Raw genomic sequence first — 72,089 nt, forward strand, 5'->3', positions numbered from 1 at the left:
CAACTTCTGTTTTTCTCCTGCATTGAAGTCTTATTGTTACAACTGCATATCAGGATGTTCAGCTGACCTTCCCAATTTTACAGTGAATATGCAGTAACTGTGACTGAGGACTAAGCTATATGACTTACCTTAATGAACCCCAACTCAGACTGGTATGCCCTCTTAAAAAATTTAGCAGATTAATCTATACAGCGACCAATTTCAGCTGGGACCTCTTAGCTGACACCAGGATCTGCCTATGTGTTAAATGCTTCTCTTCGAACACTATTTTCTAAAAGGGCCCTGATGATAGGGGAGGTGAGCTGTATGGAAAGGAGTTTCTCACACAACGAACAAAGTTTTCAGCTAAAAGACAGCTAGTAGTATATTTTACATCTGGCTGTATAGTCTCAAGATCTCTCTTGCAATGGGACTCTGGTGTCAGGTGGGAAGCAACAATTCATTTGCTGGGAGAAGACTAGAATCATGCAATCATAGAATCATAGAATGTTTGAGGTTGGGAAGGACTTTAGATCATCTAGTTACAACCACCCTGCCATGGGCAGGGACACCTCTGAGTAGACCAGGTTGCCCAAAGCCCCATCAAGCCTGGCCTTGAACACCTCCAAGGATGGGGTATCCACAGCTTCTCTGCACAGCCTGTGCCAGTGCCCTCACAACCCTCTGAGTTTACAATTTCTTTCAAATAGAAACACCTTTTGTAACCACCCCTCAGTTGCAACTCACTGTTTCACTTGTATTGGCCCTCACAGTCCTCTGACAACATCTGTGACCAGAGTCAAAACTTAAGGATTCAATGGTTTGGGTGAATGAAGAATTAGTGCACAAATTTGGACACAAGGGAGGGACCACAGAGATTTCTAGCTTACTAGAAATCTTCATAGTTTACAACACCATCATGCAGTTCCAGCAAATTTAAACCTCTCCTTTTTCCCCTCTTGTATTTTCCTTTTCTTTCTTTCACTCTGTGCACACATTCACTCTCATCTCTTTTAATCTTCCATTTCATCTTTTTTCTTGTTCAGAGGGTAAATCTATCCAAAGAACTTAACATAAATGTTTCTCCTCTGGTCCGAACCCCTCTCTACAGCTTTACATGTCCCACAATAACAGAATTATCTATTTCAGTATGTTTATCCTCTGCAGCTAGGATTTTAGATACCATTCTTAGGAGAAAAAAGTTGCAGCATACATATATATATATATCCAGGCAATGACTCAGCTGCCAGAAAATTGCAGGCCAATGGGACATTGCTGTAATCTCTGATTCCAACTGGTCCATGTATTTCCCGTGGCCATGCTTAAAGAGACTCAGAACTGTTAATTAAGTTTGTTGTGAAACCAAGTGTTTAATATCTGTAATTTTGAAGGATCAACAAGCAGTTAAATTGAGTGAAACTGGTTTTGAAGTGATACAGTTTCAGAGAAAGAGCAGCATCACGTATCTCCAAAGAACTTACATTTTATCGTTAGACCATGAGTTTGAATCTTTTACTGTTTGGGCTGATGAGGGTTTTTCATTTTTGTTGTTGATTTGTTTCTTAATGAAAGGCTTCACTGTGCATGTTAAAAAACTGCTGTAAAAAAGCTGCAGTGTTCATGAGGAGAACCATTTATTTTACAGATAGGTTATCAACCACAGCCATATTATTTAAAATGGCTTGTCAGCAACAGGGTTGATTTTGTTTGCTTTTGTACGTCTCACTTGCATTTCCATTTTATTATAATGCAAGTACAAAACCATGTTGGGAACACATTTGTCTTCAGTAACAGTTTTTTGATCATTATTGTCATTATTGTTTCTTCTGCCTAATTTGGTATAAATTACCAGGTTCACTGACTGAAATCTATATGAAATAGTGTTTGTTTGTTTGTTTGTTTTTTTAACTGTGCATCAGCTACTACAGTGGTATCATGGGGGCATCTCTAGATGGGGGCATCTCTGAGGGCACCTCTAGATTCGAACTATCCCTGGCCAGCTCACTTATGGCTTCCTCCATGGCCCAGGACCCCATGTCAGCCCCTGAGGACATCACTCCCTGCCCTAGTGAGGCCATAGCAGGGCTGGTCTCCACAGTCCTGCCTTGCCTAGACATGGGTCTCACTGAGGTGGGCCCATATCCCAGCCTGGCTTCAGCCCATCTCCAGTGAGGTGCCAGCTGACCTGCTCCTGGCTGGATCAGCAGAATGGCCTGGATATGTATTCAATAACATATTTCACATAGAGAATATTTCATTGGGATCACTAGGATCCCAAGAAGAAAAAAGAAAAAGTTCTTCCTGCTGCCAGGCCAACACCACAGATACTAATTTTGATTGCTAAACTGGAATCTGTATGGTGGCTACAGCCTGACTGCCCAGTAACCCTCTCACAAGTGCAGCACCGCATGCAGTAACACTAGGGACGCCTGGTGCAAGCAACCATTGCCACAGCCAAATGTGCTACTGCAAAATAAGACTTTGGACTCTTCAGCAAATAAATTTATCTTGTACACTACACACTGGACTTACAATGCAGTGCATATAATACCTGTGGGAATAATTTGGTATAATAGGCACCTGGCGACTGTTGGCCTCTGATATATTTTCTTCTCCCTGGGAGGGAGTAAATGCACTCAGCTGAGAGCTGACTCCCTGGCTCAGGAAGCTGGGAGAGAGGTGCCTTGGTGGCAGAGGCAGGTGCATCAGACAGCTGTTCTCTGTGTTCCCCAGGACTGCAGAAGAATAGAATTATTGGGATCTGGGGGTATGTGGATGCCACTGAGTTAAGACCTAGATGGTTAGAAGTAAAAAAGCATTTTGAACAGTCTTCTAAAGGAAAATAGAAAAAATGCTAATACAGATGAGAAGTAGAGGGTTTTTGAAAATTATTTTTCACTTAGAAATTATAATTTTTCTGTAACAATTGTTGGACGATGGTATAGTTCTCTATTATCTCAGTCAGATTGTTAAAAAATCTATTGAAAGCTTGAGACTTCTTAATGGCCTTGTTCCTTAAAAATACTTATGTAGTTGCCTTGAAGGCTGAAAGAATGCTGTCCAAAATAGACTGGAAGGAATATATCATTGCTAGCATAAGAAAGGACTACTCCATGCTGTAGTAGGTGCAATGAATACTTGCTCACTGTTAAGAAAAAATGGTTTGAAGCTGGGATGAATGAGTTGCACATCAAACCTTGCTTCCCTACTAAATACTACTTCATCGTCTGGTACCTTCATAAAATAACTTTTGCGAAGGAGGATTCTGAATGTTCAGGAGGACATAACAAGAATGGATTACAGGTATCTTTTTTGTTGTTGTTGTTTGGTTTTGCTTTTTTTTTTCTTCTTTATTTATTTATTTTTTAAATGTGATGAAAAAAATCTCTAGAAAAATTACAGTCAGCTCTCTGAAGTTACAACTCCTCACACGTGCTTTTCATGGGACAGGTTTAAATTCTGAAATTGAGCATGGTAAAACAGTTTTAGCAGCAAGGTAGCATCCAAATTGCACAATGTAAAGAGGAGCAGAGGGAAAGCAATAATTCCATTGTCCCCAGTTACCACAAGAAAGTTAAGAAAAAATACATTTTTGACTTCTGTTCCTGTTTTGTTTGTTTGTTTGTTTTCTTTCTGTTGATCTGCAAAAATGAAAGAACTAATAAAAAACAAAACTATATTTTCTTAAACCAGTGATGTACAATGTACTTAAGATTTCTGCTTTATGGACTGTTGTGGTTAGTTCATATGAGATAAGGTCAGACAAAGGATGTTCTAACAGTCTCTCTTGAAGAGCAGAGGACAGCTGCAGAAGCTCTGAAAGGAACATAGTGCTGAGTAGTTGCATTACCCTATTGTTTGTTAATCTTAAAGTGAAGAGAAAATATTCAAGATTTTTCTATGTTTTTGCTCTGGAAGTCTGCAGAATACAATTTCTTTTCAACAGTCTCTGCCCGGCATTTTGCTGCCAGCCTCGACATGATCCCATCTAAGTTGCAAACCACAAGAATTGTGATTAACTTGTGATATACTCCTCTGAGACAGTTTTTCCCAAAATAGTAAAGATCATTCCACAGTATCCTTTTTTTTCTAGCAGTCTCTTTGTTCTCCATTACCACACTGTATAATTTTATGATTGTATACTGGTAGAATAGAAACAACTTTCCCATGATCAGAATATCATTCTATAATGAAGTAGATGTTAATAAATACAATAAAAATAGAACAGTGGTTTATAAGGCCAGAAAGAACTAGTCTCATCATTTAATCTTACCTCCTGTATAACATGTCACATAGCCCCTAATTTGTCACACCAGAGTTCTAATTCTTGCATTGCAGACCCAAGCTCAACAACTGAACAAATAGCTAACTTTTTTGGCTTCCATTTTGAGAAAAAAAGCAAGGAGTATGGAAAATTACTTTGATATCAGCTGTTTTTCTTATTCTGTAAACAGCACATGGGCATGCAATGTCCAGTACAGTATGTACAGAAATATGGAAGTGTTTTCTTGGCAACAACAAGAAAGTAAAGCAAGAGATGTCCAAAGGAACATAAGCGGAAGGCTGGTTGCTGATGGGCAAGATAAGTCTCCCCACCGAACTAGCCTACTTTGTCATTCCAACTGTTCAAAACCTGACATTTTCCAAGATGTAATTAATATTCACTTTGAAGATGCTTTTAATGAGCTATGGATGCTAAGTTAGTCTCTAACAGCTTTCCAGTGGTAAGTAATGATTCATTCAGAGAGTAACAGATTCAGCTTTAGAATGTCCCATCTTACTGCCCAGTTTTGTTACGCTCTTGCCAGCAAAACTCAATGTCTGCAGTGGTCGACCCAGCCATGTGGCACTAGTACTGTGTAGTCTCTTGATATTAACCTGGCATCTAGCCTCCTTGTTTCAATATTCTTCATTTCATGTTGTTATTAAGGTAGACTATTATTTCACTATTATACAACAACACTGAAGAACAATTCAGTCCAGCCTTTAATATGCATAGCTAAATGCTCTACTTCATGCATTTTCAAGAGTCAGGAGAAAAAAAAAAAAAAAAGAAAGAAAAAAAAAAAAAAAAAAAAGAGGATTTCGTTCCATTTGTATCCCATATGTACAAATGTGTTCAGTTTATGGCCCTGGAGAGAAACTTTCCAGCTTCCAGAAGTGCATACATAGCCTGGAATGTGAAAATCTTGTTGTTTTCTTTGCTTTATATTATCTTTGATAATAAAGATTGTACAGTCACATAGCTGGCATTTTTACTAGTGACTCATAAGGAAGAATAGAATCCAATTTTCTTGTCCTTAACTCTCTTGGCTCTGATGCTGTAGTAAATAGAAAGCACTTATTGTCAGAAAAGTATGTAGATATGACTCAGGCATACAGAGGGCTACAGATCAGTTAAAAAAAAAAAAAAAAAAAAAAAAAAAAAAAAAAGCTATTCTGTGAACAGAACAAATGAAGCCTAGTTTGCTACAGGCTTCTTCCAGAACTCCTAGCACATTTCTTCTTTCCCTTTCCCCTAAATCTTCTCCTTGTCTGTTTGTCTGTGTCCATGTCAATTTTGTTTGAAATTGATTAACGGGTTCCTTCACTTAGGAGAAGTGGAGAAGTGATGAGTGCATTGTTTCAGAGAGAGACTGAAAAATAGGTAGAAAATGTCATTTATAACCTTTATTTCCTTAGAAAGGGAAGCTAGAATGCTTCATATTCCCAGGCTAACAGATTCAGCTTTAGAATGTCTCATTTTACTTCCCAGTCTTGCTGTGCTCCAGCCTGCAAAACTCAATGTCTCCAGTGGCTGACCAGGCCATGTGGCACTAGTACTTCTTATAACATGCTTCATATTCTAGTGTTCTGTGAGGGTCTTGAAGTCCCAGCCAATAGCCCAGTCCTGTTGCATTAAGTTGTGTTATGTGCATGGGGTGAGGGAAGCAAATGCTTCTGCCTTGTTATATCCTTCATGTTGTTAAGAAGCACATACAGCTAGAAAACGTTTCATGAGTCATGTTTCCCTTGCTATAAGTTCTATAATTTATTTTTTTGTGTGTGTGGTTTCACCCTAAAAGATAGGCTCCAACGAAGTTACAGCTCTTAGCCTTGAAGCAAGAATCAATGCAGGAGCTCCTAAAGCATGTTTCATGTAGATCAGAACAGATGATTAAGTGATTCCATTCAGTTTTAAAATCTTTCAGATTAAAAACTTCATATAATCATGTGAATAGCTTTCCTATTCCAACTAATTCTTTGTAAAACAACCACCATTCATTTGTTCTCATATATGCATTATTAGTAATGAAGGTTGCATTTATCAATGCAGTTTGCTTTTACCACTTCTAAAAAATACCACCAGTGTTTGCTATCTTCTGTTAGTGCAGAATCATATTAGCAAAGGGCATGACCATATATGACCACATATATTGTGAACTGATAAAAGTACTGTGATATCAGGGACTTGTCAAGGTGTGGTGATAAAAGGCTCTGTATTGTATATACAGGATTTCAGAACTAGCATGTTAAAAATCATTTTGGTCATTTTAAGAACCCTAGTTAAGAGCACTGCATCCCTGCAATCATTGTTAAATGGATCTTTATATAAGACAGTCCTCACATTCCTTAAAAGTATAGAAAACAAACAAACAAACAAACAAACAAAAAAATACAATTTTCCTTCTTTAGCGTTTCTTCTATTTCAGGTCAGCTGCCATTAATATCTCTGCAAATAAATATTTTATGAACAAATACACCCATAGTCATACACTGTAGAGAGTATGTCATATCGCACTTCATAGCTAACTTTCCCCTGTCCCAAAAGATTCAAACTTTCATATACACATTGAAAGTTGTAATGATTATCTGACAAAGGTCTGTTAATGCACTGGAAAACTTGATTGTTAGAATGTTTCTGTAATACTGCTTCTCCTTCTATTCACATAGGGCTACATCTCATGGACTCAGGTGTCTGATGCAGCCTTTAAACAGAATGAAAAATCCAGGCCCAAAATCTCCAATGCACAGCATAGCTCTAGTATTCTGCATCTGTTTTACATTGATTCCTGTTCCTGGCAGTTCTAAATCTGCACATCCCAAGAAATCTCTTAGTATTTCAGCTCTGCCCCAGCAGTTTCAAGAGAGGAAAAAGCAGTCTCGGACATCCACATTTCCTGTGCATCCACATTCTATGTGTTCTTGAACTTACTTGACATGTAGGGACAGGATTGAGAGGTTTAATTCAAACTGCAACTGTGGACACTTTCTTTCAAGAAACTTTATGATTGAAATAATGGATTCTGCATCCAAAAGAGTACCAGCATTAAGCACTACACTTTTTTATTGTTTTCATGTGGAACTCATTCCTTTTCTGCACTACCTTCCCACCCTAAGTTCTAGAAGAAAAGATTGCAATTAGTTTTTGCTACTATTAGGCCTAGAGTTAGTTAAAGGGATACAAGACTTCAGATCAACACTGCACTTTAGTCACCTCTAATTTCCACAGTGGCAATAATGGCTATAATGGCAAGCACGTTGTTGTTAATGTGTCAGTTTTTTACTTTGGCACCTTCGTGTATATTCTGCAATTTCTGTGACAGCATGCAATTCCTCCAAATGTGAAATATTCAGAAATAAGTAATTTCAGGCTCAGAAACCTAAAAACATCAATAAGAATATCTCTGGAAATATTAATATCTAGACAAGAACAGTTGATCCTCATTGTCCTAGACTGCAGTATCTGTTGACACATCTTACAACACACTTCCTGCCTTGTGATTCCATCCCAGGAATTTCTCTCATAATAAAAACAACTTCCAAATATCTCAGTCCACTAAGCAAAGCATTAATTGTACTTCTGACATTGCCTTATATTTCATTTTCTCCATGTATATTGGGTAATCTGTAGGAAATGTAGCCTGATGACTCTCTGCCATTTTTGTTTTTAAATTCCACAGTATTGTCTTGACCCTTATTTTTCTGGTAAGGAAATAACATCTGTGTTCTCTCTCTGTGCCCATTCTGTCCAACTCACACCATCCTCTGGCTGAGAATGGGGTCTAGACAAGAGACTTGCCTAGAAAAAAGCTATTAACATAAGATGTGTTTTACTAATGTACCCTAATTTAAACAGTAGAAGATCACATGCGTGCTAGATAATTAATTTGGGGATTTAACAGATCAAAGGTCAAAATCACAACAAAATTAGCTGGTTTCTTTATATCACCACTTATAAGGCAGAAGGTGGGGGATATGTATTGTGAGCACTCTCTAGTTAAACTGTTGTGCTAGCACAAAACATTACTGTATTAGGCTGTAGCCTGTAATCAATCCCAGCTGGAAGCTCATATCAACATTACTGTTCTTCTTGCCAGTTCCCTGTTAATGCTTTAAAAGGGTAGGTAAAAACAGGACTAGTGTCTTATATTACATAGGTTGATTTATGGAACCCAGCTATTCAAACATTTTATTCTACACAGTTTACAGGCCAAATAATTTTATTTCTGAAATGTTTAATTGGTTAATTTAGACCATACAAAATAAATGACAAAGGGCTCCAGCGGAAATTCCATCCCATAGTCTCATTTTGGGGTATTTTGTTCCCATTTGTAGTTTGGGGCCTCCCTCTATTCACTGCAGCAGTGCTTTGTTGAGCTGAGGAGTGAGCTTTTATATACATATGGATTTTTTAGACATACTGTCATTGAGCCAGGTATTTCAAAATGTATGTTTTTCCAGAAACCCCGATCTATTGGATAGCATGTGTATTCATGCTGCTTCTTTCCTTTTTGAGTGCCTATGCAGGATGGGTAGATGGCTCAAATGCTGTAGCTTAGCTGCCTTGAGAATGGCAGTAACACCCTGATGTGTTTCCCATTTTGCAAGCCAGTTGGAATGTCATCATAATGAAGCCAAAAAAAAAAACTATAAGAGGCTGTCCCTTGGATGCAAACAGATTAATTGAAACTGGGGGAAAGATTCAATTCAGAAAAGTTTTGGAGTGTTTTTTATTATTATTTTTATTTTATTTTATTTTGTTTTTAGCTTGAGATCCTCTCTTTCTATTACCTCCTATCCTATAACCTTCAAAGTAGTCTGAGTCATTAGAACCCATTTGATTCATCAAGGAGACTAATTAAGTTAGTAGCCTCTCTGATTAAAAAGCTCTATTCTTCTGAGACCTATTGCTGATGTCCAGCCCTTCTTAACAGAAGAAGCTAGAACCATAGTGATACCAGATATTTTTTTCCTCTCTGATTGAATTCCCAAAACATGATATTGCTACACCTGAATGCACAGCTGTGGTTCTAGCTGGCAGAAAATGAAGCTGTCTAGACTCAGAGGAGCTGGGTGAGCACATCCCTATACCTCTTGCTTCTGCCCACTTTTGTTCCCACACATTGATCCACAGCTTCAATACCACATATAGCCAGGAGACAGTCTTCTGGACTAAATTCAGTCCATTCAGGCTGTGGCTTCCTCCTAGATACACCAGAACAGTGCACAGTAGTGCTAAAAGACAGTGCTGATCTTACTAAATAAACTCTTCAGAAAAAAATAATATTGCCTCAAATGGAGGCAAAACAAGAAAAACATCTACAAAAATCACTGAAGATTATAAACATAAGAAATACTTCTAGTCTTAAGGTGGTTGCTTTGGAAAAACACTACAACGGACGGGGTGCAGTTTCAAGATGTTAGTTGTGCAACGAGGGAAATTACAGTTTATGCCAAACTGTCTTTATGCACAGTTGAGGACAATGTTTCTTTTATGTCTTATTTCCAGTGAACAGTGAGCTATGGTTCAAACTGTTTCTATGTTCTTTTATTTTGAATCTTTTTCCTAGCAGAGATAAAACATTAAAACAGAACGATGTTTAAGGTAAAGTCTGAATTCCGTAATGTAGATTTCAGTCCTATAGCCACCAGAAGAAACTGTCCCTTTATAGTCACAATAGATAGTCAAAGCCTTGTGGAAAGGACTGAGAGTTTTTTTATGATTCACATCCATAGTGGATATCCTAGTGAAAAAGTACTTAATTATATTAGGGTCAAATATGATACATTATTTTGTAACAAATCATCACAAATGTGATACCTATTATTTAGGCTGGATATTAAGAGAATGTACTAAGAGTTGTACATCATTGGAACAGGCTGCCCAGGGAAGTGGTTGAGTCACCATCCCTAGAGGTCTTCAAGAAATGTGTAGATTTAGAACTTAATAGCATGGGTTAGCGGTGGACTTTAGTACTAGGTTAAAGGTTCAACTCGATGACTCGATGATTTTAGAGGTGTTTTCCAACCTGAATGATTCTATGAATCTTTGATTATCTATTTCACTGATTGATTTATTTAATCTGTGTATTGTTGGAAACCACATCCTATTAGAATCTAGTGCCATTTTGGAAAAGAGCTTTCCTGACATAGACAATTAGAATAAAAAAAAATAATAATGATACTTTAAACCCATAGTCAGTGCTACCTTGATTTGCAGCTACTGAACTTTTACATATCTCCTTGAAATTTGAATCCTTACTTTGACCTTCATCTTGTAAATAGTTTGTTCTTGTAAATTTGTACCAATAGGTCTTGGGAGGTTGAAAATTTTCTTCCATTTATAGAAAAATTCTGTTGTGGGTGTTTCTTTAACTGGATTTAAATCATCATCTTGTATAGCATGACATTTCCTTTTCTTCTTCTCCATCACTTGCCATAAGGAAATATTTGGTTTAGTTGTTAATATCTCAATTATTTTTTTACCTTTATCAAACAGCACCTCAGAGTTCTGAGCCACTTTTTGTGGGTTAGAAAACACTTATTACTAAAATTTCAGGTATATGAACACCAAAATCATGGGAATAAGATATATTCCCCTTGGTGTAGAAGCAAAATGGAATGAAATGAAATTAAATAAAATGAAATAAAATAAAATAAATAAAATAAAATAAAATAAATAATAAAATAAAATAATAAATAGAAAGAATATTACTTTTAACAGTTCATAATATACATTAATGGATGTGAAATTTACAGTGACCATGATTGCCATTTATTTTGTATTCACATGAGGCTCCCATATTTAAGTCAGAATTTCTTGGATAGAGATAGGTACACATGCATAAAACATCGTTTCTGATGTGTTTGGGGTTTATCCAACATATTGGGCATTGCTTTATAGGGAGTCTGTATTTGTATTGTGCATCCAAATACATTCCATATGCATCAGTCAGGTCAGCTATACAGAGGTGTGCAACAATTCCAATACACCTAGAATATGAAATTTTATTACACAGGCACTGTGTATCTGAATAGCAAAAAAAGCATAGTCATCTTCTGGTCTTAGATGTCTTCCAGTCCCTGCATGTCCAGTAGAGCTGCACTGAACACATGTTGTGATTCACTGCCCAAGGATTTATAGTCACTGCACTGTCTGGGCTTTTGTATTATGCCAGGAATTCCCTAGTAAAATAGCCAAAATTCTATTTTCTGCCTGGATAAAAAAAAAAAAAAAAGTGGGAAAAGAGATGTTTAGAGAAATGCCATAAGTGTTGTAACACTATATTCTAATATACAAGTAGTCATTGTCGTGAGAAAAAGCATGGAATTTCCTACAGCCTTCACTTAAGTGATTGGGACTGGTTTAAATCATCAGTTTTCTCTGTAACTAATAGAATAAAGGAGCTCTGCCAGGTTTCTAGATAGAATCTGAAGGCTGTGCTTAGATGATTAATATTTTATTTTTTATGTATGTTCTTTTTGGTAATACTACTTGTTATTAAAAGCTTATATTATTTAATGACTAGCAAGATAATTTATTTTGGGACAAGGTACTGTGTGGTATTTCCTAACCACATCCCCTGTCCTGAAGCAAGTAACGTTTGTGAGGATCACTTTAACAAACAGTCATTTTTGTGAAGAGAGAGGGATGTAGTGCATTTTTTAAAGATTTACCTCTAAAGAACCAGAAATCTGAGATGACCAAAAGGTAAAAACTGGTGTGCATGACACCAATCAAATATTGTTTTAGGTGTCTTCATGTACAATAGATTCAATGAATCTGAATTACTGAAAGTAATACAGAGAAAATCAAATATTTATAGAGATAATTTCTGGACTGTTTTCTCTATAGGAGGGCTGATATGTTAATAATGCTGATATGTTACAACATCCTTATTCTTTTTTTAGGTCAGCAGGAATCTTACAGTATAAAGAAGTATGAAAATATAAAATATAAGGACCTTATACAATGAAAGAAATTACTCAGCATAAGGAACCAGCCACTTCCAAGGTATATTTCTCGTTTGTTATCAGTGTACAGTGACCTTACTACTCTAAGTCCCCAATCTTTATCACTTTAAGATTCTGGGAAAGATCTTAGATAAATAAGGTTGTGACCCTGTGAAGACAAACTGGCTTGTAGTCTATTAAGAAATCCAAGACTATTACTAGACTATTTTAGACTATTTTAATCTAAGAGTCAAAAATGTTAACATGATCCTATCAGTGTACAGTTGTAGTAGTCAATGTCTCCAAGAGGCATTTTCAAAACAACTTTGTAAAATAGTTTCTTGATTTTTGCAAAGCTAACACTACCCTACTTGTACTGGACACTTTTGCCTCAGGTTATCAGATTTTGTTTGTTAAATGTGTTCAACTCAATGCTTTTATACATATTTTAAATTAGATAAATGGTGATTTGTTAACACTTGTTTAGGAAATACAAGCTTCATGGGCCCTGTAACTTTTTCTTCCTTTATGCCTGACTGGAGATTGTAGCAAATCTTTCTCTTGAACTCTGATATAAACTGATATAAACATAAAGAACTGAAATTTCACCTTCCAAAACACCTTCATTTTTATTTTGTGAGTGCTGCACAGGTTTGTCTGATAATAAATTTTGGCCCCTATATGTGGATGGGAAAATGGCTGAAAGTTCCACATAAGAAAAAAATATCTAAAAGGTGTTCTTAAAAGCCAAACACTTTCAAGATGTGATAGGCACTTGTATGTCAAAGTTTATTCATTTTATGGGATTGTTCTGAATCCTGGATATGTTGCTTGTGCAGTCTCCCAGAAATATTGGAAAGAGTCTTCTTAAAAGCTGGAAGTTTTTGCATACAAAGAATTCTAAGTGCTTAATATAAAAACATGAAAGTGTCCTTTGAACCATGAGCTCATAAGAAGGATAGATTGAGGCTGTTCACAATGCCTCAGCTAAAAGTTCTTTTCTGTGAGGTGTCCACATGCTTCACGGTACTCAAAAAGAAAATACTTTATTTTAAATAACGTATTTTTTTCAAGACAATTTATTTACCATACTTTAAGTTATCTGATCTTGTGGCAGCTTCACAGCAAATATGTTTTCCCTAAGCCACAGACATTATTCATTTAGCCACTAAAAACATCAAACTCCTCTATCTCAGAAATAATGTAAAGATTTTGGAGACCTCCTTTTCCTGCAAGAGACAGAACTGAGTCCATTCAATTAATTTTAACAAATCAACCCAAGGAAATTCAATAGACAAAAGCAGGTGCTTCAATTTGCATTTGCCAATAAGCATTCTTAAAACTCATAAGACTCATGAAACACTGGCTATGTTAATAGCCACATCAGTATGAACTGTCTGATATTGGCCAATTTTCCCAATGAAGTTTCATCAAAAGTGTTCCATGAAAATTTTCAGCTTCAGTGAAATAGTATGTTAGCAGTGTGGAAATAAAAAGGAGGAAAAATACTGTTTGACACCTTCAGTTATTTTCTGATCCTTGCATATTCAGCCAACAAACCCTAGCAAGTGGCATATTGCAATAGCTAGATACAAAAAATGCTTGCAGTGAGTCCACTGGAGACCATTTTAACGAGAGGAATGCAAGCATTCAGATAAGATGAGACATGGAACAGAACACCTGGAAGGATATCAGCAAATTTCACATTATCAACAGACTAAAAATATCACATCATCAAAAAATGAGAAAGAAACCCAATACTATTTCTACTACTACTACTATTAATAATAATAATAATAACAAAATTTAGTGTATTTTATTTTCTTATTATCCTACAGAATTTAAATTCATATCAAATGCATTTCTGCTATTTATTTTTTTGGGACAGTTCAACAAGTGTGCTCTAAGTAATTGAACCAATACTTTCGGTTCTCTTGCAGTTTTGTTTTTTGGGCTCCCACAAGAATAGCTCTGATTAGAGCTTTCTGTGTTATTGGTCACTGAAACATACAGGAAATTAATATTGTTGAGAGAACTGTCCCTCTGTGCAATTTGGTTGCAATTAGTAACAAATTCAGAAGTTATTAGATAGAGACTGACTAGCAGACAGGCATCCCTTTCATGCCTCCTCCCCTCCCATGCACAAAATATCCTCTTTAATTTTGGAAACTGGAGTTAAATTCCTTAACTACACCTTAACTACACAGAGAAATGTCTTTTCTTGGCTTTAATCCTGTTAAATTCCCTGTAAGTTTTCTGTTAGGCAGCTTTTAAGCATTTGTATATTTTCAAAGAAAACTCTGTATACCTTTTAATCAAGTTTTATACAATTTGTGAAGTTAAATAATGTTGTTCCTAGTTTGAATATTTAAGAGAGAGAGACAACATTTAGGACTAGCTGCATAAAGACAAGAGCCTCCATATAAGCTGAGACTTCATTGCAAAGACCTATTGGCGTCAGTCTGTCTTGTGTTCCTCAGCATTCCTAGGAAACAGACGACTTAAACGTATACAGCTGTATCCAGGCAAGTGCTAGAGATATGTAAATATAAATCCTACATGGTCATAGGCCAGTGTATCACTGAAATAATTCTCTTTTCAACAGAGAAACTGTATTGGTTGCAGCTCTCATCTCCTGCCAGCTCATAATCAAACTGAGTCTGAGCACCATCAAGAAAGGGTAGTCTGTTCTGTGCTGTCGATGGAACTTCTACTTCTTGTCTAAGTTTTTTACCAGAACAAAAAATATTAGACTGAAAACTCCCACTGTTCATGTGATAGTGTTGTGTTTCACGTACTGTAAATAATTTGATCCACTAATTTTAATAGCATAAGAACTGTTCATTTGCGAATTATGATATGCACAGCTGGAAGAAATTGATCTTTCGGCATCATGAGTGGCCATGAATGTGGGACATGGTAACAACCAATGGTTCTCTGAGGGACATGATTTGCTAATGTCATTTGAAATTGCTTGATCTCTTATTGGAATTTCCAGCTTGAAAGTATTCACCTTTTACATGTTATTTTTTAAATAGCAAAATACCTGTTTAAAACAAATTTTCTATTTGAATAAACACTGCATCGACTTAAAATTCTGGCTGCTTCATGCAACAACTTTGCTAATGTTATTCTTACCCATGTCACTATTAAAACATGATAGCATCCTGAAACACTCTATCCAGGCTGGGTCATATGGGATTCTTCCTATTGTCAGAACAAGAGAACAATTAAGCCTTGTGGAAGCACAAAGGAAGAAAGCAACCCACTGCTGCTGCCACTTGCTGGAAAACAGGCTTGTCATTTACTGTAGAAAACCAATGATTAGACTACAATAGCAGCAGCAGCTTAGTGATTTGCTTAATTTTTTTAGCAAGCAGAACTCAGCACCTGGACAATGAATTTTCCACCTAATCATCATCACAGAGAGAATGCTGAGTTTGACAGGGCAAAGATACCTCTACAAGGAATTACAGGTTTTCATCTTAAGAATTTGCAATGGGTGCTAATTTACTATTTAGGACATTCAGTGGCTGAGTTTCAAAGCACAAAGCTACGTCTTAAGTATTCATTTATTGCTTCGTAAATTAATCAGAAAATTGTTTTACACTAAAAAAAAGACAAAGCACAATCACTTTTAAGACTCATGTGATGTGTGTTGCAGCCTTTCGAAAATTTTATGGTTTCATTTTCTCTTTGTAAAATTGTATTTTATGCAGTTCTGCATTTCATAACTAAAAATATTTAATTGTGCAAGTGGCAAACTACATCGAAGACTGAAAGACTCATTAGTATGCCAAGATCTTTTTTTATAAGTGATCTTTTTGAAGTGTAAAATATTCACCTCCACATTTGGTTTCATGAGCACATTGCTATGTACCTGTATCATTACCATTTAATGATATAATCCTGAGAAACCTCCTCCTAATCGGTTCTTTTGTTACCAATTAGACAAAGGATTCCTTTTGTCTCAGGGTTTCTTACATCAATGATCTGATGAAAATGGGCTGTTCATATGCATAATACTCGCCACCAGTTGCAGTTAACTAGTCTCATCTAGATTTGCATGCAGGCAATCAGGTACCTGATACTGCAAATTATAGTTGCTGAGAAAAATAAGAAGATTATATATATATTATATATATATATATGTATGGCTCATCCCGTAACTGAGTAAACTGGATATATTATACTAAATAGAATATATGTTATTTATGAGTTTTCAATTTATGATGAACAAATAGCACAAAATCTCAGAGAGAGTAGCTGGAACAATATCAAGAATACATTGCTTTGGATCTTATAAATTATGCCAAGATACACCACTGATTTGTAAAAGTCCATGACTGTTCATTTTAAACTTTTTCATATAAACATGCTATAGTGTTCATTATCATAAACTCCTCACTCATACTGATTAATTAGGCTTTACTTCACTCTGGTGAAGCAAGAAAATATTTGCTAATTTTAGTGATTTGGACTTCTCCAATATAATTTAGCTAAACTGCTAGAGAAATAGCAGCAGCATGTTACTTGACTGCAGCCTTTCTCTACTAGGCACTTCAGGGCATTGCAAAGGACCAGGTTTTTGCCCCTGACTCCAGACATGATTGTCACACTACATAAGTTACAACATGTTTCTGAATAGCTCAGGATTCTCCAAGTATTTTCAGGTTGAATCTAAATTTTCTAGAGTTACTGGCTTGTCAGACATTAGAGTGCTCTGGTAAAGACTCCCTTCTATCGGCAACATGTCTCATCTAGGGTTTTGTACAAGAATAGTTTCAGGATTAGTAACATCAATTTAACACCACCTGAAAGCTTCCACCAACAAAAGAAGAGTCTTCCTCATGCTTCTTGAAGAGCAGACTGCTCTTCACATCTCAGGGCTTTCCAGTCACTCTGTGACCCCAGAGGCCCTCGACACTTGTAAAGTAATGCACCCATGAGGAATGGGCAGGCAGAGAACCAGTTCTGAGATATTTATATACGGAAAAATTGCTTAATGTCATTTTTGCAGTAGGAACTCTCTGAACTATATCACATCATATGATGTGGTTTTAATTAGAAATCCTTCAAAGTCCACCTTTCAGCTTTACCATTGTAAACTAAATGTCAGCAAATATTTAAGCAACAATTAACCTAAATTAGGTCTCTCAGTTAAAAAAGTTTTTATCCATACATCTTATTATGTTTGAAATACTATATATTTTTTTACCAATACCATAACATAGAAATGATTGTCTTTACCATTCCCATCCATCTCTTAATGTATTAGATTGCAGTGTTGTTCCCTATGATATGTTTTCAGGCACTTTGCCTTCTTTAGGCAACTTATGCATTCACTGGAATCATTTTCAGGTTATTTTATTTCTACAGTACTATCTTAGTAAATTTGGAAAGGATCTTTGTAAATTGGTTGGATATTAAACTTGTTCCCTTAAAGGAGATTATTGCGCAGTCCACTAGAATTTACTCTTCAGAACTCCATATGGGCACTCAATACTATATTTCAGCTTGCTTACCTTTAATATAATTATCACTGCTTATGAAGCCCAAAAAAATCTTGTTCTTCCTTGGTTTCTTTTATTTCACTTTGATGAATATTCTTGTCATGTCTTTCTCTGTCACAGTTGGCTATTCTTGACATACTATTCCCTTACTTTTTCATACTCAGATTTATTTTCATATTTTTCAATTTCTGCAATCAGCTGTATTTTCAAAACAAAAAATTGAAAGCAGAAATTGCTGGTTTGGTATGTCTTGAGGTCTTGGGATTTGGAGGGAGAACTGCTTTTTTGGTGTATGTTTTTGTACAGTTGGTTTATCATTGGCATTTTGTATAAGAATTTGGCCATGACTTGTTATGCAAAGTTTTTATAAGATTTACTACTTTCTTTGTTGTTATTGCCTGGGATTTCTGTGCATTAATCTTTTGTTTGTTTGTCTCATAAACTATAGTGTAAAAGATTTCATGTCCTTTTAAGATCATAAATTTTAGATAATTCTTTTCATTGTCTGAGTGCTTTAATGTGTACACCTATTGAACTACACACCTGCACTTGTAGAAGTAAACATTCAGTCTGAACAGATATTCACAGAAGGCTGAAAGCTCACAAATATTTTCTTGCAAATTTCATTAAAAATATCTGGGTAAAAGGAAAACAATATTATTGTTCCTAACTGAGAGAAGAAGGCTGCTCTGTCAAGCTAGAAAACACATGCAGAAGAGAGATGTTACAAAGAACTTCATTATAACAAAAAAATAATAATTATTATCTTTCCCATGTTTGCCACCTTCCTGGACAACAGAAAATGCAGTAATGACAGCAATGACACACAAAACTATGGGAGTCCAGTTTTACTGGTTTTCTGCTCATAAAATCATTTGCTTTATGATAATCTTAATTCCAGTGTCCCCCCCCCCCATTTTTTTTTTTTTTTTTCCTGCTTGTCTTTGCATATTTTGTTTCCCTGTTAGCTCTGTTACTTACCTGGAATAACATAGTATGAATGACATGAAGGTGAGAAAAGTGGAGACACTCAATTTCCAGTGAAGACAGAAAGTATTCATGAGGGTCATCATATTTAGAAAGCTATAGAGGGTAAATGCAACAATAGCAAGACATGCATTTTAAAATGCCTGAACCTCAGTGTGTAGAGGATGCATTTTTATGGGTTATAGTGCCTGAAGAGTTATTTATACACACTTTGAAAGAGTTACATTTTAAAGTAGGTTTAGGAAGTGATGCAAATTGTATATACATTGCACTAGCGTGAATCACAGGAACAGTATTTCCTACCACCTCTGATAGAATAAGGCATTGCTTCATTATCCTTACAGGCACATCAAATCCTTCTGCTTCTAATCTTCCAGAAGTGCTTGAAAAAATCTTTCACACTGATGTTTTCATTGACATTCATCTTCAAAGGTTCAATTTCAGAACTGAAATAATTTCTGATTTTTTATTTATTTTTTATTTTGCCTATTAGTCATATGACAAGGTCTCTGGTCCTTTCATTCTGATGTTTCCAGAACTGTATTTATCTGTCAGTATTTGCAGTGTAACTGGTGTTGACATTTTTCCATGTCACTTGACATTGCTGAACTAAAATACAAGGCCTATCAGAATTCTCTTATTCTGAAATTACAATTAAATCATGAATAAGTTTAATTTTATCTTCTCCAGGACACAGAACTTTCCACCTCAGGAGACTGTAGAGTCTTTAATTCAGGTCTTTATTGTCTCTGTTGGGTAGCTGTTTTTCATGTTCAGAGACCTTTCTAAATCTCTACTGTTAGTTACCATTTACCCAGAATTCAGCACCTCAAGTGCTGATTCCCATGCTGCTGAATCTGTAATAACATGTTGGAGATCTCAAGGGTTGTAGCATTTATACCAGAACAAGGATTTTTCTAGCCTAAAAGACTCTTTCACCTAACCATACCCATGTTCACCTATTTATTTCTGTGTACATGAAACAAAGGATAGAGTTTAGTTAGCTATGCAAGGCGTGGCTTGTGTTTGAGTATTGTGGAAGTGAGGCATGAGATCACAGAAATACAGCTTTCTTGGAATAGAGTAGTGAAAGTCAGGTAAACATATTAAGACTACAAAGTTTAGCTTTTTAAAGAATATAGTGTTAGAAGTGGTACATAGCACTTAAGTTCACTTCTAAGGCAACGTAGCAGATAACAAGCAGAAACATGGATGCTCTTGCTCTTTTGTCCAGCCAATGATGAATGTGATTTTCTTTAGTCACTAGAATGGGCTGGACAGCAGCGCAGTCTCTGTGGGGTTAAGGCATCACAGTGCCTTGCAGAAGAGTTAAAGGACAGTAAAATTTGAAATGTCATTGCCAGCCAATAGAGGCAATATCCTTTTCGTTTCTAAATTCTCTGATTCTCCACTTAAAATTTTATATCAAATATATTAGAGTACACTGATCTTTGTAATGAATGTGTAACTCATGCTGTAAGCAGATCAGAACAAAAATTAAAAAATAAATGTAAATAGAAAGTAAAAAAAAAAAAAAAAAAAAAGGTTAAATTAGTTTCATTACAGTGGAATAGTGGAATTCCTACTGGATTATATTATACTCACAGCAATACTAAAAGAGTTCACCATGATTAATGTTATTAGAGTATCTGCCAAATGAAACGATTGTTCTTCCACAGGAAAAAAGTTTCCACTTACAGTGTAGTAAGATGAAACATTTCACTTTTGTCATATAGGTACATTAACATCTATAATTAAATGAATTAGGAGCAAAGTGTCAAAACACTTTCTAAAGATGATTTCTCCCTGTTTAGCTCAATCTGTGTCCCTCTCTTTTCTTCTTCCTCAGCTTCTTTCTTTGCATAAGACCTCTCAGCCGTTTCTAAGGATTCACACTTTTCCCTCTATATATGTATTAATCGATAGATATAAAAAAAAAAAAAAAAAAGATACTGAATCATAACCAAGATCATAGCTAATATAACAATGCAAGTATATATAATGTTTCTGATGGCTTGGTTTTATGTATATTTCATATGTCTGCAGCTCAATGAAAAAATAGATGGTTTGGCTACTTCAAATGAGTTAACCTCATCTAACTTCAACTACATCTGAGGCAGATTTCTTTTATAATCAAGAGGGAAAATAGGCACTTCTAGAATGTGATTCACTTCCTCCTAATATGGATGTCAAAACATGGTATATAGCAAGAACAAAATCCTACACTGCTAATGTTCAATTGGATTCTTGCCACCATCTTCAGCAGGGCCAGAATATATCCCCAAATATGCTAAGAGCTTTGTCAGAGATATGTTCAAATTAACTTTCCAAACTCAACAAAGCACACCAAAGTCTTAAGCCAAACCCAGCAGAAGATCCAAAATCAATATGACTTTTTCAATATGTTAACTTCTAAAGTAGAAAACTAATACATTTCAATTTACAACATGACATGAAGTAACAGTGACATGCTGAATAAATAACTAAGCTATCATACAATTGCATATTTTAATCAGAGACAGGATTTTGGATCACTTCTGTGGAAAATCTAGATACTAGTGAACAACAAAGCTACTACCTACAAACAAAAATAGCTACTTCCAATCTAATTCTGAACAATTTCATTAACAAGAATACATGTTAAAACAAGGACTGCTGAAACAAACCATTTCTTTTAAGATCTACTAGTGCATATCCATATTTTAAGAATTGTTGATCCTATAGAGAATTTGCTTTTGCTTTGGAGATGGTCATTCCACAATTAAAATGGTGTGTGTAGGGGGGGAAATAAATAAATAAATAATACTATTTTTTGAACCATACAACTTATTTTTTGGAAAAAAAAATCACTTCCCCAACTTCTAATAACTCAACCTAAGACACCTATTTCTAATAGTTAATATCACTGAATTAAAAAAAAATAAATAAATAAATCTCAGTAGGAAAGCTAGAGGCTGGAAAAGTCATTAAGGTGCAGCAATTTTTTTTTTTTTTTAATCTCATGTTAGTTTCTTCCTCATAAAATGATTAATAAGAGATACCAGAACAATACGTGAAATGGTATGATTAAAATAATAATTATGTTCACATAACAATATCTCTGAACTGTTTCCTGTGAAACCCTATTTAAAATACAAAACAAACAAAGAAAAGCAACTTCCAAATAAACTGTTATCATCCCCAAATGAGGAGTAAAACCTGAAATACAGTATTTGAGGTTAAAAATGTTAATTTTCCAGTTTATTAATGCTTTACTTCCTACATAATCCCTATGCTTCTCAAGACAGGATTACAACACACAGTTCACTGTTTATGAAAATAGGTGACATATGAAGATATCATATAGATGTGCCAACAACATGATTTACATATGTTGCAAGAATAATCTTCGTCTCTGTTTTTATATCTTATATAGTTTAGGCAAATGGGACGAAACAAATAGGAAGCCAATAGAGAAATAAAGAATCAGTCATTAAATGCCTGTGCAATAGGTATGGTATTTAAAAAATCTATAAAAACTAACAAAAATAAGATATTTATACAAATGGTGGAGAACAGTAATCAATTTGAAAGATCATTCTTCAAAGTACCATCTTTATTTCACAAACATTAAAAGGAATTAGGAAATCTGCCTACATGTTGGAAACTTGCTGAACAAAAGAGATACTCATAAAAAAAATCAACACCATAAAACACATTAAATCCCATTAACAAACAGGGAAGGGGAAATATTCAACAACTGGCAGAAGTATAAAAACAAGTTCAAATGAAAACCATAAGACCAACAACAATCTAGTGGGGGAAAAAAAAAAAAAAAAAAAAAAGGAACCACAAGCCGGCTAAATACTGATTCAACTTGCAGGCTATCAGTTGGCACTGAGTGATATATGAAATCCCAGACGTTGCCAAACTCCAAACCAGCATAATACTTAAACTATAAAGAGGCCCTGCTGACCCATTCCAGAATTTTCCTTATTTTTTAAATTATAGGTTGGCTTCTTCAACGTGCTTTGGCCAAGCTCTCAAGAAAAGGGATTTAAGTCTTTTTTTTTTTTATATTTTTTTGAATCATTATTTGTTTCAGGCTCATGCTTCTCTCTCCAATGCCTAAGCAGGGACTCTATTGTCAATACATGACAGCAACATAAAGCAGACAGGTCATACAGTTACCTACCAGATACTTCGAACTACATTGCATGTGGAAAAGAACTATGCACCTGAACAGAGTTGCAATTTTAACTAGATTTGCAGCTGCTTTGCATTCCTGAAGCTGCACAAAGAAACAGAACTGGACCAGGGGGGCTGACCCTGAGAATGGAAATTCTAAGGATATTGATTAAAACTAGTAGATGTCAATTACACTTGGAGAAACCATGATATTACAATATTTATTACAATATGTTAATCATCAGATGAATACAATAATCAGGGTTTGTTTGTTTGTTTCCTAATGTAGAACAGCTCTCAAGACTAGAAAATGCTCGTTAAAAGACTGAGTTTTCATGATTGTGCCTATGTTTTTTAATCTCTTTCAGTTAGACTGAGGAGAAAAAGGATCACAAGTCTGTGATGTGGCAATTTGTGTGGTATCTGTGGTTGCCATACCTTGAAATTCTAGAAATAGCAGAAAACAGTTTGAACTCTCAAGATTTATTGTCCAATTTCTAGACTTCCCAAACTAGCTAACTGTGTCATGGACAAATCCAAATTATGCCTCAGTTCTGGACATCTGCAAACCACAGATCAAAATCAGTACCCAGGGTCTGCAGTTCTGAGCTTTTGTAGTTTGGATGACTTATCTGAATCAAACATCCAAGGCATCAACAACAGGGAAAATCAATCAGAACCATATGCCTTTTTAAAGATCTTCTTCCAGCTGTTCAGGGGAATAGAGGAAAGGTTCCTTCCATAAACCCTTTAGGACTTCTGATTCACCCCAAAAACAGCAAGAAGGAACAAGCTGGAAATAGCAGTGGAAGCAGTATTCACTATCCACTTACACAATTGTGTTTTAGGAGTGTCCTGCCTTTCACTACTAAGAGAAAACTACTACCCAACCCTCCTGTGTCCAGAGGGGTGACACAGTACTATCCCACTGTCTTTGAAAAAAAAAATAGACTAAATATATTAATCTAGAACCTCAAAATGTATCTGATTATATCTGGAAAAAAAAATAAATAAATAAATAAAAGAGAAAAGAGGTTATCATGGAATTTTTGGAAACTTTGGAACTTATGGGGAAAAAAAAAAAAAAAGAAAGAAAGAAAAAAAGTATTTATTTCAGAAAGTAAAATACAAAATTTTTAGAAGAGACATAAGAAATCCTACTGTAGATGTTAATTTGTGTATGATGTTCATTTTTTTACACAAATTTTGAAATTAGTTTGAACTCTGGAGATCCAATCCAACAGAGATTTTAGCTGCTGTCCGTAGGTTCCTTATTGACAGGATAAGGAGAGTTTCTAATTAAGGTACCTCGTGTAAGCACTTAAAGTCATATTAATCCATATGATACAGCCTCATATACAGCCTGTGTTACTCTGAGACTATCAGATGCCTTAGAATTAGCAAGACTTGTATGGTCTCAATGTCAATATTTGGGAATACTAAGCTGGAAATCTACAGTCTTTGACCCAGAGCACCCCCATAGAAAGTCCTGGATATCTGTAGGCAAAAGTCCACTGGAAAAAGACCAATCAAGTTTCAGAGAGAAGCCAGTTGTAAGTTTGTTGACATCACTGCAAATCCATTAAACATGAAAATCTGATTTACTGGAAAATGTTTGACCTATTCTGTGCAACACTGCCACATTAGGCTTAAGAATACCAACGTTCTTTGGACTACAACAGAATCAGTGGATTTTATAAGAGCTTCTTGTAAAGAAGAATAATGAGAAAAACAAACAAACAAACAAAAATTGGCTTCATTGTATCGCCCAAACTTGAATGTTGTTTTCCATATAACAAGGCTTATCCAGATAAAAGCTCCATTATAAGAGCAGGAATTTAAATGCGTGTGTACTGCTGACAGTTCCCTAGAAATAACAAGACAGTTGGGAAATGGGAAAAATGTTTGTAAGAAGACAGATATTTTATTTTAAATTGTCACATCATAAAGTCTCTCAAACTGTTACAGAAGATATAGAAGCAGCATGCATAAACCTTAGATAATTTTCACAGACCCTCTGAAGAGGAATGAGAAACCATTCAAAATGCTACATTTCTTGTACAGGACTTTGGTGCTATTCTCATCAAAGTAATTTGTCAGGTTATGTTGTGCCTCTGTATTTGCTTTTTCCCTTCCTCTTTATTTCTAAAGATGTTTACACCAGAGTAGGGTCAGATGCCAATATGAAATCTTGCTTGTAACACCAATTTATGACAAGAGGAATTTGTAAAAATAAAACTGAAGTGTGGATGTAAATCTGGTATAACTCCTCTGACTACCTTTATATCTTGTTTCCTTTTATGCCCAAAAACATGAGGGAGGGAGGGAGGGAGGGAGTTACAGTTCATTTGCTGGGTGGACAGAGTATTTTGTTTTTGTGTGGCTGGCACATATTTCTTTAGTCTTTGGTCTTTTCAGCCTTGGAGTTGCAGCAAAAGAGGGAATATAGAATAACAGGAATGAAAGCTGAGTTTTACCGCAGGCTGTGTCATCCCCAGCCAATTTATTTGCACTGTCCCAGCTCACAATTGCCTATCTGTTAACAAGGTATAATGCTGCCTTTTTAGCACCTTGTGGGTTCTCTTTTGGGCAGGGAGCTATCCTTTTAATGTGTGCTTGTATACTGTCTTTCATAAGAGCAGATGATTGTTATAACTTGGAAAACAATATGTATTTTTGTGATAAATGGAAAATGTTTTTTTACTCAAAACAAAAGTTTATGTGGTAACATAAGTGACTTATTTTATCATGAAATTACCTCATGTCCAGAACCCATTTTCTGGAGAGACAAACAAACAGAAACCACATACAGCACTCATCTGGAATGCAGGGAGTTCACATCTACTTGATTCAAAACTAAGACCTGTACTTTGGTCTCATAGCAGAAAAGTGCTTTTTTTAGAGTCATGGTCTTTTATTCCATTTTCTGCAATTGTCTGATATCATGTAATTAAATATTCAGTGGATAAGAAACATCTATCTCACCATGACTATTTTCAGGAACCTAACTGATGCTCCCTAATTAATAGCTTAAGTATCCTATATACCCAGTAGAAAGACATAAGACTTAGACCATTTTCAGCCCTTTATGTTTTTGTTTTTTTTTGTGTGTGTGTGTGTTTGTAATAAGGAATTAACCCTGAACCTTTTGCATCAGCAAGGCATAGCCTAACCAATTTCTGTTTTGAAAAATTCACCAGTTTTTGTGAGCACTTAAGAAAAGTTTCATTTGTAATCCAAAAAATAAACAAATATGTAAATAAATAAAGGATGACATTCAGATATTTACAAAGAATATATATATAAAAAAGTCTTCATATTGCAAGAATAAATAAGCAAATCTTTAAGAAAGTGAAATCTACTCTGGATCTCTTTGATCTGATCTTTCTGTATAGCTAGACAGAATATATAAAATTAAATGGCTGTCTTTGCATAGAATAAAATCTTTCTAAAAATAATGTTTCAGCAGTATCCAGGAACACTAAAATAAGATTTATATGGTATTGATGGGGATCACCTCTCACCATAAGATTCACAAACCATTTTTCCAAGTAGAATAACATACGTTAAAAATGGTAGAATGAACCCATTGTTACAAAATACAAATGCACCAGGTTCTTAATTGAAGACTGAAATTTAATTTGTCCTCAATAATTTTGTATACCTACAAGAGATTTACAAATGTAAGTAACCATTGCAACTGCTTCATTATTTATTCTCCTTTTAAAATGTCTGAGCTGAAGAAATAGTGTGGTAATTTTAATTCTCATTTGAAGAACTAAGAATTACAGTGGTGATTCTTCACTTACAAATTAGGAGGGTTATTTTCTACATGTCAAAGGCAGTAGACAGCACAGTAATTGTACAGAATTTCATTAACGTTGTAGTTCTTGTAGAAGCGTATACAGTCGTGAAGGGTGACATACTTAAAAACCATTTTGATACTCTGAAATGTAGAGCAGTGTGATACATTTATGTATATATATGTGTATGTTTTGCATACATATATTATGAAGGAAAATGGCAAGGCTGCCATTCAGAGAGACCTAGCCAGGTTGGAGGAGTGGGCCAACAGGAGCCTTATGAAATTCAGTGAGGACAAGTGCAAAGTCCTGCATCTGGGAAGGAAGAAACCTTGGCAGAAATACAAGATGGTGCTGCCTAGTGGGGATGCAGCTTGCCAGAGAGTGGCACAGGCCAGCATCTCCCCCAGGGCCAGGGAGATGGAGCCAAGGATGACCCAGTTCCAGCATTCCCCATGCCCACAGGACACAGTCACATGGGGCTGGTAATGGGGTCCATTGACAACCTTCAACATGGCAAGTAATGAACCAGAGTGAGGACACAGACAGAGGTTCCAGCCAGAAGCAATAGGAGACAGGAACAAAACCAGGACTGGAGGCCACCACAGCTGCAGTCTGGCTGCAGTGACTGAAAATCTTGGGTGGTCCTGGTGAGGAAGAGTGTGTGGGGGTCCCAGTGGAGTATGGGCAGGACAATCAAGTTCTTGCTGCATTCACTCCTGACTGAGGTGTCTTGACAAGAACTAGGGATCCTGGTTCACACAAGGTGGAACGGGCCAATTAAAGACCAAAAAAATACTGGGCTGTATGAGCAGAAGCACAGCCTGGAGCAAATGATTATCCTGCTCTGCTCAGTACTTTTTAGACCATATCTAGATCATGCATATGCATCAGTTCAGGGTCCTTGGTTTCCTGTCTGAGTTCAGTGGAGGTCACCTAAATGGCCAGGTTTGGAATACTTTCCCTGCCAGATGAGATAAACTGCATTATTGTATGATCCTATGAAAGAAAAAAAGAAAAAAAGAAAAAAAGAAAAAAAAAAACAGCAGTGGACAGTGAGTATACCAGCACCAAATGGATAATTCTTTCAAGAGCTGTTCAGGCCAGTAGAAAAAATGAAAGCTGAGCTACTTCTACTGACAGGCCAAAATATTTACTGGATTGTGGAGGCAATTCCACACATTCAGAATTCTGTGTTTACAAGATTGATTTTTTTTTTTTCTCAGAAATCTCATTCGTTAGATGGGCAATACTGCAGTACTTCGTCTTATTCCTGTATGCCCTCTGAAATCACTCATTACTGAAATTCTGGCTTACCAAGTTTAAATTAGAAAACCGAAGTTACAGCAAACATCCTCCTCAACTTCTGTATTATTTCTTGCTTTAATAAACTGCAGCCTAAGAAATGGAATAAAGTTCATTCACTTGCCCCTTTACCCTCAGACTAGAATTAGCAGGTGTTAGACACATCAAGAGCAGTAGCCATTTCTCAGACACAAGGAGAAGAATTTGATATTGAGTTCGGTTCTGAATCAGTACATAGTGATGCAAATCAATGTTAGTTCCTCAACCATGTGCTTCGAAGAAGTATAAAATCTGAGAAATTCAGTGAAATAAATTCACATTGAAATCACTTTTTGAATTGTGTTAGTATGCGTATTATTACAAGAAATGGAAAATAGAAATTAGAGCACATGAAAGCTTGCTTGTCAACATGTCGTTAAAATATTCAGTCAAAAGTTGGACTGGAAGATCTGGCATGGCCGAAATACAGTATTTCTTCTAGACGTTTACATTTCATTATTGACTGTTTACATCCTCAGAACTGAGCTGAATTCCACACAAAGGATATTTTTTACTCTGACTGGCAATATAAATTTCTTCTAACTTCAATGGAAAGAGATGGACACCCACAGAAGAGAATTTATTTCACTTATCTGTGCACTTATCTTAGGAAGAGCTAGCCATCTTCTGAAGGCTCCTATGCCTGTCTCCAATTAAGAGTTAAGGAGAAAGTCCAGGAGACTGTCTTTAAACAGATGCTCAAGTCTTATATGAATTCTCTTCTTCTTCACTTCCAAATATTGATTCTGCAATGTGTTGAAAGTAACCTACTTTTCAAATGTTTCTTGGACTCTTAAAACATTCCAGTCTTTTCTCTTGCATTGCTCCCCTTCCAATTTTGGTGTCATATTTAGTTAAATTACACTTTCATCTTCATTTAAAAAGCATATCTCCAGCTAGATTCTTCCCTAATCTGTAATTCATTGGTCTTGCTTGTAACAATTTCTTTTGGTCATTGTTTTTGAATTGCTACTATGTTTTTCCCTATCTGGTATTTAAGCTCCTTGCCTATTACATGGCACATTTTCAAATGTCTATTCAATTCTGTATATATTTTCAATGTGCATATATAATGAAGAAAACTATTTGATTTCTGTACTATCACTTTTTGTAACTAGGTATTGTGACTATGAAAATGAAAGCACCTTTCTGAAGTTTCAGATGATTCATGAGTTGATTGTTCAGAAGTGAGTCTGACCTGCACTGTGGTGTTAAAGAAATGTGTTTCTACAATGATACTTCAGACTTAAGAATTCTCCAGAGCTGTTGTGCTCGTCTTCCAGAGGAAACAGTGAATGTGTTTAAGGTGGTAACGACATACACATTTTAAGACAAAGGCTGACAAGCAGTGTACTAAAGTAATGAAACAGAAGAGAATACTTTGCTTACAAGCCTATGTTATTAAGAAGGAGATTTAGTACACATCAGTTGCTGTAAGGGTGGCTAGGACTTATTTGTTTCTATAACACCTGCTGTCCTATGCCTATAACCCTCCAAGGCAAACCTGTTTGACACCAGATTCAATATGTTTATTACCTGTACCTGATAACCAACGATTGGCATCTGACATCTCACATTGATGCTGTGATATATGCTGCCTGATGGCGAAGGAAAATAATAGCCACCCAAATATTTTTCTTCAAGCAGATTAATAGCAAAGATAGTTAATTATCAAACATGCTTCACAATGTTATCTTCTAGTAAGTGAAGACTTATTCTAAAGCTTCACACTGATATAAGGAATCAATAATTATGAATCACTTAATATTTTATCAGTTTCATCCCTTGCAGGTATTTTAAGGCATTCACCACTCACAGCATTTAAACTCTTTCCAGTGTTCTTTAAAAAGACCCCAAACTGTCCAGCACAGTACGCATTGCTCACTGAGCTGTAAAATGATCAGCTTGCCTTGGAATTCATCTCTGCTGCTCCTTGCCATCGACCCTGCACCCTTTCCAGCTGGAACAGCCTACAGACACTATGGAAAACCAAGTGCCCATTCCCTCAACACCAGATGTCAGTCATCCTCTAAAATCCATCTAGCCTAGAGGGGAGGTACATTTAATTCCCCAGTGCCCCACAGGACCAACTGCAAAATGCCAAATGGCAGAGCCTTTCCCAAATTCTCTGACTAAAATCAGGCCCATTGTTCTCTTGCAGAAAGTAGCAGCAGAATAAGTTCTGCTCAATTATATGCACTGTCAGCCTCACACAGAATTTTCATCTACTCTGAAAGCTTCAGCTGAAGCCCATTAAGAAGAAAAGAAAACTGGAGTGGACAACATTCCTAATTTCTAACATATTTAATTCCTTTCAATTTGACAAAAATATGGCTATAATTTTAGCTGAGACATGTCAGGACATTACTGGATATATGCAGATTTAAAAAGAAAAAAATGATGAGGCAAATTGCATGCTTTACTTTAAAAAGTATAGCTGACTTTTATGAAGACAATACAGTCCTTCAACATACTACTTAAAAAAATAAATAAATAAAAATAAAAATGGAAGACAGGGTATACCCATTTTATTTTGCAGTTTTTGTGATATTTATTCCATCAAAATGAAACTAATATATACTCATTTGTATTTATATTGCATTTTTATTTCTGTATTAATGTTTGTTTGAATTAATCTGAAAATTCCACATAATTTAAATTTCAGCACATGAACTGAATTAACCTCATTAATGAGAATTCTGCCTATGGCACCCCTTTTACAAATGCTTTTGCCATTGAGAACCTTGCTGTGAAGACAGCTTGATTGTGATTATAGTGCCATTCAACTTGTTACTGCAAATCTCCATTTTTTTTTAGACGTTTTCATATCTGATGGCTGAATTTTCCTCAAATATATGAATAGATGAAGCATTTAACTCAAGTTCTTGAGAACACAACTCAGTAAGGCCAGTTTGCTATGACCAGAGCAATAAATACTAGACATAGGTATTTTCTCAAGAGCTCCTTATTATGTATGTTGTAGGGAACAGTCACAATGGAAAACTGTACTAGAAGTCAAACATTAAATATTTTATGAAGCCAATACCTGCTCTACTTCCCATGTTGCTTCCTGTAATCCACAAATCTGTTTAATATTAAGAAGCTCCTAATGTCAATAATCGTTTGTTTGTATAAATAATTTGATAAGTGACATTGATTTCTTTTGCTCAGCACTGTATAGAAATATAAGATTCAGTTACAGATAAATAATGTCTCAGTACAGCAAATCTCTTTTAAAAGAAACCAACTTTTCTAATAGTCTTCCTGTTAAAATCTTTGTGGAAGAAACAGAGAACAACTGCAACCAAATATGCCATTTTAGGTGAGAAATTTCTCTCATTCAGTTACTGCTTATATAATGGTTTGGTTTCCTCTCTGATGCTATTCTATGAAATATTGTGGTTTCAGCCAACAGGTATATCTATTCTCAACTGCAGGTAATCAACTACATGTCATTAGTTGCCTTGCCTTTATTAGAGTGGCAGCAATATACTTGTCAGATACCTAGGAAAATGGAGGCAAAGATATTTTTCTGAACCAGTGTATGAAAAAGCCACAATATGACATGGCAAAAGACAGCTAGTATCATTAGAAACAAACTGTGTAAAATTTGGCTGGTTCAAATTCAGCTCAGGTTGTTGTTATCTGACAGCTATTATCATCTGACAGCTGTTTGTTAGCTGATGTGAGGCAAGCAGGAAATCTCTGTTCAAGTTTCACCATTGACTTCAATGGCTGTATAATAATCCCTAAGTGCTACTATGATTTAAAACAGCAAAATAAAAAATCAATATTTACCCTTGTAGAAGTTCCCACATAAAGTTCAGTAGACTAATTGTCATTTCACCTAACCTGACTTGATAGCATCAGAGTAAAGCCATGGTGTGACTACTGAAGATCTCCCAGGATCTGCTCAGACAACCCTTACTCAGTTAGAGTACTCAACTAGTAAACTTCCCGTCCCCGTGAAGGGTTGCAGGACTGGCATTTTAAATATCACAGAGAAAACTCTATCATGGCAGACATTTTATAACTTGCAGTGAATTTCAGTCAATCATGTTCCCATTATGGTGATTTAAAACCTACATGTATTTCCTCAAGGACAGGATTGATCCCATACCTAAAAAGTGACAAAGTACAACAAAATACTACTGGGATAGAAATATATTGGGTGTTAGTTAAAATAAAATAAAATAAAATAAAATAAAATAAAATAAAATAAAATAAAATAAAATAAAATAAAATAAAATAAAATAAAATAAAATAAAATAAAATAAATCATTTAAAACAGTTCCTCTAAAATGAAGTAACTTGTCTGGGTCCGTTGGCAGGACACAATTTGTTTAAATCATCCTGTAATCTATGCTGGTACTGTTAAAATTAAATTTGATCTCACAGGGCCAAATGCTTACAATTCAAATGTAAAGTTAGCATGCAACAGTAATAGAGCACGTTGCAAAACTATCATTTCTGCATTGCAAGGAAATTGGACACACAGATATCTAGTCCGGAATGCACTTAACTATTTTAAAAATATTTCTACACAGTGTTGAAACCATGTGCTATAAATGATGATCTATTATAATCAAAGGATTTTTAATACAAGTTATTGTTTAAAAGAATATTTTCTCCTTTGGATGATGTTATCATATAGCATAGATCATGTAAGGTGTATAGACTAGTTCTTCAGTTGTTCCATACTGAACACACTTTTTAGAAACAAAGGTTCAAATAGAACTACATCCACTTACGGCAAATGAAGATTTTTCTTTGTATCTAAGCTAAGTGAGCATCAAATATGTTTTGTTAAAAAGTATTTGTAACACATAATATATAATTGTTTTGTCTATACCTGAAAAAGGTCGCACTGCTAATCCTACTGTTAGGTTACGGACGAAGGGTTGAGAAATGTAGATTTATTATTGCCAAAGGAAAAGCCTTTTGCCTCTGTTTCCATAAGTGCATAGCAAAGATTTACTCAGGGTATAATGCTATGCACTGTTCATTTATAGTAACTCCTGTCACTGTCAGATATATCAGCGTAGCAAAGCTAATCTGTAGTCTCAGCTCTACTGTCCTATCTCATCAGTAATACCGCTCAGCTGCTTCTCATTTTTGCCAGTTCCAAAATCTCCACATGTGACCTTGATTTGTCTTTTCCAAGTGCTTTAGGATCTCTGGATGAAAGGTTCTGTGCAAGAGTTAGGAGGCATTACCATCTCTCTTCTGCCAAGCTACCTTTAAGTCTTAGTTAAAAAGAGTCATTATCAGCCTATTCACCCTCCTCTTTGTAATAAACTTCATCCTGATAACATTATTAAGCAAGTATTATGAACTGGCTTTCATCAGACCTTTGAACTAGATCCTGAAAGTAATAAGAACTGATCTGTAACCTTGTGCCCATTACAGCTGGAGAAACACTGCATGGGAAAGATGCATAGGTATGGAGCTTGGATGACGAAAGTCTACACCATTCTCTCTAGCAATGAATTGCTTTGTTTTGCTTGACTGTAGATGTGTTTTCTTGGAACAGGTGTCTTTGTGAAATGCTTGTGCTATACATTGGATGTTATTCAGAAAATAGGAAAAAAATGAGATAAAAAGCTGGTGTTTCTACTCAGTTTCTTCCAATAAGGTGCAACAGTGCATACTCATCCTTAGTGAGCAGAGGACTAATGGCATCTTATGGGTAGATTCATCACATAAAACTAGAAACCAGTTTAACTCTGGTGCAAATGAAAAAAAAAATAAAATAAAATAAAATAAAATAAAATAAAATAAAATAAAAATAAAAGCAGTTCAAAAAAGCAGCTCAAGAAGTTTAAACTCTTCAGAATCAATGATGCATATTCTCCTTTTATTCTGAAGCTGAACTGCTGCTCCAATTCTTTGTTCCATCTGGACTGTTTACTTTGTAAATATTAGTATCTGTTCCTTTTCCCCTTTTTCATTGACTCTCATAATCCACTGACTTCCCATTGACTAGGCTTCTTTTTACCACCTTCTTTTTGTAGATGATAAAAGTAACCTTGTTATTTGCATCATGTGAAAGTCTTCAAATTATTATTACCAGAAATCCTCCCTGCTGGACCAACACTAGACTACTTGTCTTTCAGCAAACATATTTGAAAGTTTATTTGGTTATTCTTTAAACAGAAACACCTGTTGTAAAATGTTTAAAGCTATTTTTGGAATATTCCACCATCTTCAGAAAATTAGGCACATTATATATCCAAAAAAAATGTTAAAACAATCACTTTCTCCAGTGTCTCGTTATAACACTGAGCCAGAGAGGAATAAAGAGTGTGGGTGAGATTTTTTTTCTGGGATGAAAGAAGGAGAATGAGATCTTAGCTCTAGAAATACTGGATGGGCATCCCAGCTCATAGTTCAGGCTACCCAAAGTCGATCGTCTTCTGAACATGCCTCTTCTCTTCACCAACTGCTAGTGTTGGACTAGAGCTTGTTGGACTCCTCCTTTAGTTGCCTCAGTTAAATATATTTATTAACATATTTTCAAGTATGTGAATATTTCAGTGGCAACCTCAGGATTATATATGTACATGTATATTATAAATATCCTATAAGGGGCCAGAGTACTTCATCCCCAGGCAGCCAAACTGAAGAGCTTGTGGGTATGTTGGTGGATTACTTCCTTCTGGCTTACATATCTTGTCTGCCATCTTATGGAAAGAAAAAAGTGTGAGCCCAATGGACAGCCGAAGGGCCCACAGGCTCCCTTGTATCACTCCTTCAATCAGAAGACAGCTGGAAGTAGCTGGAAGTTGAGCAACACGCACAGTGAAAAATACCATTATATTTATATACATATATCCACTATGGAAGATCAACTTAACAAAAAAAAAAAAAAAAAAAAACACATATATATAGTTCAGAATGGATTTTATAAAAATATTATATGTTTAGTAGAACAAAGAAAAGTCCCTGTAAGTTCATCAACTACACAGAGATCTGCTGTGCTCATGATCTAAGTCCTGGTGGTTTATAACAAATCAATTTTTTTCCCTGGACATTTAAATATATACAAGTTATTTGTAGCAAAACCAACCAACCAAACAAAACAAAACAAAACAAAAAAACTCCTTATTCTCTATTGCATTTATATAGCTTTAAAACCAGATCCATTGATAACATGGAGAAAAAAAGGATTTCGTCAGTTAACAAACCCACCTCAACTGAAATAGAAAATAGAAGATTCATTATCTCATTGATTTTTTGATTCCTGCATTCAGACTAAATTTCACAATCTTCAACATTGCTAAACACTTACTGGAAACCCCTATAAGACAGAAAATGAAATGGCTGACAGAAGAAATGGGAATTTTAGGCATTAATTGGCTGGTCTTTCTGATGTCAAGTTGATCACTCCTTTAACACCAAAGTATTAAAGTTGTTGTTTAAAAAAAACTATCTGACTGTCTCATGCTTAGCTCTTTGAAGAGTCATTTGCACTGATGAAAAACAGGTGCCATATATCACCAAATCAAGACAGTGGCATTTTTAATTTACTTTATCCAAAGGTGAAAGTGCAAAGCACTGCAAAATGATGCACTACATTGTCATGTAGTTGAAACACCTTTTCATTGTGGAAAGTACTGTTGGTTTGCAAAGGTCACATTAACAGTTAAGTTAAAGAGAAAATTATAGACAATCATATCTATATCAGTTATTTTTTAGGGGGTGAGGGCTGCTCATTGTGTGTTCTCAGTGACTTTAATAAACACCTCCCAGTTCTGGGTGAGAGGATGTGGTTTCCATCAGAAACCTTTAGAAGATAATCAACAAGAGTAGAAAAACACACCTACGCTCTCACAGGTGCATTCAGATCCTCCAACCAATGGTGAATAGCCCAAATGTATTAGCGTTCTTTCTTTTCTATCACCACATGAACTAAGTTTAACCAGATATTTGAGCTATGTTTTCTTTTGGTTTTTATTTTTAACTGAGAGAATGCACGATGGTGAAGACATACGTAGATGTAAAAGACCATAGTTTTAGCTCGACCAGGGGCCGTTTACTCCTCACTTTCCAGTTATCACGTACCTTAACTTAATACCCTTACATAAACATACAATAGTTCATAGCTTAGGTACAGCTTTTGTTTAGCTTCACACCAGTTTCATTTCAAACTGAAGATGTGAATATATGTATAGATTCTTCTGAATACCATCTAAAAACCTCCTAGGCTTCTCATCTTTGGCAAAGGTAGTGTAATATTTATAATCATATCCTAATCTTTAGGTCACGTAGTCTTTATTTCTAGCTGGTAAATTTGATATTAGTGTCATCCACTCAGTTTTGACTTTGTGTCAAGGCTGGGAAGTCTGAGAATAGCAGAAAAAGTAAACCCTCTTCTATTCAATATAAGGTAGTTAACGTTTGGATGTTAAGGGAGCCAAGATTTCTCCTTTGATACCTTAGATAATATTTCTGGCTTGTGAATACCATGGAGGGTGGGATAGGTGGACCACACAGAAGAAGTCCTTGAGCCACGAATTTTTGAAGGCTGAGAGATTGTTCAGAGAAAGGAAAAAAAGACTGATATTTTATTCTTATGCTTTTTCATAAGCATCCACTTTCGAAGTCTGTAGGTTGGGATAGCAGGACTCAGTGTGACTGAGTATATATATGCTTATGTTATATTTTGTGATGTTTTAAATCTGCAGGAATTGTTCATCTTAACACTAAATAATGTTACCTTGAGAAAACCTATGGTGCGCAACAGACTGCATTCCTATTTAAGTTTTTTAATTGTTGTTGTTGGGTTTTTAGGCTGTTATTGCATTGTGGTTTGGTTTGGTTTTGTTTTCTCATTTTATATAAAAATCTATACTTTTCAGGGTAAGTATATGTCTGCTTCACATCTCAGCTGAAAATCTGACGCTACATAACAAAAAGATAGCAAAAAAAAAAAAAAGAAAGAAAAACAAAAAGAATTGGAGATAGGTATCATGATGGCTTTTCAAGGAGAAATACTTTAATTTCTGTAACTTGTAATCAAGTAATCACACCCTTTTTGCAGCCCCAGACATCTCAGTGCATCAGTATCATCTGGTTTACTAGCCAGCTCCCACTGATTTTTTTCTAAAAAAATAACATATTTTTTGGCTTAATTCAGGGTAGATGAGAGCAAACTTTGATTTTCTTTAATAATTTTTTAGCAACTCCATGGCTAAAATAACTACAAACCTTTCATACACTAAAAAAAGCCATGTACAGGGCTGCAAAAATCTGTCAGTGCATTTGCAGGAGGAACAAACAGAATCTAATGTAAGTATAATGGAATTTGGAGTGACACCCAGGCTGTGAGCAGCCTTATGTTGTCATGCCTGGTGTGCAGAATATCAAAAACTCTTTTAAGAACTCAGGCTTGCTTTTCATCAGGATGTTTCTCTTTATGCTGTTCTGTGAAAATGCACGAACCACCAATGTGAAAAAGGACATTTGTTCTGAAAGTGTAGGTCTGCCACTGTTTTGGACTTGCACAGGTCCACTGAATCTCTCCTCCAAATGCAACACATGAGAAGATGAGAACACTCATTAGTATCTAATGTCCCAAGAAATGTATTCCAAAACAATAATCTTTATAGTGAATATTGCATATAGGCAGAGTGGGTAACAGTTTTTGTCCTGAAAACCTTACAATATAGGAAGAGGAAAACAGAGCAGAAATGTGATTTTCATTGTGTAGATCAACAGGAGACTATGAACAGAATGTCTCCAAGCTTCTAATGCAGCCCAGGAGCCACTGACTGCAGTTTCTATTAAGCTTATATTGCAGTCAAATCAACTCCTAACACCTTACTTAGCAAATAAAAATTTTCCTGCCATGAAATTGTAATAAATTGGCATTATGTATGAAAGGCCCCCTCACTGCTTTTGATACAGATGCAGTTTATGGATGAATCTGTTTTACAATATTGAGAAATGCCAGGGGAGAAGGGAAATAAATAAATAAAAATCACTAGTTTAAAGGTCTTGTTTCGTCATCAAAATAGAGATAAAATTAAATTCAAATTTACATTAAACTAAAATAATGTATAGATTTTAACATTCACCCAGGTGAAAGTATGGCTCTCTTGGATGAATTTGTATTTGTGTTGGTTAGTTTGTTTTCAGTGAATGTTGAAGTGGGTGAAATGTGCCTGTTTCTGAGAGAATGTCTCACTGCATTTGTAAGAATTACATATTCTGGAAGAATGTCTGCCATCCAAATCCTAACCTAATAGTTTTGGTGGGGTCTTTTAAAAATGTTTTACCATGGAATTACTATTCAGAAACAGCCAGATTTGTGGGCTTCATTCTTCCAGCTTTGGAATTTTCTGAGGCTATTTTTAATTTAATTTAAAAATTGTAACTTTGGGCATTTTCAAAGCAGTGAAATACTGTGTTGTTTAGTTATGAGGAACTACATGTACATAGTCCACAATTATCTAAATGAAGCATATTAAGCCAGGGAAAATAAATTAATCTCTCTGCAAAAATGCAGGAAGTCAACCCACGACCAAAGCAGCCATGTTTGAAGGAGGCAGGTCAAATGATACTAATATTTTCTGCTAGATTTTCATAGATTACTGTCTAAATGTACAAAGGAAAGGTCAAAAAATGTCTGTTAAACTGTGTGGATGATCACCGCTTAGAATTAAGAATTTGGTTGCCAGAGTTTAGCCACCAATTAAGTAAGATAAATACAACCATCTACATAATAACAAGTGTATAGGGACAAAAATGAAATAAAAGAGTGGATGTTGGCTATGCTTTGTAGTGCAGGCTATAAAAGGCTACAGTATGATCTGAAAAGAAGTTGGATCTCCTATCCTTGCTGTTTTTCTCTGAGCTTCATCTTTTACTGTTCTGTTTCTCATTGACACATTAGCTGCTGCACCAATACATCACATGCACACAGCTAAGTCAATCCTGAATTAGATGAGCCATGGAAAACCATAGAATCTGCCAACAGTGAAGAGATTTAGCCAAATATTTCTAAGTAAAGCTTGAGTATGCTCAAACTGCCAAAGAGCAGCATTTGCAAAGACAGCGGGGAGGTAGACGGACTCATTCTGCACTGATCTAATCAGCTGATCTTAAACCTTTGCTTGTCTGACACTTCTTTCTCATAATACCATGGAAGAATGATTACAGGAATGAGTTATGTTGAAAAAACAAAGTCTTTAATGACTAAAGAAACTAAAATGAAAGAAGGCCTTAGAGGCAAGTTATGTATTTCTACTGATTACAGAACAGGCAGGTTTTTATCAGGTCTAAACAAACCAGAAAAAGTAACTGTTTTTTCTTTTGCTTTTGTTTTTTTGTTTGTTCTCATCCTGTCCTATGCAAGTGCTTCACTCATTTTTACTGCTAGCATAAGGTAAATGTGATATAACATGCAACTTTTTTTGATCAACCACAAAGAAGTTTTCTAGCATCTATGGAGCTCAGCTAGTAAGCACAATTTATAAAACAATGAATGACTAACCCCTGTAACCATTTTAATGACCCTAAAATAAAGTGCTTAGAGCAACATCTGTCTCAGCAGCTGGGTTCTCTGCATGAGTGGGCAGAGCGACACATTGGGACAAATTCTGTTCTCCCTTTTGACAGAAACAATTGCAGCAGATCATTTTTATCGTAATCAATTTAGGTACAGTTTCTTGGAAACCATCTGTGTAGTGTTCATAGATTGTGCTTAAGAATTTAAATGTGTGTATTTTTGGTTGCTTGATGTAGCATCTGCTAATGACCACATAAGTTCCACTTTTTATGCATAAAGCTGTTTCCTTGTAAAGGGATTAGTAGAATGACTACTTGATTTTATCCTTTTAACTACCCAATAAGCTGTCGCAGCTTGAATGACATCCGCCACAGAGTGTAAGTTGCAGAATTAATTGCATTTTTGAGCTGGAGTTGAAACCATAAGGATAACAAAGCATTAGCAAAACATTTTATTACATTTCTCTCTCAAGTTAGTAATTTAAAATTAATACAGGTTTTGTCTGAGCATTTTAAACTGAAGAGGAAAAAATGTCTTTTTAGATAACAGATAGTTTTTTCAATTCTTTACTGGTTTTCATGTTGTCCTTTATAAACATTTTTTTTTTTTTTTTTTTTTTAACTTAGTAACATTCTGAACAAGGGGAAGAGTGAAAGAGTAAAAACATATTTTATTTCCCAGGGCTATTTGAGAACTATATGAAAAGACAATGATTTGGAAAATGCTGGGAGTATACTAGGGAGGCTGTGCTTTTTCAAAGGAAAATTGTTGTCTGCCCCACCTTTTGTAAAATGTAAAACTTTTAAAAAGAATAACAGTGAAACTCAGGTCTGATTCTTTTTCTATTTTCATACAAAGTGCAATACCTCATTACGCGATTATTATTGATGATGATTTCTTGTAAGTGTAGCACATCAGATTGACACACCAACCCTTCTCTGTGTGGATGGATGCACAGGTGGACCCTGTAACTGCACATGGGAGACTGGGCTTCAAAGAACTCTTACTTAGAGAAGAATTACTTAAGAGAAACTCAGAGGAATTAAAAAAAAAAAAAAAAAAAAAAAAGACTTTAGAAGATAGATATTTAAAATTTTCTTGCTTCAAAGACATTTTGTTCATGGGGTTCTGGGATGCTCATTCCCAAACTGGCCTATACAGGGCCCTTCTCAAACGAATTAAAGGACAAACACATTTTCTCTCAAGGACTGAGGAAAATAAAAATCCTAATAGCTCTATGGAAATTTCGAAAAGACCAGTGAATGCAAAGCTTAAGAAGTGATGTATATGTGTGCTTTTGTGAGACATACATTAGCTATTTTATACTCAAAGTCCAAAGTTAGTGTAAACTACCAGTTAATTAACCCTGCTTTGAAAAATTGACAAAGTCCCTGAGAAGAATACAGAAGTTTCAAGAGAATACATTTACCATTGCTTGTGAAAATTCATTGGATACAATGCAGCTGTGAACAACAAGGAAAAAGTTGCAAAGTATTGTTATGCTTTCAAAAGTAGCTAAGAATCAGAAAGCAGGAGATGCATGATAATAAACCACTAGCAACAGAAGGTTTTAAGGCTGCATCAGAGATTAAGGAATGATTTAATGTATTTATTAATTATCCAGAAATGGAGTCAAGCAGTGAGATACTAAAATTTACAGATAACATGAATTTATTTAGATTTTATTGAAGTCCAGAGGGACAGTAAAGAATTTCAGAAAGGATAAGCTATTCTAAAATAATATAGTGGCAGATTAGTACACTTGATTAAATTTGAAGGCAGTCAATTGAAAATGCATAAAAGGGGGGGGGAGAGAGCAGACAATGTGCAATTAAACTTCATAAATCACTGACAATAGATACCACCAAGGCCAAAAGTTTAGCAAAAATCCATGGGGAAATGGGCATTTATATGAATGCTGAGAATACTCCATGTTATGATAATGAAAGCTAAAAATAGATGGTGGAAAGGAATGTAAAACCTCATGCTCATTGTTTTAAGCCAACTTCCAAGTATTAGAATTAGGAAGAGAAATAGAATTAGAAAGAGAGAATTACTTAAATGAACAGGTGACCTCATGATGACTGTGAGACCTGTTGTGCTGTAGTCCAAATGGAGGGCTGGACATCTTTGGAGAGGATACAGAGAGAATGCTACCAGAAGCCTGATCCAGCTTATGTACCCCTGAATCACAGGTCTCTGTGCTACACTATGTCCGAGAACAAATCTTCTTCCCCAGGGTCTGGAGATACTAACTGTACTCTTCAAGAGTTCCTAGACAAGATGGCTTTACAATCAAACTTTTCAACTCTTAGGGAGCTCATCAAGTGGGGGGTGTGTTGTGTTTTACCAGAGGAGAATTAAGGTGGTGAGTCCCCAGATGAGGGAAGTTTTTTATGTAATTAAGACCCAGGCCAAACATGCAAGAATAGCCCTGAATGACCTGATGAAGACTGTAGATGAATCTCCCTCCAGAGCTGAACAAGACACTTCAGAGTAAACATTTTGCTAATTAGAAATGGCTGTGATATCAGAAAGGCCATCTAGTCTGAGCTCCTAATAAGCCCACCTTCTACATCCAGTTTTATTGTCTAGGTGAGTATGCATGACTATATTTCTCTAAGGGTGCTATTATTGTTTTAATGATTCTTTTTTGATCCTTTTTTATTTTCAACATAAAGAGAAAATGCAGATAGAATGTTAACTGTTAGCAGCACAGGAGACTGGTGGTATCAATAAACAATTAGCTTATTGAGAAGTAAAACGTGTAGAGTCTGTGAGAACTGCCTGTATACAAGGAAGCTTACTTTACTCTTCAATAAAAGCTGGGTGACCTACCTTGCCTTTTCTCTGTGGTAAGACCATGCACTGAATCATCCACTGAAGCAACCCTTGAAGCTGACAGGCTTTAAAATCATGCTATAGTTTAGCTTGCTGTAACTTTTCTCATGAGCCAGTGTCCTAACTCTGTCCAGAAGTGACTGAAAAGCTTTTTGTAACTGTGATCTGTATTGTGGAAATAAATTCAATTTCCTATCAGATTTCTGAGGTAGCACAGGATATGAATTTGATATACTCCTTATCTGAGCTGCTTTATTCATCTCTGTTGCATAATTATTGTCCTTTGTGTGAGGAAGACAAGGCTATCATGCAAAATATTCCCCTGATAGAAGATATAAAATGGTAACCAGCTGCAGAAATGTCTCAGAAGCATCTTCAGTTTGTAAATGGTTAGGCCAAATGCAACTATCATTTTAAACATTACCTCCTATACACACTGAATGCATGCAAACACACTGAGGTACAGAACCATTTATTATAGTCCTCCCCACTACAAATTAGAGGGAGGTTTTTTTATTTTTTTTTCCATTCAGCCTTACAGCCCTGACAGATTTCATTACAACCTGTTACCATTAGCTGGTATTTCCAGTGTATTCAAAATACCACAGCATGTATGCTAGTACTGCAAAGCACTTTCTTTTATTCCTTGCGAGTGTATCAATCTATTGCTCAACAAACAAGGAATTGTGCCAAAAAACACAGATTAAAAGATGGGTGCACAGCACTGGTAGGTACAGGACATCATCTGAAGTCAGAAAAAGCAATAGTGTACTCAAGAGGATAAATGTTTTGTTTTAATAATAATAGCTGTATGCACAGATTAGAAACCTAATTTGGCATGAATCAACAGTAATGCTTAAACCATTCTCATGATTTCTCATTTGCTTTTCTGTATGAACAGTGCCTTGGAAACAGTGAATAATGACCTGTGTTTTATACTTTTATGCACATTTTACTAGTGTTTATCCAAACAAGGGTAATTTTAGCTAGATCACCTGCACAAGCTTTTGATGAATCCAATAAAACCTTTGTTTCCTCTATATTTTTAAGAGATAATTTTGCAGTTCACAGTGTTTTGCTTTATTATATGCTATATGTATTACAAAGTGTTATGAGGAATCGGTTATTACAATAAAGTTTCTGTGTCTTTCCCGGTAATGTGGATGATTTCTTCCAGGAGAAAAATTAACAAACACACTATGGCTTGAGTTTTTTCCCTTTCTCATTCCCTTTAACCACAGCTCCTATGTTTTTCTTTCAAAGACAGAGATGATTTAGTCCACTCTCCTCAGCATTTGATACCTTGCGTCCTCACATTTCCATTTTTACGGCCCTGTCTGACCATGTTTTCCAAATTCCAGTGTGGCTACTCTCATCCTTTCACTACTTTATCATAGCCTCTTTTTCCCTGTATCTTAGAGTTCTTTCTTCTAGAAATAAAAATACACTTCAAGTTTCTCCTTGTTTAATAAATTTTAATGCATATAAAAGTAAATTTTAAAAACTGTCAAGTGAACTCCCCTGCTTCTCCAACTGTTAATCTCTCTGCCTCCTTTCAATTTTAAAAATACTGAATATATTCTCAACATTAACTGTGAAGAGTTGTTCTTTCATTTTCATCTCTTTCTCCTCTTTCCCTCTCCTCACTTCTTAGGCTTTACTGGATCTGCTCTTAACAATGATTCCAGTACTTTTGACATTTTAGTCTACACTCATAGTATTTTCTCCTCGTGCTGACCCAACATCAGCCCTCACCTTTCTTTTTAACTGGTAAGTTTTTACTCTTCCTGTGTGTTTTGTTTGTTTGTTTGTTTTTCCTTTAGAGCATCCGAGTGCAGTCACCTTCAGCCTTCTTTAGAGTCCAACAAGTCGTTAGAAATCTCCTCCCCTCCCCACCCCCCGTCCTTTCCTCTCCTCCTCCCTCTTTTAAATACATATTCAACTGCTGTTTCTGTGCAAAGATCTGTGTCTCTCTTTCAGACCATTGTTTTTCTGTTCATGCTAAAATCTCATCCTGAATAGCTCTTCATGTATTCCTAGTCAGCTATTCTGTTCAATGAATATTCTGTTCTCTCTTTCTCAAGGTCTTTCCACTTTTTTTTTTTTTTTTTTTTTTTTATCTCCATCATGGTCCCCAAAATCCCTCATCCAATACAGTAAAATAAGTCTTTTTTAAAAAGTCTTCTCAACATTTGTTTAATGCAAATATATTAAATATAACCTATTAAGCAGAATGTTGGTAGTGGAGAAACCATTTGTTAGTAAAAATCACCAGCAATATTTGGGATTAATGCATTAGTGTGGTGATCGTAGGACATGAAGATGGAGTTGAATTTGCGAAACACTACAGCTATGTTATCCAAAAGAAAGAGCTTATTGCTGTTCTGAATAGAAAATCTTGTTTGCTAATAGCTAGTCACAACAAATTTATCCCAGATTTTTGATTCTGTAAAAACAAAACAAAACAAAACAAACAAACAAACAAAAACTAATGTAATAAAAAGGCTTCAGAAATTCTTTACAGAAGCCTTCTGAAAAGAATAAACAGAAGAGCCACCAGTGCTTTCTACCAGAAAATCTGGACATGAACTTTGTTAATATTCTTAATAAGCAAAAATAATTAATGGAGTAGCATAGCTACATTGGGATAATTACTGTTAAGTGGAAATAATACACTTTTTTTTTGATGTTATATGCATACATTTTATAGCTAGAAAATATGCATAAGAGTTTTGAAATAAAAAAAAAAAAAAGAGTATTGATAACAAAAATATGCATACAGAACCTCAGTACAAAACTGGGCAATTGTTTGTGCCTGCATTCATTTGTAGATAGTACAGCCAAGGGTCATTAGTTTAATAGGACATTGTTTTTTTCCATCTCTCTAAAACGTCTGTTGAAACATCCTCCCAGGAGCCAAATTGAGGAGGTGAGGAAATAAACAGCAACTGACAGCTTTGATCACTGACAGACAGAGATCCATTCAGTCCAGAAAGTACCATAGTGTAGGAATCAGAAAAAGCACTCCGAGCAAGGAAGTAATGACCGTACATATGATGATGTCCGGTGACCGAGGTAAGCATACACTGAATAGAGGGCACCTGGAAAGAAGACTCTACAGAGGTTCACAAACAAAGAGGAATTAGGGGGAGGCAACCTGTAGGTCACACAATGAGAGAAATGGTACCCACAAGAGTAAGTATCTGAGGTGCATAGAGGTTAGAAACATTAAGAAGGAACTGCTGGTTTATATATATATACATTTGGTAAAAAGTGAAGAAAGTATTTCAAGAATAGCTCCCTTGCTTAAATGAAGGTAGTGGATAGTATATGAGTGATTTAATTGGGTATTTGATTTACCAGTCATCTTTTTGCAGCCAGCAACATAGTTTGAGCTCCAGTACAATGCCTATGTGTCTGTAGAGAGATATAAAAGGGATTGATTGTTGCAGAACTTGTTGTCTTCCCTACAGTGATGTACTGAAGGGGAGATTTCAGGGACAGCTGGGAGCAATTTATGATTGTTATAATTTCATTGCCAAACTGAAGGTAAAATTGGGATGATTCCCCTTCCTCTGATACAATTCTAACTTTGTCTAGATACTACTAAATAATCCCTGCCAGAGATGAGTTACCTCTCAGGGACATAAAATGTTTCTGAAGAACCTTCTCTGGATTTCAAAATGGATTGCTTTGCATTGATAGTAGGTATTTCTAAAGTATTTTGGATAGGGTTATAGCTGAAAGACTGCATCTAGTTTTATTCTCATCCCCAGTTCAAGACTTACAACCAGTGAGACTGAGCTATACAATAAATATATATCAAAATATATCAATAATATTTCAAAAGTAGGCTTTTCTTCAACTATTGACTTAAAACCTAAGCATCTCTGACAAGTTCTGTTCACTTTTTTCTCCCTACTTTTAAGAGAAAGGGGATTTGTTGGACCAGGAAAAGGGACGTAAAATTCAGAATTTTTCTCCTCTTTTTTTTTTTTTTTTTTTTCATAACAAGTAACGTCATTTTTTCCTCCTAAAATAATATTAATGATTAAAGGAATGGTATTTTTCTTTTGAAATCCTCTGTATTAAAACACCATTAGCATATCACAGTTTTTCTGTTATACCTTTATGGGTGATTACTGATTTCCTGAAGAATAACATAGGTATCATTTAGATGTGATATTTTACATTGTTCTGTTTGGGTTTGCTCTGCTTTAGGAGACAGTCCTCAGATTGGTCTTCCATCTTCACAGTTTCAGTATAACTCAACACAATACATTGTCTTCTTTTAATACCCCATTTTTAGGAAGGACCTTTGGTCTTATTACCTTGGTTAGATGGTGGCCCACTAAACATCCTCATCCAAGGCAGAGGGCTTTTTTTCCCTGGAAAAGCAGTGAAATCAGCATTCATGCATCAGAAGCAATGCAAACAGCTGAAAGACATCTCCTTCTATAGACACAGTCAGCACATGGAGTAAAGCTGCTGATGTCACCTGTGGGAGGGGGTGTAGGCACTTTCCCTTACCTCCTCAAAAACAATTCCTTTCTCCTGAAGCAGCAGCACCAAGTGAATGTCAGTGCCAGACAATGCCAGAAGCTGCAGCTCTGAGGGGAAGAATATCACGTGCTCAGTTGGAGGGCCCAGAAAGGTCCATCTGACCCTCATTGTTCCTGGGATTAGAGTACCCCTGATTTACATAATCAAAATATAAGTAAAAATATGAAGAAGCAGAATAAATAAATAAATGAATGTCTAAACAGCATTCTATTTTGCTTCCAAATACATTACTTTGACAATATGCACCTGTGTATTCTCCCATGTGCCTGGTGACAGGACAAGGGGGAATGGGCTAAAGTTGCACCAAGGGAGATTTAGGTTGGATATTAGGAAGAACTGAAAGGGTTGTTAGGCATTGTAATAGGCTGCCCAGGGAAGTGGTTGAGTCACCATCCCTGGAGGTCTTTAGAAGACGTTTAGATGTAGAGCTTAGTGATATGGTTTAGTGAAGGACTTGTTAGTGTTAGGTCACAGGTTGGACTCAGTGATATTGAAGGTCTCTTCCAACCTAGATTATTCTGTGATTCTGTGATATTTACTTAAGGGTCTTCACATAGATGAGATTGTAAATGACCTACTCGGGAGGATTAAATTTTACTTTGGTAGGATTAGGAAAAGAAATAGACCCCAAACACTAGCCTCAGGCTTAGAAGCAATTACAAGAACCAGATAAGAATTATATTGCAAACTCCTTATTTCTGTTTTATCTTATCTTTTAATTACTAATTGCTTATGACTTTAAATATACTTAGCTTGTCTGCTTCATATTTTTTACTGTTTGACATGTCTCTCCTTATTTGAGTTTTAACATGATCTTGTCTGTCTCTGCTGGTCACTTCATTTTGCTCATGGAGGCAAGTCAACAATTATCCTATGATATAAATACCAAAATAAGCACCAACCTGGAAAACAGTAAGCCATCAACAGTTGCCTTACTTCTTATTATTTGGCTCATGTTTCTGTTAATGAAATAAAAATAACTCCTTTCTCAGCCACATTAAAGTGCAATATAGAGTGTGCTCACTAAACCCTCCCTTCTTGGCTGTGGTTTGGAGAATGCAGCAGAGAACACTGATAATCCCCCATCTTGAAAGAGCTGGAGGGGAACCATCCATCAGAGCCGTCCATTTACTGTTGTATTTACCACAACTCTATCAGTGAGAAAACAGCTTCAGATTGCTGACATCCAGCAAAACAGCACTGCGTGTGCAATATGAAATGATCCTGAAAATGCAGAGCTGACACCTGACTTTGCACACACCTGCATGTTTGGGGAACAGAAAGCCTTCCTGTCCTTGAGTGTGCCCACATCCTGTGCAGGTGCCTGGAGAGGAATGTGTACACAACTGATCTTCTCCAGGGAGACTGGAAAATTAGCTTTGATGGAGAAGTTTGTAGTTGATACTGCTGATCTTCAGCTGATAGAGCTATCTCTTACACACCTACCCTATTTGAAGGGATACTATCTCTTTCTTTTACCCTTCACGTAACACAGAAATGGTTTCCAGCTCTACTTATTTCAGAGCTCAGTGTCAAAATGTAAAGTAAAAAAGCTGAAAGTCAATTACTTGATAATGTCTAGAATAATCCCTTTTCAGCCCTTGAGTTTGGGAAGGATTCCTGACTGTTAGCTATGGGAAATTGCAGGACTTAGGCTGACAAGCTTAAGACATACTTTTAGTCACTAAAGTCTGACAAAAAGCCATAAGAAGGGGACAACCTCATGGACATGAACCACCCTACTAATTTCCCTGTGTATTACTCACATATTACTATGATGTACAGGAAACACCTGTGCACCATCTATGCGAAATTCTGCCCCAAAAGAAAGCAATTTACTTTTTCTTGCTGCACTAGCGAGCAGTGCTGACCTTTTCTCTGTCTTCTGCTCTGTTATCTTCACAGAATGAAGGTGACTTTAATGCTTTGGTAAGAACAAACAAACAAAACTTGATGCAATCTGAATTCTTGAAATAAGATCACCCATAATGTTCACTAGTATATGAAAACACCCAGAGGCGATGACCCACTCAAACTGATAGTTATTACACCACCATCGTTAGAGTGACTCATTATCTCCTGCTCAGTGCTGGAGTGTTTAGGGGACAAAGTTTTTCCTGGGGGGTGCTTGTGTGCAAAAGTTGGGAAGGGCTTTTCCCTATAGTAAGCAGGGATTCTCTCAAATGAAACAATACTGTATTGTGTATCAGCCTGTAGATATGACCAAGTAGCTGGTCAGCTCCTTGCCACTTTATCTGTGTCCTGAAGGCAGTGCTGTGCATCTCCATTCTGCTGGAGCTCGTGACTTGCCAAGTTCGTCTTCCTGCAAAAGGAAGACATAGCATGTCAGAGAGAAGGGATATCGTATAGATTTTTTCCAGGTCAGTGAGAGTGTATTACTCACCTATCTGCTGTCTGCCACAGCTTCCCAAATACTGTGCAGTTTGCACATGTGGGTGCTTCTCTGGAGCTGGGGTTCTTGTTCATGAAACCCGTTAAGCATGGGTTACTTTCAGAGAATGTTTGAACACTGTTGGTTTGAATGAGAATAAAATGTATGCTGATGCTACCTACTTGGGTAAAGACTCCTGGTTCATCTGGGCCTTAGAGAAATTGGAGGACAAGGTAGTCCCTCACATTGCATGATCATGACAGGGAACTTTCCACTCTCCCTGCATTATCTCTGTGCAGACCTGAAGCTCCCTGTAAGCCAAAGATGGTCTGTGATGCTCTAATTATCCAGTTCCAGCAGGCCTTAAATACTACTACAACAAATCCACTAAAATATTAGCACTTGTAGTATTTCTGCAAGTGCTTGGAGATAACTTCATCCTGAAAAGTGCTTCATAAAAATATATATATATATATATATATTATTCTGCCTTACCCACCATCCATCTATTTTTGGCTTTTGACTGTAGATTATATGACTTCTACCTGACTCATTCTGGGGGTCATAATGAGAAGAAAACACTCTCTGACATACTTTTTAATATGCTCTTCGCTTAATGTAGTATTTAGATTAACACACTATGACACAATACACTCTGTATAATTTCTTCCTTTTTTTTTTTTTTTTTTCAGAAGGTGTTGAGAGGATGATAGGGAATAGAGTGAAGCTTATCATTAACAGAGCTAGCAAATGCCCCATATGAAACCCAGGTGGGTTTGGCAGATGGATATAAAGTAGTAAACGAAATATATCAGTAGAGTGTGCAAGCTGGTGAGAGATAACTGCCTGAGTTATTTTTGTGCATTTGAGCCGATTGCTGTTTTCTATAATGATAAGTGAATTTTGCCTTCCAGATTTTAAATTGATATATTTTTCTTAATTTTCCTCATTTCTGAAAAAAAAAAATAAAAAAGAGTCATTTAGAAATTAATGTAACCAAGTCAAAAAAAAAAAAAAGAGCAAAAGTATAAAAGGTTATTTTTATTGTATATACAAAAATGCATATTTGAGGTTGCAACATATGTATTTCTCGATATACAGTGTATAGACATTTTGTTATCATTTTTACAGATATGTTAGGAACTTTCAGTATTCTGCAGAACAGTGTTATAAAAAGCACAATCCACTTATATTAAAAAGAATCTCTGAAATAGCAAATCATATTTTTTTTCCTTTTTTTTTTTTTCCCCACAGTGATAACAGCTTTTCAAACTTTTCAGCTTTCATAGCAAGTGTTATGGACATACCTGAAGTAAATATCATATAAAAATTAAAAATAATAATAAAAACAATAATAAAAAAATGTAAGTTTGTTGTCATGCTCTATCTTTCTCTCTTGTTCTCACCTCCCTGTGCTTAGGTATGTGCTATTTTCATTGTATGAGATCGGTTTTACCATTTCCTAAAACGAAGAGATACCTTCAAGAAGTGGGTGTTGGCTGATTTATTAGAATGGTAGAGTCATTATGGCAGTTTAGAAGTAAAGACTTCAGATATAGGATAGGCATGCACTTAAATGCATAGCCTTCTGAGGCTGGAGATTGGGAGAACATGTAACCATATCCTAGTATTATCTGCTTCCTAGAATCATTCATTTTCCATTCAAAGTTCATTTGCTTTTCCCAGCTCATGCTTGCCTCTACTTTGTGTTGCAAGATACAAGCAGACCAACTGCAATGCATGTGTTTTTGGGAAGGGCTACTCTGGGATTTCTTCAGGGTCAGCAGAAAAGAGCAAAGGAAAGCCTAAAGAGATTTGGATTGAGCTGTCTGCTTATGCAAATAATAAAATACTGTCCTGCACTTCAATCCATCTTCTGACTGTTTGTTAAGCATTGAATGCCTAATATGTACTCATCTTTGATGATGAAACCCATGAAAACATTCTTACCATGTTCCAAGGCTGTTAGCACACTGATCTTATTGATATATACATCATTGTTTCTGCACTGTCCAGTCACCCAGCAACCATACATGGGCTGCCAGTCTTGTACCAGTTAGGACCCGCTCCACTTTCCCTACCCTGAGACAGTTATTGTGCTTTAAGTCAATTAATACATATTCCAAGAATTCCTTTTGAAAAGTGGGAGAAGAGAACAATCCCCTATTAAATTCCAAAGTCTGTCACTGCTGGCAAATGCCTTTGCCTCCTTTGTGCTCCCCTCTGAATTCATGCACTGCTTTTGTCTGTTCCAGGAGTCACTGAAGCATAGACTTCGCAGACTTCCAATCACTGCATCTTGTGGCAAGTTATCTCCCACTGCAGCCTGAACAAGAAGATTTCTATCCCTGCTTGAGTGACTAAATTGGCCATAGATTTTTCGTACTATACTTAACATTATTTCAAACTCCATTACAAACAAGCTAATCACTAAAAATAAAGTTTTAGCAGTGTGCACACCATGACAACTATATATATGCACAGTATTTTGTTCTTTTTCAGCTAGAAACTGTTTTGCTTTTAGTTTGGTTGTTTGCTTTCATGGTGGCATAACTGTTAATGAGAAGAACACTTTAATTCAAACCTCAAAACATTTTGTTTGTTTGTTTGTTTTTCTTTTTTGTCCTACAACACGATGCGTCTCTGTATCCATTGTGGACTCTGTCATAATTTTTCTAGCACTGAATTCTGCTTGTTATTTGATGGTGCATTTCATGAGAATACACACAAATCTGTGTGGGCATGAGGAAGAAATAACACTAGCATTGTTGGAGGTGGGTGATATGGAGCAAATAATTGCCATAGCAAAGCAGAAGTGCATGTGGTGTTTGTACAATTGCTTCAGTACACAAGAGGCACAAGAGACTCTTGAAAATTTCTGGAGATGGTGCTTCCAAAATTTGCAATGGGAAACAATGGAGCCCCTGATGATACTAAAGTATTCAGGATGAATAAACTGACTTGTTTACTTGAAAACAGAGCCAATAAATCTTTAAAAATAAACACAAGCCAGGTTTTTTTCTTCAAAAACAACATAAGACACTTAAAATAACCAGGCTCAGAAACAGAAGTCAGACCTTAATTATTATTATGGAACCTGCTATCTTTGTTCATAGTGTGACATTATTATAGATTCCCACAGGATAACAAGTTTTATACCAATAGGATGCACTTCTTCCCAGCAGTGTCTCTACTCTGACATGAAACAAAACTGTAAATGTTTCTTATCAAACTTTCTTATCCTGCAACAGTGTTCTACAAGCCAGATGTGCAGTGTCTCTGATTTCTTCTCTCAGATGAACCACTCTCCCTCCCTTGCATTGCTTGACCATGAAAGTGATATTACAGTATTCAAGGCAAGAATATACTGAGTAATTCTTTCAAATTTTGTGGTTTTCTTCCAGTAATTAATAGAACACAGACTAGAAATTTCACTTTGATTACTGAAACCTGCTACCCATTTGAGCTCTGGTTATTACACTGAAAAACTTGTGTATTAGGTTTGCATCCACAATCCACTGTGTAGAGTCCTCACCACTAATGGAAACCAACTAGCTCTATGCTGAAGACAAAAGCAGCCTCATCTGAGTGTGACAGTCCTTAATAGGCCTGGAACCTCATGTTTCAATACTTTTCCATTTGTACATCTATGCTTTAAGTCAGATAAATTTGATATAAATCTTTTGGTTTTCCTTTTACTTTCTTTTAAGGAGTTTTACATTATTTTAGCTCAAGAAAAGCTGTAAATAGGTTGTATGCAACCCTGCCCCTGTGCATAGTACACCAGTATTTCAGCAATGACATGTCATTTGTAGCTCATGTTGTGAGCTGGATCGATGAAGAGTTCTGGCTTTAAAAAAAAAAATAAAAACACTGTAACACAGAAATTTTGAGGGGGGCCTTCTTAAAGCTGGATCAGATAAAGAGATGACCTAAAGATAGGTCTTGCAAGCAATTATGTTAAAATGGGAACAGCACAAGTCAGTGCAGCCACTGAAGATAGCTCACTGGTGAAGGACCACTCATCAATAACAATAAAAATTAAAATGTGAGCAATGAATTGAAATCTGATGTTCATTTCCTTAAATTGAACAATTCTTAAATTCATTTAAAAAAAAAATATTCACCTTGGTTTCTATACAGGGTGCCTGAGGATCAATGGAAGTATGCATCACTTTCAACAATTTACCAGCAGTCCTGGCTAACCAGGGAGGTCCCAGTTGACTGGATGCTAGTGAATGTGATTCCAATCTACAAGAATGTCAGGAAAGAGGATCCAGGGAATTACATTCCTGTAAGTCTGGCATTGGTGCTAGGGGAATTCATGGAGCAGATCATCTTGAATGTCATCAGATGGCACATGCGGGACAATTGAGTGATCAGATGTAGACAGTACATGTTTAAGAAGGGCAGGTCCTGCCTGACTAAACTGATTCCTTCTATGTCAAGATGATGTGTTTAGCAGATAAGGGAAAGGCTGTGGATGTTTACCTAGATTTTAGTAAAGTGTTTGACACTGATTCCCACAGTATTCTTCTGGACAAACTGGCTGCTCATGGCTTGGAAAAGTGTAGTAGGTAAAGAACTGGCTGGATGTCTGGGTTCAGAGAGTCACAGTGAATGGAGTTCAAGCCAGATGGAGGCCAGTCACCAGTGGTGCTCCCCAGGGCTCAGTATTAGGGCCAGTTATGTTTAATATTTTTATCAACAATCTGGATGAGAAGATTGAGTGTACCCTCAGTAAGTTTGCAGATGATACCAATTTAGGTGGGACTGTTGATCAGCTTGAGGGTAAGATCTGTATAGGCTGGATCAACTGGCTGAGTCCAACAGCATATTTAATAAGATTAAGTGCTGAGTCCCGTACTTGGGTCATAACAAACCCATGCAGAGGTATAGACTTAGGAAAGAGTGTCTGGAAAGTTGCCTGGCAGAAAATGACCTGGGGCTGATGGCTGACATCCAGCTGAACACAAGCCAGCAGTGTGCCCAGGGGGCCAAGAAGGCCAATGGCATCCTGGCCTGCATCAGAAACAGTGTGGTCAGCAGGCCTAGGGAAGGATTTTTCCCCTTGTTTGAGGTGCTAGTGAGACTGCATTACGAATATTTTGTTCCATTTGGAGCCCCTCACTACAAGAAGGATATGTGAAGAGAAGAGCAACAAAGTTAGTGAGATGACTAGAAAACAAGACATATGAGAAGCAACTGAAGGATTTGGGATTGTTTAGTCTGGATAAAAGGAGGCTGAGGGGAGACCTCATCACTGTCTATAACTACCTGAAAGAAGATTGCAGCAAGGAGGGTGTCAGTCTCTTTTCTCAGGTGAAAAAGTGATAGGATGTGAGGAAATGGCTTCAAGTTGTACTATGAGAGGTTTGTATTGGATATTAAGAAAAAAATTCTTCACAGAGATGGTTGTCAAGCATTGGAATAGGCTTCACAGGGAAGTGAAAAGTCCCCATCTTTGGAGGTATTTAAGAGATGCATGGGTATGGCACTAAGTGACATGGCTTAGTGATGTGACTTGATAGGTCAGGTTGATGTTCAGTCTTGATGATCTTGAAGGTCTTTTCCAACCTAGATGATTCTCTGATTCTATGGTTTTATGCTCAGATATTTTGACTCTAAGTGGTGCACAGATGTCTAAGACAGGCTATGTTTTTAGCACTTCCTTTCCAGGGTGTACTTAAGACTGAACATGCAGAAAACACAGTATATAAGAGCACAGACAAATAAGCAGCACAGTTACCATCAATATAGGTACTCCTCCATTAAGTCTCTGTTTCTCTGAGAAAGATATTCAGTCTTGGATGTTTGACCCTTCTTTTGTACTAGTCAGATACATTACTGAAGCATCACTGAGTCCAATTTATACTTCAATTGACCTCATTTGAATTAATACAATTACTTTGGAGATTGCTTTGGTTCATGTAGTTATTTATAGCTGTCAGGTTTTATGTGGAAAACCTATGCACTGTAAGAAACAGACCACCAACAAAATAAATTTGCTAAGCATATTAAAAAGTTGTTTTCCCTTCCCCTGTGATAAAAAGAGAATTGCAGCCAAGAAGTCATAGAACAATCAGTCACTTACCAGCTATCAACCAATGATCATGAGTCTGTAATACTTCTTTTTTGAAACACAGAGGAAAGGTACAGTATTCCCAGATATATGGGAACTGCTGGCAAAAGATACATTCTTAAGTGGTATATGTATGTTCCTTATTATAAATATTGCATCCAAATGTGGAAGAACATATAGAGCTGTTTGAACACATGGAATACATTTTAACACTTTCAGCCGTCCAGAGCTGGATGCCTTAGCTAGGTACACCTTTTTCTCATAAAAAAAAAAAAAAAAAAAAAAAAAAAAGAGAGAGATCTTTATACCAGCATTTACAGCACTGAATCGGTATGTGGTAGAAGGGTTCAGGTCTCAAGTTCAGCGTATCCTATCATTTTACAAAACAGAACAGTTTGTACAGGGGACAAAGATAGAGATTCATGAGAAGAATTGCCTGGTCTGGTTGATAAACACTCAACTCAGATGTTAATGACTGACATTTGAATCTGTGCTTCAGATCATGTTCAAGTGAAATGTGAAGGAAAATAATAATAATAATAATAATAATAATAATAATAATAATATTTTGGCTTCCAGGTAAATGGCTTACCTTGTTTGTCAAATTGGTGATGGGTGGACACATCTTTTTCCTCATGCTTTTTCCTGTGGTCCCAGCAGGTAAAGATCCTGTGAGGAAATCTCAGTGTTGAGACCACCCTGTTCTCTGGAACAGGGTGTCTGGCAAGTGTTTTGCCAGGGTTACAGTGGGAATAACTTAACCTCTCAAATGTTTTAATGGTTATATATACATAAATTGGCAAACACTTAGCGCATAGGTTGAGTTACATAGTGGAAGGAATGTGCTCCACAACATACTCCTGAATTTCATCCCATGAACATCCAAGCTGGACAATCTGCTGGAATGTCTGCTATTTCCTTCCTGGCATGGGACCCATGTTAGTTCTGCAAGAAGCCAGTTATGGGGGAGAGGTGTGAAGGAAGCAGACTCATGTGCCCCTCTGATGCAGCCAGGATGCCCAGTCAGATGATGGAAATATTCCCAGGTTTCACAGTCCAGGCATGGTTCTTGCCTTCAGGGGAAAGAAAAGACTAAGGGACTCAGTGTTGGTGACTAAACTCCTTAGTGGACTTAGTGTAAGTTCCTTTCTCATGTAGGGAGCCTACAGTAGTGGGCCTATATAATTTGTACTTGGGCATCCCAAATTAATCAAAACTTAATCCCAAATTACTGACAGCCACTCCACGGACCACATCACATAGACTCAGCTTGTCCAGTCAAATCAGAGAATTCTCAGCAGTAAATGAAATAGGTAGCATCATCACACTGCTGAAATAGCCTACTCATACTGGAATTTTTGTGGGTAGTGCCATTCTGTCAGACCTTCCCAGTTCATTCCAGGTACTTTAGCTCAGCTCTAGTCTTTTTATCTAATAGATAGTTAAAAATCAACTCTAAATATAGTGTAGTGTAACTGTGTAATGATATGTTTATGTTCAGCTAGTGGAAAAAAAGTAAGTGAAAAGAGTAACAGTTAACAGTGTCACCTCCTGTTGTGCCCAAACTGTGAGATGCAGAAACTGGAGACAGCCTGCATAAAATTAACAAATAGCTGATCTGCGGAACCATATATTCAAACCTGTCTACAAAAGACTCCTCTCCCCCTGCTCTCCTGCTATATCAAGCTGTATTACAATCGAATCTGACAAAAATATTTTAACAATGTAAAGTAAATCCTGGAACTATTTAAAACAGGTAATTTTAAAGAAATTATTACCATCACAAATCCTGCTCATTTTGACTACAATAATGCCATTAAAGAATAGCAACACGAGGATGGAGAAAGCTGCTTTGTTGCAGCTGTGTTAGAAAAATTAGTGGCTCCCCAGGGGTTAACAATTGATTTTGTTCCAATCTGACTGAAGGGTGGTGCAGTTTGAGTTTTCTTTCCTTTCTTTCTTTCCTTTTTTTTTTTTTTTTTTAAATTGGTTTGTCATTATACCAAGTATCTGTGAGTTTAATTTCTCACAATGCCTTCTGCAAACTGAACCAACAGAAAGCCAGAAATAGGTTCAAACCACAGACTTTGAATCTGGATTTCAGACACATGAAATCTCAATCTGGTGTTTTGATATAGACTTTGATACAGATAAAAAGACATTTCCAAAACTGATCTTCAGAGTACTTAGTTTTGTAACACTGACAGCCCCATAATCCAGGAGCATCTCAATGCACAGATTTTGTTTAGTGGCTATTTCTTCCTTTCTGTGTCTTTTCTTTCTAAAGACCTTGTAAAGATTAGAACCAGAGGATAGCATTCCAGAACCTGTCAATATTTTGATAATGGTATCAGCATTAGTAAGGAGTTACAATTCTTAGCCAAACAGTGTTCCGCACAAAATAAATAAATACATATATATTTAAAAAAAAAAAAAAAAAAAGACATTAGAGGAAATCGAGTGGCCTGTTCTGCCATTCTTACGCATTGCACAAATGTCTTTTGTGTGCTTTGCCATGAAATGAGTCAATGGAATCTTGTTTATTGGAATATTTGAAGATTTTGAAGTAAGTAAAAGAGCTCATATTCTGGAACCAATTGCCTGAAAAAAAAAAAAAAAATCAATCAATTTTGTAATGTCATAGTTGAGCTGATCTGACATAAAGACTTGTGCACTCATATCTCTGATACAAATATATACAAATACAGAGCTAATGGAGGAAACAAATAAAAAAATTTCCCAAACTGAGCAGTCATCTTTTAGGTCAAGAACTAACATCCTTCTCAAATGATCTCTCTATAAATCTGAAAGTGTTGAAGCTAGTTGGCGTCTAAATATTCTGTAGATTTTATTTATTTATTTAAATAGTGAGTTTTAGATTTCTGTATCAGGAGTTTAGACATGTTTGTACTAATAATTCACTACCTTTTACTTAATAGCTTGTTGATCCTTTAGACTGAAGACCTCCCTGTAGTTCTTTCATGGTAATGGATCACTTAGAAATTTGTAAGCGGATAGGTGACATGAACTTCTTTAGGCAATCACATGATTTGACATCCCATAAAATTTATGGGGTTAAATGAAATTAAAAATGTTTCCTGTTTTCTCAGCAAAGACAATGCAAGCATCATTTGCCACATATATTATGCTAAGGTAGATGTTTCAAAACTTCTCCACTTTGTGCAGTGCAGACAAGAAGTAAAAACCAGTACTTCATTTATGCCTACAACGAGAAGCTTAAAACTCTTTGTCTGAGTTGGTAGCCTTATAGACAGCTATTTTTTGGAGTATGATATTATTCTAATCGATGTGGAAAATTCCCAACAAATCAAAAATTTTCACAAGTAATGAATATAATGTTTTGTGAAGTAAATTGCCCAGTCATATATTTTGAAGATACATTTGCCCTGTTCTGAACTTTCCATCTATGCTTGATAATTTAATTTTTCTTCACCTTTCTGCACATTGCTATGACTACGCTCTACCTAAGAATGACAAAGTACTGGAAGTCAAAATATTTCTTGCAAGAGGTTTCCAATTCAGGTTGGACAATGCAGATTTGAGAACTGAGGATAAGCTCCTAATAACGTCCAGAACTTAGATGTGTTTCATGTAAAATTACATATTCTCTCAAGAATTAATCTCAGTCAAAAACACCTCAGTTGCTAGAAAACTTTGAATAAAACCAGCTGTTTTATTTTTGACTTCCTCTGTTACTAAAACTCAGCAGAAGATGCAACATGTCTTTAAACAACAGAGAATACTGCCTTTGAATGGTTTTATTTGTGCTTCTGTTGGACAGTCCCGAGGCTGAATCTGACATATCTTGTGTTTGGTGGACTGGATCTCTTTGGTGGCTTGCCAGAGCAAGCTAGTCTTTGTGCTGGGTCAGAGGAGCAATTTGGCCAATTCACAAGGAGAGGTGCAATAGGGTGAGCAGTTGACTATGTCTGCACATACCCCAGAATCTGCAGTGGCTGCTTCTGCACAGCAACACGTCAGATGCTGATATCAGAGAGAAGGGCTCCGGCTTTCAGCATCTGTGCTTTATTTGTATTTCCCTTAGAGTGTATCCCCTCTTGCTCAGGCTGCATGCAGATTGTGCAGGATTAAGCTATATCTTCAGTAAAGATAGTAATAATATTTCAACAGTATATTTTAAAATGGTTTGGCCAGCCTGCTTGAATTATCGCAGAGTCAGATGTAGAGCCTGGAGTAACTGCAACAAAAGCATTGTTTGCTCTCGTGCACCTCAGTCACCTTCCAAGCCATGTTTTGTGAAATAAATTTTAGCTAATAGAGTTCTTGACCTTGCAGCTAGAATTTCTAATTAAGTGAAGTTAGTCAGTGATCTTTTATTTTCCTAACATTGCATTCTCTGTGTGATGGCTGTTCAACTCACTACTCTGACATGTTGGTTATTTTAACTAAAAACTTGCTTTAATATACTCCACAGCACCTAGAACAAGAAGCACACACACTGTATATTCGTCATTTCCATCTCGATGAGGAGAAAACAAAGGGATAATTATAAACTGCATCTCATATTGTTACACTTACACTCGACATGTGCATCTATTTTTTTTTTCCACAGTAAAGTGATTCTGCTGTGGAGATAGCACCAGGTGCATGGGGGTGACCTCACACACACACCAAATCGGGAGCTGACATCCATCACACTTTGAAATTTTGGATTTCATCATTTCCTGATCTTTCTAAAGGGATCACAGCACCTGGCCCTCACAGCTGTAGTTCATTTAGAAAGCAATTTAAAAACCGAGAAAAAAGCAAATGACATCTTGCTGCCTCAGCCTTGTCATTAAGTATAGCAGAATGGCCTTCATTTATGAGACACATGGCTAAGAATTAATATCTTTCAGTGCTTTCTCAAGTCGAGATTACAAAAGGTTTGAAAGACCACTAAATAATTAGTAGTATGACTGAGGCAAGCAGAAAAAAAAAATAAAATACAACCCCTCTTCTTCATTATGAAGAATATTGAGCATCACACTGACTTCAATGTGTTCCAAACGCTGCGGCCTTTGAGCATTGTGTCCTCACTATAGAGCGAACCTTCAGCTTTCATTTCCTTCCCCTTTTCATCCTGTATAGCACTGGAAGCTTTGTACGTGCATGGATACCTTCTCTGTACAGTTTAAATGCCTTGATGAACACAAACTGTTTCTCTGCATCTGCAGGAGCTAGACTTAAACATTGAAGTTAAAGCATTTTAAAGTTTTTCACAGTGTTGTTTCTTGCCCTTCACTGCTCTGTTACATTGTAGTCCCCTTTTTTATTATTTTATTTATGTTATGGCTGGTTTTAATGCTTACGAAACGAGTGGCTAATGACACTGGCTGCAGCCAGACCCTGTGCAGGCAGGTGCTGTGCAAGCTCTCCCCACGCAGCCCTGCCAATCCTGCCTCCCTCCTCCCTGTGCCCCTGCACTCGCTCTACCCTGCCAAGCTGCACCGGGGCTTTTGGAAGGAGAGCTTGGAAGGTTTTATTACCCTGAGCAGAATCTGGACTTTCAAGTGCTTAGCTGGTATGAATGAAAGGCCCTAATCCTGGATGTGTGCCCATGCTATTGTCTGCGTGGTTCAAACCAAGGAGAAATCCCACCTAAGTTGTTTTGCTGGGAACCCTAATGTCGGGTTCAAATCTGGAAGTTCATTCTATCCCTTTCTTTGGATTAAAGACATAATCTTCTGGAAATGTTTGTAAACGCAGGGCTAGGATATGGACTAAGCAGAGCTGTTTAACCTTTTGAAGCAACGTAACCAGAGTTAATATCTTTCAAGTGCCACCTGATAACATACGTTGTCTTTAATATTTACCCCATAGTGTTAATAAGGCAGCAAAAATCTCATGTATTCTTTAGCATTTTGTTTGTTGACTCAGCATCCTTGGATGAGCTTGAAAAGATTGTACATGTAAATGCAAATAATTCACATAATTCAATAACTCAAATAATGACTAATATTTATTTTTCTTCTTTTGTAGCAACTCATTACACTACTAGCTGTAGGGATGAAGTGGCTCCTATTTCAGCTGAGGGAAGTGCAAATTGGCACCCTGGGTTTCCAGAGTTACCTCTGGATCTTTCCCATGGGGAATGCTTGGGAGGTGAGTACTAAAGGTAACGTGAAGACCCTCAAGTTTTGGGTTCATTTCACGGGACAGAGTAAAACATCAAGTTTGCAGATAGAAGCTGGATGCTGTAATTGCATGTGTGTGCAAGCATGTGTGTGGGCTTAATAGCCCAGTACTGAATATCAGCCTCTTCGAAATGATACCTAAATGAATTCTTATTTAGCGTATTGTTAAAATCTTCTGGGACTGAATCCACTTACACTCAATTAATATTAAACTAAATAATTACAGCTGTATATTTAAAACCATTTTCGCTATGAAGTAAACATTTTGGGCCTAGAAGAAAACCCACTGAAATCAATTAACTCTTCTGTGGATTTCAAAAGGATTTGTATCATTCCCTTTCCACTATTACCATACTCTCTGCTTCCCTGTCTCCAAGAAAATCCTCTATCCAAAAGGTTGTGCTGCCTTTCAGTTAAACTATCCGTTGTCTTAGGACTCTGCTGATCAGAACTACATTTTCCTCTGGGCCGTCCTGGGCTGCCCTGCCTTGACACGTGGCTTCAGAGGACACATCCTTCTACTTGCCAAGTGGTATTTCTGTCTCCTCTCATAACTCATTTCCCAAAATGCCACAACCACACCCAGCACTTTCCTCAGAGAGTCGTATCAGACCGACTCAGTGCATGCAGAGTTTTCACTAGTAAATAATCTCAGGGAGCCAAACGATGTGTTCAGGAGGGGGTAGTGCTCTCGGAGGCTATTGGCAGTCATTCAGATGACAACCAGCTGCAGAGAGCTTTAAGAACAGTGTTATACACATACACACACACACAAAGAAAAGAAAGAAAGGGAAAATTGTTGACTGAAGTCATATTGCCCTTGACTGAATAGTGAGGAACCTGCTGTCAAGAAAAGAGATATTTGGGAAATCTTAAAAAAAAATAATAATAAAAAAATAAAAATAAAAAGATTTGTCCATTTTACTGGGTGTGGATCAGCCTTCAATTGTCAGCCTTCAGTTGCCGAGGACAGACAATGGTGATTTATGCTTGATTAGCCCCTCAGCTGACAAAAATTGCTTTTCCAATTGCCTGTTGATTTTGACTAGGAGGACATTGTTGCCTGCAGTTTTGTGAGTGGAGACCTCTGTAAGGGGAGAGTAACTTGTGGGAGCTCCAGTTTGCATGGATCCCTGTAAAAGATACCAACACAAACAGCAGCAGGAAGGCTGCATGTCCTGACTACTCACTGTCTGCATAAATGCCTTCCAATTCTTTCTCATACACTGTTACAACGGCATTTTTGGTGCTAATATCTTTGATCAAAGTTCCACTACAGGTAACTGGTTTCTGAGTCCCTAGGAGAATAAGCCCTATAGCGTTCCTGTTTCCATTTGAAAGGGATGGTGATGAAATATAAATACAGCTGTATAACCCCTGTGGGGGACAAGTTGGTCCCTATCATTGTAGGGAAAAGCCAAATGTTCCTCAGTGTTTCAAGAAAAAAATACAAAATTGTTTTGCAAGAGGAGCAGCTTAAAAACTAAGCAGATAAACAGAAAACTCCCAAAATATACAGCACATGCAAATAAAGCTTTTTTTTTTTTTTTTTTTTTTTTTTTTTATTGTTCCAGGCACTTCTGTGCAATCATCCTTTCAGGGTTATACCTTTTTTTTTTATTACTTTTTTATTTTTTTCCCTAAGCTCCCATCCATCTCATTCCTGTAATGATAAAAAATAGTTTCCCTCTCCTGGATATTCTGGACAATGCTTTACATGTAAGCTCATTTCCCAGCTGTTATTTGTGCATGTCACTGTTTCTATGAACTCTTTGGGAAGGGAATGACTATTAGGATGAGGATTTAAGAGGTATATGTCAGGTCTAGGCTCAACAAATAATCACATCAGCCCCTTGAAACACTGGAGCTGTTTACTGGAAGTGTTATCTCTGTTCCTGGACTGCAGACAAAGCCCAGAAAGATCTCAGAGATGACTGAAGATACCCTTATGACTGGCATAAAACCACGTTATCATAGTCTAAGTGAACACCAGCCCAGCTGTTGTACTCATACTTCCTCTCAGAGCCTGCAAATGCAGGATGGTTGGAGCTATTTTATCCCGCAGTCAGTGCCAGTTGCAGTGAATCACATCATGTCATGCACACGACGTGGACACTTGCTGTCAGCAGCATGGGCCAGGCAGGAAAAGGATTCAAAGATTTTTCCTCACCTGAAGATATTTCAAGAACGTCAGCAGAGAAAAACGGAGAAATTTACCCAAATTTTGCTGAATCTGTACATCAGCAGAGGCCTGAGGAATGTCAGACTGTCATTTCCAAGAACACTATAATTCATTATGTTTAAAAAGACCTTAGTAACACTGTTTATATTCTGAAATATTTAAATTATGTACTAGCACAAAGAACAAACCTATCATAACACCCTGAAATGCAAAACTTGTCCCTGAAAATCCTTCTGCAACCCACAAACTACTTAAATTCCTATCAGAAAAAAAAAAAGTTTAAGAATTTTTACACATATATATATATTTATACATGTATACATACACACAGAGAACATATACTGATGTCCTTTTCAACTGTTGTGCTTTGCATATGCCTGCATTTAAAAAATGGCAAGGTTTTATGTTTTCATCTCTGCACGTTTTCCATTTGAGTATCCATTTTACTGTGCTGTGAGAGTTAAACTATACAATAGTTAAAAGTTAATTTTCTTTCCTGCCCCCAAAAAAAAACAAACAACAAGAAGGAATTTAACCTCATATCCTCACTCTGAAATAAGCTCTATTGTCAAAAGATGACAGCTGTATCCTGATTTCAAGAATTTCATGTTGGAATTAAGCAGCATTTTTGAAAGCATTGTGTTACTTCAAACAGATCCATAATGGTCCCTCAGCAAACCATTTTCAGAAGACTTGTGTAAGTAAGATAAAAAGACACCATTTCTGAAGAGATGCTTTTATGGGCTAGGTCAGAGTGCTCTTTCCATGTTGTTCATTCCCAGTCGAATTTCCTAATAGCCTATCTCCTCAGCTAACAGATGCCCAGCCTCATGTCGGAACCAGATCGAGCCACCACTGAGATGATATCCAGCTCCTTTCTTATTGAGCCGTTTCCCTAGCAGATGGTGCAATGCTGCAGGCACACTCCTTCCTGTTAATTACCAGCCTTCGCTACAGATGGAAATGTCAGTCAGCCTCACAGGTCCTGGTTCCTGCCATTGCCTCAGTCCATAGCCCTCTACCTAGGCAAGATGCTGCCAACACACACCATGTGTTTTGTGACTGCTGACTAGGCAGGCAACAAAAAACAACTTAGTTCATGAATATTCATGGAGGAATGTTTAGAGTTCTGTTCATCTGCAGTGCTTATAGATCTGTTTAAAGGAGATTGCACTTTCCGAAGAGCCCCATGCCCCTTGTTTTACTATGGTGCGGGTAGATGAGTTATCAAAGTGGGTTGCTATAGTAACATATAAAGGACTATTAAATGTCTGTCGTTTGGAGACTTCTATAGACACATCAATTTCTGACTGCCATTTTTTCCATACCTTAAGTGCCCTTTAATTATTCTTGTCCTGCAATAACAGGCCAATAGTCACCAGGCTGAACTGATTATCTAATAACTGTTGATTTTCATTAAAGCCTGATTGCCTCATTATAAGTAACCAATATGAATTCCTTGATCTTTCCCAGTATCTAAGCACAGTAAATCCAAATAGATGAAATTCTCTGTAATCTTTTTAAATTCATTAGACACATTTATTTTAGCGGCTATAGAAAACCTGGTAGTAATCAAAAATACATTTTCAGAAAGATTTTATATAAAGTTTGACCTAGAAGATAAGGAAAATATCAACTGTGTCTTTGTGTGTGCATGTGTGTGTGTGTGTGTGTGTCTGTCTGGAGGTAATTCATTCTCTTGTGAGATCTGTGCAAGTGTAATGTGTAGATATTAAAATAGCAATATGACTCAGAACGTGCCAATAATATTCTTCAGTTTTTGACTCATGACTGTTCATGAAGTGAGAGTTTACATGTTCCAAATCAGAAAAGCAGGCATCTAGTTTATGTTAAGAACACACTTTTTAAGAAAAAGGGGGATTGTATTCCATTTCCAGCATGCAGAATGAGCAATATGTACAGAAGTAGGGTATGTTTAAACAACAGTATTTTAAATCTGCTCTGTACTGATTGTTGTCAGTTTGCTAATGCTTCAGAAACAGCGCAGAGCACCCAGAAATACCTGAAAAAGACACATGCTGTTTCTTTAAAAAAAGCTGCAAGCCCGACAAAAAAAAAAAAAAAAAAAAAAAAAAAAAAAAAAGTTTCTACAAATCAATCATATGTACTTTTAGAGCACTGCTTTTTTTCCTGCAGTTTTATCCCCACATGAGAGTTGATGGTGCCTGCTGATTTTTTTTTATCTCTTTCTTGCTTTCCTTGTATTGTTTTAATGGTTAGGATTATACTGGCTGTTACACTGTTAACTGCTAATGAATAGTGGTTTACAAGATGACAAAGTCCTCTTTTATAAACCTGAAGAAGGCAAAAACTAAGTGATGTTTGTTCATCCTCTACATTTTGTCAGTGGTTTGTTTGTCTGTTTGTTCGTTTGTCTCCCACAAAAATATATTCTGATTTTATTTTTACCTTCATTACTATGAATCCAAAGAAGCAATGTAAAGTATTTCCAAGGTTTATTTTGATTTCTAAGTCCTACAACATTGTTTTATTTCAATAATAAATAATAAAATGTAATGCTATAACCTGCTTATTTCTAAAATATATTTAGCTGTATCCCTCCAAGTTAAAACTACAAAACATATGCTACTACCAAATTTCTATCAGCTGCACTGGGGAACTGAAATTGCAAAATACCAAAGAGTTCAAAAAGGGTACAAAAGTTTGGGGATTGAATGATGTGCTTATAATACTGAATCTTGACTTCATAAAGCATTATTTGAAACAATATATAAGCTGCAAACTAATTATTAGGCTGTTAAAAAATAAATAAATACTACAGTATGAGAAGTTCTGATATTCCATAAGTTCAGGTCTTTTGTGGAGCAACCACAGAATTATTAGGGCTTACAAGCTTATAAATAAATATAATTATATTAGTTATACTTATATTTTATATTTTATAAAATAAATATATAAATATATTATATATATTATCTATATTATATATAGATATATAAATAAATATAATTATATTTATATTTTATATATTACGTATATTAGTCTTCTTCCATGCAAATTTGATAATATTCTACAATAAGATACAAAAGGCAGTGCTCACCTCAGTGTCCAACAGTTAGCTGGCTTACAGCCATTCATCAGCTTCTGTAAAGACAATTAATATTTTTACTTAATAGAAAGGGATTTCATCCCAAATTAATTTTCAGAGCCTTTCTCAATTCCTACCCTAGAGGTAGTTATTTCCATTTATAGCAAACACTTTTTTGATTATATATTTTTTTAAAGGTGAGGTATGACTTGCTGAGACTTAAACAGTGGATACCTTGAGTTAGGTGGAGCACAGCTGCTCCAAATGCCCAGCATACTAGGCTGTCCAATGCACTGTGGGTCAGGTGCACTCGGTGACCGTCTTGGAGCCCTGCTAATGCATATGCTTTTCTCACACTGACCAGGGCATGGGGATTAGTGGGGGTATCTTACTACAGCCTGTTGCATGGATAATTTATTTACAGTAAGTTGAAAAACTATGCTCTAAGGGAATTCAGAGAACTGTGGGACAGTGGCAACACCATTACAGTCTGGCTGGTGGGATCTCACCAGGCTGTCAGAGTAACATCCTGATCTGGTGTGTCTTTATCTCGGTGCTGGAAAGCACACCTCCCAGCAGAAAAAGATTTTGCTATAAAGCTATTGTGGGGGCAGACTCCACAGTCCCCAAGAAGAGCGTTGTCCCTACTGTGGGTGCTGAAAGTACTATGAGAGTTTAAATGACAATGTCAGCAAGTTCTACAGCAACAGTGTGGTTAGATGAATACATAAAAGGTCTAAAAGCCAAATTACAATATTCATTCTAACAAAATGTTGCTCTTATTTTTACACTTCTAAGCACTTGAGTAATTCTATTGACATAAGTGAACTATTCAGATAAATGAGTTTTCAGACATTATTCCACATTACACCTTGTTATTTCTTATTTGCAGCTGAAACTGGGTTATATTCTTCATAGTTTCTCGGAGCCTAAATATCGTAACGTTTCTTTCATTATTAAGTGGAGATGGCAGGCTGAGGAGGGTGACAAAGTTGCTCTCGGGTACAAAATCAAGATAAATATACAGATAGACAAAGCTATGCACATGTGGGTGGGCATGACATCACAACAATCCTATTTTTGAAATTAGCCATGACACATTTCAAATGTCGTCTCAATTTTAATCCCTAAATAATTTAAGTTATAACCACTGTTTGGCCACCCGCACAAGTGATCTGCATCTTAGCTAATGGGGAACATAACAGCCTCACATGGAAGTATTCAAGGACCATACATATCAACTTCTCATAATAAAACAAAAAGAAAATGAATTCTTGATCAGATCATTCCTGGTTATATGACCAAAAAATAAATAAATCAGTTGATGTGTTGTGAAATGCATGACCATTTTCATTCCAGGATTTCCACACATCTATCATATATGACCTGTTAATACCTTATAACATGGTGAATAAAATACAGCAGAGTCCTCAGAAAGCAAAGAAAGAGGAAATAGGTATAAGAACAATCCATACAGACAATTAATTGTACTTCCTGATTTAACCTGGCCTACCAGCCACACATCGGCTCCTACATCAGTCATACATCAAATAGCTGGGCTAGATCAAACTGCCATAACTATTTGTTCTTCACTTAAAACTTTTTACAGACCTCAGGGATTCTAGCTTCATGCCATCTCTTTGGTACGTTTTGAATTGCATGGTTTGTTCGGCTGCAAGTAATGATGGAGGTCTGCAAGTCTGTAGACTTCAGAGTTTTTATTCCTTCTTTTTTTTTTTTAAGTATCTCCAAAAGCATTTGACTGCAAATACATTCAATAGGAGGATGCAGAATTAAAATTAGAAGCTATGAATAATTTGTCTCCCATCAGAATGTTTTTCTGCAAGGACTTGACTCTCCCTTACATTGAAGCAGACCTGGAGCAACATTTTCTGTGATGAACTCTCAAGATATAAAGGAAAATTATTGAACCGCTGAACTGTTGTTACCTAGTCATACTCATTTGTTACTCCAAGACTCCTACTCTGATCTTATGTTGCTCAAGGAAGAGAATTGAGGAGTCACAGCTTGCAATATACAGTGCTGAATAATAAGTGGGTAGTAGAGAATGGGTACATGCAATGAAGCAGGAGGATGCTCTGTAGAGTGGAGAAATGAGATCATGTTAAATGCCTGTGATCCCAGAGGTTAACAGCCTATTACCACAGAACCCATGCTGAAACAGGGTTTAAAACTCTTTCCTAGCCAAAGCTCCACAGCATCAGGGTTGGGTGCTTAGCACTATCCACCTAACTGCAGATAAACAGAATCCTACTTCTTTATAACTTGTTATTTTTGGCTGCCTTTGCCACCTTTTCTACTTATCCCCTTCTCAGTCTAACTGCTGCCATGGCAACATACAACCTTGCTCGTTCCCAGCTGGAATGGCGAAAGTAGATTTTCTGGAGTCAGAAGGGACTTACTAGGTCAGCTGGTGGGAGCCTGTGATCTATGAAAAAGGTGAACAGACTTTTAGCATGTATCCAAGAGTGCTTGAGTGCTTTGATTCTTGTGCACTGTGGTTAAGAACCCTTAAGTACTTTTACATACAATTATGGGTATGGATGTAGCATACAGTTTGTAAGGTCACTATCCTTTTTACTTTACCTGTCTTTTTCAAGAATTGTTACCGATAATCACAGAATCACAGAATCAGAGAAACACAGAATTGTAGGGGTTGGCTGGGACCTTGAAAGATCATCAGGTCCAAACCCCATGCCAAAGCAGGTTCCTTAGAGCAGGCTGCCCAGACAGGCTTCCAGACGGGTCTTGAATATCTACAGAGAAGGAGACCCCACAGCCTCCCTGGGCAGCCTATTCCAGTGCTCCATTACCCTCACCGTGAAGAAGTTCTTCCGCATGTTGTTGCAGAACTTCCTGTGCTCCATTTTGTGGACATTGCCCCTTGTCCTGTCCCCGCAAACCAATGAAAAGAGTTTGGCCAAATCCCTCTGTCTCCCACACCTCAGGTATTTATACACATTACATGAGCATGTAAGTGTATGTGCATGTCTGTAATTAAAATACCAAACTAAAACAAAACAAAAATAACAGTAAAGTGAAGTTGCTTGGGTTGTAAATTCAATTAATTTTTAGAAAATGCCAAATATGTGGACATCCTAATTCTTTCTCTGGTATTTCTTCAAAATCCTGGGCAAGGTCAGATTTTCACATATATATACATAATCCACAGGACTTCAATTTTGCAACCTAAGCAACAATCTTTCAGGAGTATTTTCGCACAAATTTTGGTAGAGAAAAGATGGAATTCATTACTGTTACATATCAGAGAAACCTGATGGGATGACATCACAGACTGCAAATACTTGAGCTACTTGAATACTCAAGTCCTCTGGACTGCATCTATCTCTCTGTCATGTAGCACAGTGTCGTGGTTTAACCCGGCTGGCAGCTAAACACCACGCAGCCGTTCGCTCACCCTCCCCCCTCCCTCTCTGGGACGGGGGAGAGAAATGGAAAGTGAAGCCCGTGAGTTGAGATAAAGACAGTTTAATAAGACAGGACAGGAAAATAATAATAACAAAATAATAATAACAATAATAACAATAATGTTACAATGGTGATAATAGGAAAGTAATAATAATATGTACAAACAAGTGATGCACAATGCAATTGCTCACCACCCGCTGACCGATGCCCAGCTTAACCCCGAGCAGTCCGGCCCCCACCCCCCGGCTAGCCACCCCTATATATTGTTTAGCATGACGTCAGATGGTATGGAATACCCCTTTGGCTAGTTTGGGTCACCTGTCCTGGGTCTGTCCCCTCCCAGCTCTTACTGCACCCCCAGCCTGCCTGTTGGCAGGACAGAGCAAAAGGCTGAGATGTCCTTGGCTTGGTATAAGCACTGCTCTGCAACAATTAAAACATCGGGGTGTTATCAGCACTCTTCTCATCCTAAGCCAAAACACAGCATTCCACCAGCTACTAGGAAGAAAATTAATTCTGTTCTAACTGAAACCAGGACACACAGAAAGGATGCAGCTTTAGGGGAAAGGCCCCAAGGGAGCAGGCAGCAGATCCTTGATTCAGAAGGTGGTAAGGTAGCCTCCTGCCTCTCACACTCTCTTTATTCCCTCTCTGATACTTAGGGCAGAGACTCCTAATACTTGCTTGCAGTCCTTCCAGACCATATGGTACCAGGGATAGAAGACTATCGGTCATATGTCTGTCCAGGAGATCAGCCCTCTGTCCCTCAGCAGTAGGGTTCCTTTTCCAGAAATTTCTCCAAGGATGTGGTAACCATCCTGACACTACACAGCAGTTGCAAGATGTGAAGTCTGGGTCACTCTCTACCACGTATGGCAACTACCCTTCCTCTTCAGTGTTCCCAGAACAGTGCTGTTGGCTGCAGTTGTCCAGCTGCATTTTTGGCACTGTCTTGCATGAGGTTCTCTGGAATGTTCCAGATTTTGGCAATCAGCAGCATTTTCCTGTAAAAGCTAAGGACAGTAATCCTCAACACTATACAGCTCAGCCAATCCATGTAGAATTTCTTCTGAGAAAGAAAAGATACTTTTCTCACCTATGTAGCTACCACATGCCAAATAACAAAGCCTTGATGGAAGCAGTGGAGGTACCAGAATTTCTCAAAGCAAAGACCACAATAATTTCTTTAGGTGCAGAATGAGATTTCCTGGCAGGTCCTTTATTAACGATTAGTGAAAATTTCCCTTCTCCTAGCATCTCTAGCAAGCCCATCATATAAACTCATCCAGAATCTGATCAAAGTTTATAATTATTTTTTGGTAACAGCTGAAGCTGTGGTTGAGAAAATTACAATTCTTTAATAAAAGCTTCTCTAATTTATCTCACAGATTATTAAAAGGTATGCAGATACGTAGCAAAATAAAGATGAGGACAAGAACATGTCCAGAGATGATCAGCTTCAATAAAGGACTAAAGGTCTCTAGCACTAGGACTATCCAAACTGTTCTGAGGTGTGTGATGGCAGAAAGTGTCTGTAGTCCTGCAGCCTGTTCACCTTCTCCTTATGATAGCATTTACCTGGTTTTCATGTATACGGTACAAATATCAAATATGCTCACTTCTCTCGACAAATGCAAGAAGGCTGTGACATCTTCTATGTCCTTGGAGTCCCCTTTTATTTTGTGAATACCATTCACAATTTCAGTTTCTTAAATGAATTTCTGTAATTTCTTTCCCTATGATTCACCACTTTTCTCCAGGGCTCATTTTTCTCTCCATACTAATGGAGAACTGAGACTGTATTATCTGTGTTTTGTGTTTTTACGTTCA

The sequence above is a fragment of the Aythya marila genome (genome assembly GCF_965140915.1).
Source record: "Aythya marila genome assembly, chromosome: 3".
Classification (NCBI taxonomy): Eukaryota; Metazoa; Chordata; class Aves; order Anseriformes; family Anatidae; genus Aythya; species Aythya marila.